Consider the following 64,380-nt stretch of genomic DNA (forward strand, 5'->3'; position numbering starts at 1 on the left):
TTCACCTCCCCCCCCTCGGAGGCTGGCACACCCCCCACAGTGCTCCCACTCATAATCCTCTCTCCCTCTACACACACACACACTCGCCGCTCTGTGCTTGTGGAGTGTGCAAACAGAAAGACAAGGTAGGTACACGGAGCCTGAGGCCCTCTGGTAGGTGTTAGGATTCAAGAGATGCACCACTTGGCTGCTGGTATTAGTCTTTCATGGCTTTACAGATATTATCTGTGACCGATGAGATAGAGTTCATTAAGTGCGATCAAATCTGGAATGATTAAACATATTCTTTTAGGCTTAGATTTTTAGATACAGCTTTCACAGATTCAAAAAGAAAAAAAAATCCCCAAAAGATAAAATGTTTTGAAAAACGCTTCAGTCTTGCTTATGATTCAGTGAATCACCAAGCCTTTATACCCTTACAGAATCATCCTACCATGAAATGAGAACAATCATCTGAAATGATTAAATACATGTTATTTTATGCTTAGATTTTCATATACAGCTTTCACAGATTATAAAGGAAATATCGAAAAGATGAAATGTTTTGAATTTGCTAATGAAGTGGTGAATCACCAATCCTCTATGCCCTCACAGAATCATCCCACCATGAAATTAGAACAATTCTTAATAAAAGCAGAATTTCACGGCAGTGCTTCCAGTGGTTCATTCCTAAAATGATGAGGATTCACACGCCAAGAAGATGATTTCAACTTTACTAAATGCTTAATTATGTAAGGACAGCAACACATGATGCATTATTTGAAAGAAACCAAAACTAGAATGTTAGGGAGGACTGATTGCTGGTTTCTATTGTGCTGTTACGTTGGTTATCATCAGAATTGGTTACTCCAGATACAAAAGCAATAAGCTTAGTGAAACAATTGTGCAATGCATCAAATTATAGGGATTTAAAAATACTTTTTTTTTTTTTACCAAATTAAAATCTTCTTTAAAATACAAATATATTTTTGCAATAAACACAAAAAAGTGTTGCTCATTTCGCAGACACCCCAGGCTGTGCAGCACATGGATCATTCATAAAAACCAAACCCGAAGTGAGCCCTCTCAACTCTATAGGCCTCCACTGTCACATCAAATAAGAAATGGTTGTGAAAGACAAAAGCAGAGAGGCTGAGCACTGCTAAGATCAAGTTAAGGAATTTAAATATCCTTTGTCTAATGTCAAAGCATGGCAGTGGATTTATGATTTGGGCTTATACTGGAGCTATATTCAGGCACCTTTTAGTCATAGAGTTGGCAGTAAACCCCTCTCTATATCAAAGTTGGGACAAAACATTACCTGCAACAGGACATATTAAAGGAGAATTCCGGTTTTTAACACTTTTAGCCCATTTTCTGTAGTGTCCAGGATGAAATCGAATGATCGACACCAAAATTTTGACAATTGGTCCTGTCTCTGCTTTTTGGCTCATTTAGAATCCACCCCTGGCTGCTTCAGAATGGCTTTCATAGTGCATGTCCGATAATGTCCTTAAAACAACCTTAAACGTTCTTTTTTTTAAATATGCTACTCACCGGGTCGTCAGCACTGTTCAATGACGTTCCAAAAAAAGTTTCGTGAAGAAAAAACGTTCCTGTAGTGTTTTATTTAGCATTTTGTAAATCCCATTGAGTTCTGTTGGAATAGTCAATATTCCGCTGCCACCGGAAACGGAAATGGGGCCTGTTTACACAGTTGTAGTCTTTTCGCTTCACTCTGTGTACTCCGACGTCGAGGTGCTAACGTCTCTGTTAAACACTTTAAAAAACTCTGAAAATGGAATACGAAAGGTGGATTCTTGATTCTCGACGTCGGAGTACACAGAGTGAAGCGAAAAGACTACAACTGTGTAAACAGGCCCCATTTCCGTTTCCGGTGGCAGGGGAATATTGACTATTCCAACAGAACTCAATGGGATTTACAAAATGCTAAATAAAACACTACAGGAACGTTTTTTCTTTACGAAACTTTTTTTGGAACGTCATTGAACAGCGCTGACGACCCGGTGAGTAGCATATTTAAAAAAAAGAACGTTTAAGGTTGTTTTAAGGACATTATCGGACATGCACTATGAAAGCCATTCTGAAGCAGCCAGGGGTGGATTCTAAATGAGCCAAAAAGCAGAGACAGGACCAATTGTCAAAATTTTGGTGTCGATCATTCGATTTCATCCTGGACACTACAGAAAATGGGCTAAAAGTGTTAAAAACCGGAATTCTCCTTTAACTTACCATATTTTCCTCACTATTGGGTACACCGGATTATAAGTCATCTTCTTGCTTTCTCCACTTCCGTACCAGTGATTTATTAAGTCCTTGCAGCTGCTGTACTGACTGATAGCTTGAGTTTGGAGTCTATCTCTTGAGAGGTGCCATTTTGGGGTCCGTAAACACATACTTTCATATTATTGTGAAGCAAAGTATATATTATCCCACCACCTTCCTGACTAAGGGTGTGCAAAATAATCGTCATGACGATGCATCGCGATTCTAATTCTTGTGATCTACTGCATCGATTCTTGAAGGGAAGAATCGATTATAAAAAAAAAAATGAACAAATAAAATACATTAATGGTTGGCGCACATCAGCCAAATCAAGTGGAATACAACTTCCAGTCCAGCAGATGTCGCTGCGGATGTGTTAACGCCCGATGCTTTGTGTCACAAGCATTTCCGGCCGTGGGATACTGAGACGAGTCATATGAAATAAAACATGGAGGACACTATGAAAAAAATGAAATTGATATGACACACGTCATTTGCAAAAGGGGAAATGTCATACATTTGAATGTTTTTATTTCATTGGTTTAAAGGACCACTGAGGCCATGTTAACGGCTCTGATTATCCTTATTTTGTTTTTTTAAGTTTGATGAATCCTAAGATCTTTTTGTCAGTGCGTCCACGCCAGTAATAGTAATATTTCTGTCCAGTATTTGTTTTCAAGGCAACACCTCAAAAAGTCGTTTCAATAAATACAGCTATGTATGAATTCAGTTGCTTATAGTTATGTATCAATTGAAGACACTATCCAGATCATACACAGCCAGTCAGCCACTGGTAATGGCTGTATCTTTTTCTTACAGTGTTCAGTGAAAATATCGCAATGCATCGCAATATTTCAAGTATCGTGATGCATCGTGATAGAATCGCATCGTGGCATGTGAATCTTGATTCGAATCGAATCATGACTTCTTTGCCAATACCCACCCCTACTCCTGACTATGGTATCCGTAATGCTGCAAGCGCCATGGCTTTGTATCCAAATATAATGAAAAAACAGGGCAATACTTTATTATATCAAGAGAGCCAAAAGCCACCCATGGCTCAGGACACACTGATCTAGCAGTTACTTCAGTACAGAGGCCATAACAGGGGCCAGGACCAGTTCTAGAGGTACATTGGCTCCTGTTGGCCCCTGTCTAGATCCGCCCATGTTTAAGGAGATTCCTGGTCTGGACCTAAAATCCAGAAACAGATCAATTTAAAAGGTGAAAAGATGCTTAAAAATGGACTGATGGACTGATCCCACTGAGGGAAACATACAGCTTTTTGCCACAGCAGCAGCGTCTGTAGCAATAGTGAATATTCATTGAAGCAATGCCTGATCCACTGTATTTTGCTTTGCAACGCTGCTGCCAAGAGGATGTGTTTCAGGCATGTAGGTAGCCTCCTTTACCGACACCAATTCAAAATTAGAAACAGAATTAAATGCTCTAACCAATTAAAGATTGTCTCGTTTGGATCAGTACTCTATCCCGCTCTAGTCACATCTGTCGAATTGGAGCAAATAAAATCACATCTTTGATTACAAGTTATGGTTCACTTCAAAAAGTACAATGTGGAGGAAAACTTACTAGACAAAATAAAGTCCTTTTAGGGTTTTAAACAAAGAATCTTCCTGTACGAATGCACCGTTAAGATGAGAGAAATTTGCGCTAAAACTGTTCTTAAATATATTTGCTTTGATATAATTCTCACTCTGCAGGTAGGTGGTTGTGTAACAAAAACACTACAGAATATTATTTAAGCATTTATTTTTATTTCTCACCAGATACCACTTTACAGTATTATGTGAAACCTAAAACTCTAGAATTGTTTTGGGGTGCACTGACACATCATCCCCTCACCACCTAAGACCCCTTCTTAAGAGTGATCCACCTTAAGCCTACTTACATGCACTTGTGGGAGCGTGTGAAATGTTCCAGTCCAAGCGTCTGCAGCGGCTCAGGCTATCTGCAGCATCCTCTAGGGCCTATCTGACGGGCTGGCAGTCGCCTGATGAGAGGGAGACGGTGACAGGCAGAGAGAAGGGAGGGCGGCTGTCACCTTCGCTTTAACTGGAAGCTTGATTCTCATCCTGCAGAAAGAGGAACAGCTCCTGATGGCTGTAAAAGCATGACCTAAGATGGAGTGTTACTGTTGAGAAGATATTTTTATGCTTAAATGGCAATTTGGGGCTGTATTTTTTAATAGGCATTTTTCTTATAACCTTTGCTGCAACCCAGTGTCCCTTCTTAATGACTAATGCTTTTCTATGTATGTAGGTCCAAAAGTTTGACTAGGGTTTTTCTCTTGTTATATAAATTGGACTTGTTTTTGAATTTTCTGCTCTTGATCCTTCAATGAAAGATAAACATGCACCTGGACAGATGACTGAAGAGTCTGTTATATCTGCATGCAGCAGAAGTATTCTCTAGGTAGTTGCATGATCTTTAGTTTCATGTGAAAAATGAGGCTGTGAGTAAGCGATACAGAAGATGAATGCATATGCTCTAAAAGTACAAAGCTTTGTGTGATAACAATCGTTTCCTCATAGAATTGGCGTCTCCAGTCACCTTTACCCTTTCTCCCTAATTTGTTTTATGTTTACACATTACCTTATTGCCAAAAAAATAAAAAGTATGAGGCTGTTAGATCACCTAACTACTGGTATAAGAGGATAAACACTTTCCTTTCATGGTGGGGTGCAGCATTTATCTTAAACTAGAGCTGAAACAACCAAAGCATGTTTGCAGTTGTGAACTATTTCTGTGCCTGGTTTTCTTTATGTGTGCTCGCCTTTTCAAGCAATTCTAAAGAGCGCAGTTCTTTCAAAAGGGATTAGTTTGTTTTCAAATATCCTGCCTGACCCTCACTATTCATGCTAACAGCCATTTACTAAAATCTAGGAAGCTGAGGGAAATTCCAGACTAGTAAATACTTGTTTTAGACTTTAATACAGCACATCACTGGCATTTTTAGAGTGTTATTACTAAGAGAAATGAATAATGACTGATTGTCATCTGAAGAAAACAATGGTTCTGCATTCTAAATGCCTTGTACTTTGGTAAAATAAAAGTACAAATTCTTATATTCTTCATGCTAGTTAGATAGAGACATTTTTGAGCAAAACAACACTGAAGAACGTTCTTGTAAGAAATGTTTGTCAGATTTTAAGACAATACTTTCCACATAATTACTATCATATGCCCTAAAAACAGATCTGTTGGGTGAAACAACCAATCTAGTTTGGTTGTGTTTTAACCAATCTATATTGGTTAAAGGGCAAGATAATGCAAATTGGTCACTTTGACAAAAACATTGGTTAATTACTGAAATTACATTGAAAGCCAGAATCGGGGTTTGAACCAACAACTCTTTGGCTGCGGGGGGACATCTGATGCCTCCCACAGCACAGGAATCCAGCTTTGTTTTTGTGCAGTCCCATGCACAACAACTGCCAGGCGTTCTATCAGAACCAGCAGTAGCTTCTTCAGCAGTCTGAGCCGCAGTGGCTCATTAAAGCCTCACCACATGTAGCAGCCTTTGCTGCCCACATGCATCAGTCATCTTGGCCATGTTGCTGGTTTAACACTGCTTCATTGTTAGATTGCCTCTGATCGATATTGACATTGTGATCGACAAGAGCTGCCGCTTTAGAGATGGAAAAACCAGGCCTAGAAAAACTCAAAATCAAATACTTTTGTTCGATAAAGGAAAAACTTTTATGTCACTAATAGGACTCAAACTCTCTAACATGCTGTTATAATGAATATACACAGTTAGCTAGCTAGATAGATAGATAGATAGATAGATAGATAGATAGATAGATAGATAGATAGATAGATTCTCAAATGTTGGTTGAGCTTGATAATGATTTTCGATGACAGGCTTTGTCTTAGTCAGCACTCTCTTAGTCCATGGTGGAGTAAATATGCTTATCTGTAAACATTGACACTTGTGTTTCTGCAGGTTCCAGTTCATAGCAGGGTTGAACTTTGGTTGTTTTTCTGGGTTTGTTTCTAAACATCCCAAAAGCACTTCAACTAAGAGAGAAAGTTTGGGTGATAAACTTCAAACTTGTACAAAATTTTGTGTCTTTTAACATGGCAATAACCTTGCATTTATTAATCTGGAATGACCTGATCTGAATCTTGTGAATAATTTGTATGAATATTGGGACAACAGCAACTTTAAATCGGCTCTGCTATTTTGAAAAGCAAAGTGGGCAACAGTTAAGACAGAACTACGCCAGAGGCGTGTTGATGACTGGAAAACTTGTCTTACATGGTAAGGATTTTCCTGTACGTAAACAACACGTAACTGTCTGAAAACAATAATATGGTCCCAGCTCTGACTAAAAGGTTTTTTAACTTTTTTGTTGTTCTTTTTGTAAGAGCATATACCAGTGTAATATTTTTTTTTATGTAGAGAAGTCCTAAAAACTTTAGGATGATGTAGGTCAAACAATTAGCCAAAGAAAGGTGTAAGAAACTTTAACATATTTGTAACAATTTAAAATCTGTGTTTAGTTTCCAGATTAAAAGTGGTAGAATATCATAATAAAAGATAGGTAAAAAAAAAAAAACAACAACAAAAAATAAGCTATGAAAAAGATGGATTTAGAAAAGGGAAATTGGGTTACAGGTCACAAATTTTTCTAGATAGTTTGTGCTTTTTTTTAATTTAGTTTATTTCATCCAAGATTGGAATACAATATATTTACCTGTATGTTTGTTTTCTGTCTGCATTTGCAAACTTTGTGCAGTTATACCCAACATAAATCACAGTTTGTTTGGTTTTGTTTGTTTCTTTTTCTTTTGTTTTTATTTTTTGACATTAAATTGAGATAGAAACTATATTATAGGGTGGAATGCTTTGATGTTTTTAGGAAAATATAATAAAAATATATATGTATATAAATAAATAAATCAACTAATTTCGCCTATTAGTGGTCATAATGTTATGACTGGTCGAAATATGTCTTAAATATACTTAGCCAGTAGAGGGCGCTCTAAACTACTGGAACTCAATGATTTGGAAGCGCTGTTTTTTACCCTTTAAATCTTAACCTTACAAAATAAAAAAAACGCAATAAATTGTAGATTTTAATAGACTTATATTGCATCATAAATTAAATCAGCGCAATTTTCTGTACAATAATGTTCTACTCTAACAACCAGTGAGATCTAAAGCTGCTTTTTTCATTGCCTGTTAACCTATAAGCAATCTAAATATAAAAAAAATCAAACATAACGTGTGTTGAAATGTTTTAGTTTATAGCGCGGCAGTAGGCGCGCAAAAATGTCATAATTGAGCTTGCAATTAAGGGGCGCACCACATTTGAATTGCGCTCAGCTCATTGTGACACCTCTGCAGCAGCATTTAATTAAAGTCGAGCCTCGCTTTGTTTGCGCCCTGTAATGCGGCTTGTCTAAAGTGAACCTCAATAGGACAGAAATTTCAAGTTTTGTGAGGAGGAGGAGGAGGAGGAGGTGAAGGAGGAGGAGGAGGAGGAGCAGGGGGGGTATTATACTATTGTCCGCCCCTTAATCCGGTTGGCTCAGAGACTGCCTGCAGGCCAATTTGTAAATGGTTTGTGGAGCTGCCAATCAAAGCAGACATCCTCTCCTCAGGCTGTGACTGCGAAACATCTCAGTTGCTGTGTGGAGAGATTTCACGGAGGAACCCTCCCGTGCGTGGAGCCATCAGTGCGCCGCAATCCGTAATGCCTCGGTGAGGATCTGCCACGGCGGAGAGCACAGCAGCGCCTGTGAAATACTGTGGATTTTACATGACAGCAGAGGAGGAAACTGCTCACCGGCTGTTTGTCTGTTTCTTATCTGCCCCCCTCCCTCCCTCACATGTCACTCTAATTAATCGGAGGCATGTGGAACCGCACCAGGATTAGGAATCACCTCCCAATAGTGTGCCTGCTGTTGACGTTATGGACCAAGGTAAGGATACTGTTATTTCTATCCACCCTAAACACGCTCTTATTTATGTATCTAAAGATAAATAAAATATATTAAATGAGAGGAAACTTGGGGGGGAGGTATTAACTGCATTTTCGCATCACATTAATGGATAATTGAATTACGCAGCGCTTTCAGTTGTGCAGCATGTGATCGCGATACCATGACATGACTGGAGTCTGATAGAGGCTGCTCTCCATGTTTGATTCTCAGTCTCATAATCCTTTATTTATGAGAGGGGGGGAGAGAAAAGGCCCGGAGTGAACAAGTTAGAAGTTGCATCGCCTTGTTTTCCTGCAGCAGCTGTTAATGAGCAGAAAGCGACCTGCTTGTGTGAAATCCCTGCATGCAAAGTTGGAAGTTGCTGCTTTGCATCAATTGGCCGCTGCGGTGGATCGTTTCGCTCACCTGCTTCCATCAGGCTGGGATGGAAAAGCCTCATTGCTCCTCATTTGGACCCAATTAGACCAGCTTTACATCTTCACGCCTGTCGCGCCACCGATGGTGAATGCGCGCGCGTGTGACCTGAAACCATCCATATGACACCTTATGCACACTTACTATACCTCCTATCAGTCTAAGTTTTAATACATTTCAAGGATTGTTTATTTTCTCTTTCAATGTTTCATTAAAGGGAGGGAGGGACAAATCACACATAATTAAAGTCACTAATGTGCAATTGCTTTTTTTTAATAAAACGTACACACCTATATTGCACCCCTGAGGATGCTGGGTAAATATAAAGTCTGCAGACTACAGAACCAGAAGGATAAAAGCTGCAAATCTTTGACCCACTTTAGTGATCTGCCTATCTTTACACCACCAAAGTGGACTCACATGAATGTGTAAAAAGTCTGCACACTTAAATTATGATTTTGTCCTCTTTTTCCTTGTATATGACAGAACCAATCATTTGGGGTGCAACTTCCTTCACCCAGATTAGCACCACAAATGCTATTGTGGGTCTATGAGGAGAGAGGGCGGGCTGCATTTAATTTTGGCCCCGTTGTTTCCAGGTGTCCCAGTCAACCGGCTATTTTGAGCTGCAGCTGATCTCTGTGGAGAATGTGAACGGCGAGCTGGCGGACGGGGAGTGCTGCGATGGCCCCAGGAGTCCCCAAGACCTGCACTGCAGCCTGGACGAGTGCGATACTTACCTGAGAGTGTGCCTGAAGGAGTACCAGCAAAAGGTCACCACCACCGGGGCCTGCACGTTTGGAGCCGGATCTACGCAAGTTCTTGGTGGAAATATGTTTTCTTTGGAGACCGCCAAGAATAACGCCAATAAGATCAATGAGGCCGGCAAGGTTGTGATCCCCTTCCAGTTTGCCTGGCTGGTAAGTAAGCGAACACCTGTTATGTCTGATCATTTTTCCACCATGGTAGTCAGGTTTTTTTCTTTTCCTGCAATTTTTGGTCATCTACTTAAAATTCAGAATGCATTTGGAAATTTGGAGGAGCATTAAAACCTGATATAACTAAAGTAACCCAAAAAAAGACATCATTATAGCTGCACATTATCATATTTAAGGGATCTGCAATTGATGATTTCTCCTTTTATTAAAGCCTATAAATGTATGCACTGCCTTTCATACTAATCTTCAGAACACATCCTTAAGTAAGCTGATAATTGCAGTTTTCTTAACGTCATCTGCTTAAAACTCTGTTTACGTCATGGAATCGACATCAGATTTTTCCTCCAAGGTCTAAATGTCAGTTTTATCTGTTAAACCGAGATCTTGGCTATTTTCTCAAATTGCTTTTGCCAAACAAGGATATTTGGATGTTTTAAAGGCAAAAATAGTAAAGTTTTTTTTTATAATTATCTGATCAGAGGAACACAATGTTTTATAGTGACCTTTGGTCATATCTTAAAGTTGCCTCTAAATGGAAATAAAACAGGTTTTGTTGGATTTTATCCGATCGCTCCAGCTGAGGTCATGTCAGCACAGTCAAAGGTGTGTAGATTCTTATCAAGTGGGGAACTACAAGTTCCCGTGTGGATAAACCATCACAGGACCTTTTATCTTTATTATTTATGAGTTTCAGGAAGACTCTACCAGAATTCAAATAACAGCTAAAGCAAAAGACAATTTTCTCCGTATGCAAAGCAGGAACAAACTTCCAAGCTTTTGCAGGTGGGTGGGAATGAGGTGTGTCTGCTTCTAGGCGCTTCTCTGGGGTTGATGCTCCTCTTAATTCCACAAAGAAGAAAAAAAATGATGAATGGTCTGACATTATCCCATAAGCTTGAGTTATGCGTTCAGCTGAAACGAGTGATGCCTTCCGGCGCTGGTTCTGTGCGTGTTACTGGTTGGTTTTAACACCTCTCCTCCCCATTCTCCTCCTCTCCCCCCGCTGAGGGTGCCAGGTGGCCCCTGGTGGCCCCTTCAGGGCAATTAAACTTGTGGGAGTGCAGATGAATGATAGCTGGTGATTTTGGCTCACAGATGAAACATCTACTTTTTATTAGTGTAATGTTTAATATAATGATGCTTATTTTGATATTAAAAGCTTTTATTTCCGTATTTTCATTAGTTGTTTTTTGCAGATGGTTTTTAACTGGAGAAGCTAATCGTGTAAGCTGCAGGGGAAAATGCCAAGAGGTGTAATATTAAACACTAGGGGCTGTATGTTAAAGCAGCAAGGAGGCTTTTACACAGTCTTTTCTTTTTCTTGCCACCTGGGATGATGCTTTCTGCAGATGAACTGCATGCCTCACCTGACGCAGAAAAGCAACCCTGAGAAAGGCTGTCTGACTCCCTGAGAGACACCTCGAGGCAGAGGTGAAGAGGGCTATTCTGGTGTGTTGTCCTTCTGTTAAGTGTCCCAGCTGATAGCGGTGCACTATTCCAGTGCCAGATGTCACAACAAGCTTGTGGGGGTCACCGGCCGCGGCGTCGTTGCTGTACTCACTCAAGAGACAAAGATGCAGTGTGCTGTTGGCTGTGTCATCTGGCCAGCTAACGAGCGAGGCTTGGGAGTCCTCGCCTGTCTATGAACCAGACTTCAGCAGAGGTCTGAAAATATATCGCTACAGGATTTGTTTTTGTTTTGTTTGGAGCTGTTTTAATGATGGGATAATTAAACTTCGCATTTTGGGGAGAAAAAAAAGTACAAGAGGCAGTATTTCTGGCTTTCCTACTAAGTTTTGATAATCGTTGATGCTGAAAGCTTTCCTTATGTAATAATTAGTTGGAAAGGGAAATTGAGGCAAGCAACTTTTAAATTGATCCTATGTTCCTGAGATGCATGAATCCCTTTCAGTCCTCTAAACTGGCTTAATTTATTTATTTCATAGACCAAACCCTAGCTTTGTTTTTTTCCTATCAAATAAAAAAGCATAAAAGTATGTTTAATCATAAAGTAGAAAGTATGTGTGGTTCTTTAATGAAACAAAATGATCGCTCAGGTAAAGATTAAGGTTTTCTTGATTTCCTTTTGTCAGATTAGCACATTTAGGGGCTGGAAATATTATTCCAATCTTTGGGTAGAGTAACCAAAGCTCATTTAGATTAATTCACCAGTTTTTTCTAGTTTTAATTGCAACACAATTCTCTTAAGAATTTGAATTCGGGCTTTGATTTGGCCTTTCTAAGTATGATAATGCATGGATTTTAATTTTCTTAAGTTCCTGATTGTCTTGTGAATGTGACCCCAGGTTATAGGTGTTTGCAGCATTTAAATGTTGTTTTTTAAATTCAGGAGTAAGCTCTATTTAGCTCCATCAATGATCTGATCGATTGAAGTGACGCTGTCTGTTAGATCACTTAATCAGCGTGGAAATTAAGCCAGTGAACAGAAACCTCTGGAAAAGCAGGATAGAAGCACAACTTTACCTGAAACTTTTTCTCTTATCTGCAAACATCAATGCAAAGAGAAAAGGTTTTTGTTTCACATCAAGTCAGTACAGTCGGTTTAAATCAGCAACAGAAAAATCAGATTTAAAGTCCGGGCTTTCCACAGGTGGAAGAACAATAGGGGGTAAAGTCATGTTGGCTGTGAGGAAAGTTGTCAGATTTTTTTGCAGTCAAAAAAGATGGTGAGTAAAACAAGAGAAGGGTGAAAATAAATCAGTTTTTATCTTTTATATAATTTTATTGCAGCCATGGCTTGAAGGCACGTTGCCTTGGACACAGTTTCTTACAAACTTGCATTGATCACTAAGAAGCATAAGCTCTTCCAAGCTAAACAAAAACAATATAATTATAACTAAAGCTGCAACTAAGGTTTATTTTGTAAATCAATCTGTCATGTATTTTTTCGATTAATAATTGGACAGCCAAAGGTTAAGCATATTGACAGATGAAAGTTTTTGTTCATCTTAATTGAAAAAATGTTGATTATATATACATATATTTTTACAATCTTGGTATATTTACTACTCTAAGTGGGTCACTCTGTCAGTTAAAGGCATGTTTTACAGTCTTTATACTCCATTAAATGATTAATCAATGACTAGATTAGTTGACTATTAATTGTTTCAGCCCTAATTATTACAGAAAAACCCCAGAAGAACTGTTTGTCCCTTTCGTACAGGCAAACTAGTTGCTCCTGTTGATAGCTGTGTTATTGAGTTGCTCATGTTTTCCCCAGCAGCCCTTTTCCATCCGACTCCTTTTCAGTTTTTAAAATGAAAATGTTTTCTTCCCTCTTAATAACAGGGATTAAGCATGTCTGAATTCTCTTTCTCTTTTACAACATTTGGACTTTTTTAGATTTTTTTTTTGTTTGTTTTAAAAAAAGTTTTTATTGAAATTGATTGTTTTTAATTTTCTTTTTTTGGAATTTAAATAAAGCTCCTATGCTATGCCTCTCTAATGCAAAATCCTGTTAATTTTTTGGAGTGCGCTCCTGCAGAGGAGTTCTGTTTTATTTTGAGACTAAAAGCTGATTGGTCAGTTCTAATGAGCTGGATTGATTTTAGAGGTGAGTATTGGCATGAGTGTTGCGATTCGATACATGCCGCAATACTTTGGCACGATACGATATTATCACGATATTGCAGTATCACTATATATTGCCATATTTTCCCCAGCTATTAAAATCAAATGATGAGATAAAACAGCAAGTGCTGTATATTTTCATCAGAAAATATTGATTAGGTATTATTATCCATGTTTTTTGGGTTTTTTTCCCACTGTGACTGCCTCAAATACAGATTACGTGCTGCATGTACAGTTAAAGGGCTCCACAGCGCTTTCTGCCAGAGCGGTGGTGCAGAGGTAGCCCATTTTCCCATCAATGTTTTATGTAACCATTTTTTTTTTTATCGATACTAAGAAGTGAAAGATCGATATTATATTGGGCAGCTGAATATCACGATATATATCCCCAAAACGATTATTTCCCACACCCCTAATTGATAGACAGGTGGTGTCACTTCAATTGAAAAGCTTCATCTGAGGAAACAATCTGCATGGCATGTGGCTGCCACAAGGCTTTTCCCCTCACACCCAAAACTTGATTTATAATGAAGTGCACAAAAAGAAGCCTTGGAGTCCCTCCCCGATTTAGAAAATACACAAAATACATTTCAGTTGAAGGCAATCGGTTGCACTGGACTAGGGCTGCAACTAATGATTTTTTTGCAAATCAAGTAATCTGTCTATTTTCAAATAATTGAAAATATTGATTTAATTTTTTTTTTTTTTTATCTTAAATGCAATTTTGGTATAATTACTGCTCTAAATGGGAGTGGCTCTGTCAGCTAAAGGCATGTTTTATAGTGTCTATTATCCAGTTAACCCTTCATCGGTTACTAAATTAGTTGACGATTATTTCCAGAACCGATTGTTTCGCTAGGCTGTGTGCTGATAAGGCATATCCAGCAGTGTGTGGCCTGATGAAGAGGACTACTGCATTGATGGCGATACCCATAGATTGAATAACAGACAAGTTGGTTGCTGAATTTTTATGTTGAACATGGCTGTTGCTGCACAAACGGCAATTTTTGACACCTTTGTAGTAGATGGAGCAACAAGAGGCCATAAAAAGTCATTTACAAACCTTGTTTGCCATCTTTACTAAAATCCAGTTGATCAGATAAGATGGACTTGGCGTACTCTATGGAACTAATGTTAAACATTAGTCAGCAGCGGCTAACTATGTCAGGGTCTCATTTGTCCGGCCTGATTGAGTTTCCATTTTGTCAGCTGGCGCTGGTTGTGCACTCCAGGAGTGTAGCTGGAAGGAAAGGACACGATCTACATCCATCTGATCACTAATGAAATTGCTGTTTGGAACTTCTCTGCATGTCTCTTTGTCCGCACCCGGTGGCCAAATCACTGCACCGGAAGTCCTTTTGATGCCAGCCTACCTGTAACCGTTATCTTCTATGGACCCAGATCACATGTCGGAACTGCATCCTCAAAGCTGAACCTGCTCATAGTCAGCAGGGACTGTAGTGGCTGTCAAAGGAACAATAAAACCTGAAGAAGCTGAATTGCTACTTGTATTTTAACAGATGATTAATTTACAGAACAGTAGATGTTTACAGAAGAGCCTAAGCCTCTCATTGGAGAGATTGACATTTACCCTTTCAGTAATTCCACTGCTTTCTAACCTGCACAGACCTGCACAGGGAGCACTTTTTTTCTTTTCCTTTTCTTTTCAGCTCTAACCCAAAGTATTTGATCTTGGCTTTCATCCCTGGGCTTTAACCTGCCACTTGCGTACACTGCTCCTGTCACGCCTCTCCATTTTCTTTTGCCGTAGGGACTGGAATTTGGATGACATCTGTGAATAGGTTTGAATTAAGCTCCCCAATCTTTTGGTTGGTATATACAGGTTTGGTCTACCCAGATGAAGACGCCATTAAAAAGGCATTTTAAAAACCAGAGTTGATAGTTTGAAGCTGCTCCCCATGTTGCCTCTGTCTTGACATCCCTATCTTTATAACCAGCTACAAACTTTGGCACTAGGATGGGGCTGAATTTTAGAATCTATGATTCATAAGTTTTTTTAGTTAAGTTTGAATTTTACTTTTCCACATTTTGCTCATAGGCCAGTGGTCCACGCTCTTCTGCCTTCTTTTACAGCGTTATTAGCTATTCCTTCAGCTTCAGTTGATTGCATCTTTAGACACTGCGGCTACCATATTCTGCTTTGTGTGAATGTAGAAATATTTTTTAAAACTTAAACTGTATGTGAATTTTGAACAGGTACTGCTTTAGCCACCTTGTGATCCTGGTAAGACCAGGAAGGATGTTCTCATTTGCTGGAGATGTTCTGATTAAAGATCTTTGCAGTCACACTGTCTAATCAGTTAATAGAGTAACGCCAGTTTGCTTATGAGAGACAATTTAAGGTATAGATACTTCAGAATACACACGTCTCTCATCTCAGCTGGTCACTGTTGCACACAATCATAGTTTTTTGCGGGGGGGAAAAATATATATATCTCCATGCATTTTACATGGTATAAATGAACAATCTTAAACCTGAATGCATTGAGTTTTTTGTATGAAATTGTTCATGTTAGGCTTAAAAAAAGAGGTAAAAAATTACTTTGGGTTGGATTGTGCCAAAAATATTTCTGAAAGATATCTTTTTATTTTTTTAAGCTAAACTCCCCAACAGGGTAGGACGTCTCTGATACGGTTTATCTGCCTTACTCCAAGAGTGCAAGTAGCTGCGCTTTAGATGCATCAAGCTGGAGGCTAATGTACGCTGTCATGGTTAGCTACACATACGGAGCTTGTCATAGCTGTTGCTAGGAGACAGCTGCATAGGCCTCCAGTAAACAATTATCCTCTCCACTCTGTGGCTCCCTCCCTCCCTCCCCCACCCATCCATCCTCCTTTGGTCCCAGGGCTGCTGCGTGGAAAACCACTCGCACAAGTCTCACCTGTGTTTTAGCTCGACTGGGTATTGATTATGCAATTAGCCAGTCAGCAGGAGCTTCCGAAGTGGTTTGTTTGGAGAGGTCTTCTTTTTTTCCACAAGTCATGCTAAGGATGTTATTTGTGTCTCAGGGCTGCAGTGAGCAGCTTTACTCATCTTTGCTGGAGAGGTGCAGCCCACAATAAGTCATATCTATTTTTTTCAGTATCGTGATCAAGTCTGAGGGGTTAAAGCACTGACTAAACATGAATCTTAAGGGAATTTAGGACTTGATAAAAGCTAAGATAAGTTAACTCAGGATGACTCAAAGTTACAGAAAGAATGACTAGATCTAGAGATTTGCTGGTAATGGGGGGGGGGGGGGGATATTCTTACTAAAACTTGAGCTGTCAAATGATTAAGTTCTCAAATAGAACATTAATCTCCTTGTTTCAAATGTTTTCTGTTTTCATCACACATCCTCCATGATGTATGGATCTTGGCAGTTCTTTATAAACCATCTGACCGTAAAGTTTGTGGATATTCCAATTGATCTGTTATAATATTGGGGAGGAGGCTGCAGGGATTTCCTCTGAGGATGCTTTGTTTTTGTTCGGTCTGTGGTTTTGCACAAGGTACAGGATGTTCGAGAGGAAAACAACAGCTTCTCCATAACTACTGTACACATGTTTTGTTCATGTGATAAAGGGAACCGTGTTCTATGAAGTGTTTGGATCCCCATTTCAGAGAAGGGAATTATTTAGATACCTTATGGTCTCATTTTTTTTTTCTAGTTTTCTGATGGTCTTATGGTTGTGGTACTTATCACAATGTATGCCACTGACTTTCTTTTAACTTTGGACATACTTCATACTAATAGCAGAAAAATGCATCAGAATCCCTCCAGTGCTGTCCTCCTTACCTAGATATCTTCCAGGGCAGCTCATTCAGACTAGCACAGCTATTTAAGAGATTTCCTCAGATTCTGTATAAATGCTTCTACTTTTATTTGGTCTGGGTACAGTTTAGCTGTAATTGTATAGAATTGTATCCAAATGGGATTCATTTGAAGAGTGACAGCCGATTAGGGCGTCTGCATGAAATGTATTATGCTGATGACCCACTGAGTCAGGTTTATTTGCATGCTGCCTGTCAATTCTTGTCAGCAGAAGCAAAATCTTTGAGAGACTTCCTGTAAGCACAAAGCATGAATAAATCCCCGTATTTATCCTCCTCACGTCTGCGCCTTAGTCTAAACAACAGCTTAAACAAACCACCACTCCGTGAATGATAGTGTTCGATTACATGGCTTTATCATTCTTTAACCTGTAAACCAGCATTCAAATGTAGCTGCCATGGAGACTATTTTCTTTTCTTTTTTTTTGTCAGGTCTTTGTGCAGATGTCTGTATGTAAAGATGAAGTGAGATGGGGAGACACATGAAACCCCACCTGGTTTATCCAAGCTGCAGGTTTTTGTTGTCTTGGCAATTGGCATACAATGGCTATGTTCCCAAGCAGGACTGGTTGTAAATTTTTTATGAGCTCATTGTAGATGGCTGTAGTACTATCCACTGCAATAGCAGGGCCATAAAGTACAGCAAGGAAGCCTGTTTGCTTGTTTTTTTACTAATGAGGGAAATTATAATGGGTAATGTCAGTGAGTTTATAAAAAAAAATTTATGATTCAATTAAATAGTGTAGCTGTTTTCGAAAGGTATTGCTCTTTAGAAGTTTATATTGTCAAACAGCACTTGAGAGGCAGCAAACAGATCACCTGCCTTTGTAATCAATGCCACACAGCAGTGTATATCTATTCAGTCCTCATAGTAATCAATTATTGGCAGTCTCCAGAACTTCAAGTAGCACATTGGATTTTAACTAAGATGTGCACCACAGCATCAGGAGTTTATGCATCAGATTTGCAGCTTTTTCGTTGGTAGGGGAGGCAGCTGTCGATTAGTTTTAGTAATCAGTGTTATTTTTACATTGAACTGATTAATCTCAAGATATCTTTTTTTGTAAACTACCATTCCAGGGTTTCTGCGTGTCATTAAAAATCATAAAAAAATATTATTTTTTAAATTAAGGCCTTAATTGGCATTAAAATCCATTAAATATTTATTGTGGCATTTAAAATGCTTTATTAAAAAAATTTGTATTAAAAAGAAAATTCGTCAGAAATATTATATCATGATATATTTGCAAATTTCAACAAAAGTGGCTGGAAAACGAGGAATTCGGGACATGGCTGCAGCCTGTCGACGGGTACCTGTTGGTAGCATTAAAATTATATCTAAGAGCATTAAAAAGCATTAAATTTGAGTTATTCATTTCTGTATAAACCCTGCATTCCTCAATCTGAAATAAAACATTTGCATTATTGTGAAGGGGAAAAAAAAAAACACTTAACGTATATTCCGTACTATAAGACATTTGTTTCCCACGCTTTGAAACATGCGGCTTATGCAAAGGTGCAGCTTTTTTGTGGAATTTTCTTCAGCCGTAATGAAACGGAAGTCGAAGTTGGAGATCAAACAGGATGGTGCAAATTTTCATTTAGCACAAGCTAACATTAGGTACGACGGAACAGATGTCCTGAATTCACACATGTTGACATTTAATTGCAGAATTAAAGCTGTTGTATCAATGAAGAGAATGTGTGTGCAACTACTGCAGAGCTAAAATAAAGCGCTTTTGGTGGGAGACAGTTCAGCTGCTTATAGTCGGGTTTAATTTAGAAATAGAATAAAAAAAATGTGTGCTGCTTATTGTGAGATATGCTCAATAGTCCGGAAAATAAGGTAAATTAAAAAAATATGCGATAAATTCGATGGTAACAAAATTACTATCTAATTAATAAGGCTTTTGAAATTAAGGGATCGATAATCTGATGGCAAAAGATTCGTAATAGGTATTTTACACCTCTTAAGGAGTTCTAGATGGAGCATATATACCGATAATGAGTTTTCATCTTAATTGGAAAATGTGTGCGTTTATAGATATGAGTTTTTGTACAGTTTTGGCTTGATTATTGCTCTCCGTGGGATTTCCTTCAGCAAATTGCACGTTTTAAAGTCTCTATACTACAGACTTATAGGAGTAGTCTCACGAGATTCCTTTGCAATTTAGTTGATTAATATTTCATTAGACTAATTATTTCAGCCTAAGATAGAATTGGTGGCTTCAGCTAGCTATTTATTGTGATAACCACTGTTAAAAACTGCTAAAACATATTGATAATTAATCCTTGTTATTTGTTTTCATTTTATTTTCTGTACAAATAAAAAATGTCCTTACCATTCTCTATAGGCTCTAGTGTCTCATTCAGGGACGTTTGACTCAATTTAGTTGTCTAAATGTATCATAACTGCACAGATATAACATGTATGACATCTGAAAGATTATATGAGACCAAAATACTGTAACAGAGCAGGACTTCGCCAATGCAATATTGTTTAAATGTATCATAATTTCAGGAAAAACGTTTAATATCGGTACATTTACTGAGCCTGTGGCTAACCATCACTGTTAGTAAATGTAGCGATGTACTCGTTTTCCCACAGGTTTATTATCCCGACACTGCGGCCCACCTACTGTCTTGAAACACATAGCTGCCCTATCAGGTGATGGCCATGCATCTCAACCTCCTTAGCAACATATCAGCCATCTTCCATACAGCGAACAAATCTGTCCATGAAGGCTGTCTCTGCAGCTGTAGCAATACATACAATTGTTGCAACAGTCTAGGGTTTTATTGCACAGCTTATGTTTTCTTTTTCACCTGCAGGTTTTCTTTTTGTTAAAACTTAACATGATGATGTTGCCCATTAACTTATATTCATCTTACTTATGTTTTTTGTTGTTGGTTTAATGGATGGAATTCTGTTACCTTGAGCACCAGCAGGCCATGCAGCAGAAATTTAATGTGGCTATCAACAAATGTTCCACAAATGTCTCGCCTCTGCATGTGTGCATTTCATTTGCTGCTCGCCCCTGCCTCTTGTTAAATGTATGGTGTGCAGGTGCTAGAGGTTCCTAGTGGAGCTAATTAAAGCATGTCATTACACGAGCAGTTAAATTGTCACCGTACTGTTGAACCTGTTTGAAATGATAATGGTGCTCGGCTGGAGGCGGTGCTGTGCTGCACTCCAGTCGGGCGGCGCGTTGCCTTGGATCAGGAATTAGCCTGTTAATGTTTCTAAAGCATGCTTATTGCTGTGGTAGCTCTCAGGCTTGAGGCAATCTAATGCTAGAGAAGGTAATTGACATATTCATACGCACATGATAAACAGGCCTGACCTTTCCGAAAGGTGTTGGTTTATTGCTTTCATTGGTCACTAGCATGACCTTTTGCTGTGTTTTACAAATGCTGTGTTATCCCTTTGGTTAATTCACCATTTTAAGACTGGGGAGTTGAATGTGAATTTTTTCACCCTACCTTTTCATTTCTGACCAAATAGTTAATTTGCCCTGAACCGGTGGATATTTGCATTGAGGTGTCTGTGGTTTACTTGCAAACTCATTTACGCTGCTCTCACCAAACCGACATTTGCGTGCTGGTGTTTGTTTTCACGTGTTGCATAGTCTTGGATCATGCTGGTTAATTAGCACTAGGAGGAGGAGGGGTTTGTTGTATTGGAAGTGCATGGGTAATGACCCTGTTGGCATAGTAGCAGCATGCTCAATGGGCCGTGTATGTGTGCGCACAGCCGGTATACAGCAACCAGCCAAATGCTTGGCCTTCAGCGACTCAGGATTCTGGCAAGCGCCTGATGGGCAAAACTCATATCCCCCCCCATCATTCTATAGGGAGAGAGCTCTTCCTCCTCAACCTATTGTGTGTGCTAGCTTTACCTTAAGTCTTTTTTCATGTGTTTATATGTTGTTTTTTTGTTTAATTATTATTAATATATAAAATCATATAAACAGTTTTTATCCCAATAGATGAAATTCAAAAAATTTGTTTACATTGATTTAAAGTTGATGCAGACAGTTTAAAATATTAAGAATAGCTTCTTATTCTGAATTTGTATGAAATCACTCAGTCATCAGATTAGTATGTTTTACATCAAGCTGGCTTGAACTGGGGCTTTAGGTTTAGGTTTCTTCTCTGCATATTGATTGGGGGGGGGGGGATCATGTTTATGTTTCTGCATTTTGCAGACGCTTTTATCCAAAGCGACTTACAAAGTAGACACAATTTTAAGGTTATCAATATGACAGTAAGTTCTCTAGATAAAAAAAATCCCCAGTCAGAATCAGTGGTGCCCGCAAAGAGAGAGGGAAGTACAGAAAGGGTAGTAGAGGGGTACAGAGGTATGGGTAAGTGTTGGGATAGGAGATGCTCTTTGGAGAGGTTTGTCTTTAAAAGTTTCCTAAAGATGGACAGGGATGCTGCTGTTCTTCTAGCGCTTGGTAGGTCATTCCATCCTCTTGGAACAACAAATGAAAACAGTCTGGATTGTCTTAAGCGTGCTGTAGGCACTGCTAGACGACAATCCATTTATGACCTGAGTGACATAATCATGTACAGCATTAAAAGTGCATATTTTATTAATTATATAAATTTTCCAAAGCAAATACTTAAAGAAGGAAAGGCACTGCATTGTGTTTATTCACCTTTTTTCAGTAAAGGTTATATTGGAATGATGCAGGTTATTTCTTCTTTGATGGGTTTTATATATTTTTTTGCCAAAGAGTTATGTCAAAAATATATTTGTAGTCTCCACCTCCAGACTAAGCAATCCCGCTTTAGCTTAGGTTTTTTGGAAAGAATGAAGTGAAGAGAATTTCCCATCGATCTACCAATATCATCCCCTTATATGCACACATTTCACCCCTGGAGGTCACTGATCTTTGCCCCTGAGCAGATTGAGGAGGAGAACATTAAAGAGGACACTTCTTCAAAAAGAAAGGACAGTTAGGTTATCATTTTTTTTCTCTCTCTTTTTTTTGTGCCCTCAAAGGTTCTCTTTTTAAATATTGGACGTCTTAAACTGTCTTCTTGAGAAGTGTCTGTAACTTTGGCTTACTTTATCTAAAGAGAACAAGAGGATGCATTACAAAAAAGTATGATTTCTAATCATGTTGATGGGACATGATTGGTTGTTAAAGTCTTAGTGATATTTGAAGCTTTCAGCTGCCTGTCAAAGCTGCAGTTTATTTACTATGCAGCCACTAAAACCAAAAGATGGGAGTGAGATCACAGATTATTGAAGATTACATAGCGAGCCATTGTAGGCCACAGGATGAATCATGTTTGACCTTGTGTCCCATTATAAGGCAATAAATCAGGGTGTGTCATTAGAACCCCCGCTCCAGAGGACGAGCTAGAAATATATAGAGTTAGTTGATCTGATCACCTTTCTGTGACATGAGAAACTGAGATATACCAAGGTCTCAGAGGGGGTTCTCTTCAGAGTCTCCATCTGAGTCTACGACACAGACTCAGATGGTGCCGAGTTGTTGGCAGACTGGGATCAGGCATGGGATTACAAACCAGACCCGGATCTCACATTCTTGGTATTCTTCGAATGCAAACATGCACATCACCCCACATGCAGAGGGCTGACCCCTCTTTTCAGAAGGAAGCGTGCAGATCCCATGCTTAGTGACCCCAACCTGCCCCAGCTTCCACTTCCCACTGCCACCTCTCCCTCTGTCTCCCTGTCCCTTTTATATTTCAACGACTACCTTCCACTCATCTGTCCACCCCTTCATCTGGCGTGGGAACCTACACCTGTGGCTCTCCCCAGGCAGCACCATCACAACTTTATCCCTAGTCACAATTGTACTGTATTGTTAAGGTTTAAAATGGATACCTGGGTTCTTTGAAAAGGCTTTTTCTTATTTATTTTTTTACCTGGGTTTGGGCTTGTTGCTTTAAGTGAAGATACTCCATGTTTTTCTTCCATGTCCCAATTCTTTATTTGAAATGAAGGATTCCTCTGTCTAAATCCTCTAATCCATGAGGGGAAGGAGTAGGATTTTAGCTTTATGTTCTTTCTAATGTCAGACCGAAATGACTCCTTAATTATTTCCACCTTGAGCAAAAAGCTAAAAAGAGGGGTAGATTGAGATGACAATTGTTTTGTTTTTTTTCGGTAGTGTAACCCATTTAGTTATACTACGAGGACTCTGAAGGACCGCTGCGGGCTGTCCTGACACTGTCCTGCTCAGGCTGGGCAGCACACATGCTGACACTAATTGTCCTCGTGCTGACTGTGTCTCTTCATGGACAATGGTTTTGATTGGAATGGGGGTGAGTTACGGTGTTGGGACAAGGGTCTTTGTTTGGTAGCCTTTACCCATTCCCTCCCCCAATCCACTCCTTTATCCCACTGCCCATCCATTTATCTTGTTCGAACCATTTGGGCAGCTGTCACTTAATCCAGCCAATCACAGACTGGGATCGTCTGTGGGAAACCAGTCTAGTCCATGGCTTTGCTCTTCCCTGACTTGAAGGACTCTTTAATAAAGTGTTTACACCATGTAAGCATGTAAGGAAGTTTAGAATATTCAGTCAGGCCTCTGGCTATTTCTTAGACTGTTTCCTTTCCCCGTTAGCCATGTATTTATCGATTTGCCTTTAATGACGTATGTGTTGCCAATCAGTTCTTTTTCATGCATTGGCATACCCACCCACCCACATGCTCAGGAGCAACCAGCCTTTCCTATTTTGGTGGGGGGATGGGTGGAAAGGTCAGAAGCCGAGCTACGTGTCGTGGGATGATGCACGTTCATGTCACATAATCCATTGCTGAGGCTGCATCTGCTGCATGTCTGCAGTTGGATGGATGGATGTAGTTTCCTGCAGCATCACCCTGAACATTAAGTTGTACATACCAACCGATCTCTTTTTGCTCTCTTTTGGTTTTCACCTTGACGATCTCTTCACCTGTTTGATTTTGAGTATCTTACCTGTTGATGTGGTGTTGTGCACCTGTGCTCTTAAACACTGATGGATCTCTTTAGCTCTCCCGCTAACCCATCATCAGTCCTTCTATTCTCGTCAACCGTGGTCGTCCACAAAAAAACACTCCCCTCCCCTACCTCCCACCACCACCCACAGCCAGACAAGCCTGCTTAATCCCACAGCCCAGCAGCAACCAGCCTACCAGCTTGCTGGTCCCTCAGATCAACAACACACACTTAGAAACACACATTCTGCAGTCTTTTTCCCCTTTGGTTTCTTTCTCCCAGCTTGATTCATGCTTTCAGAAATCCATTTTTTCCTCCCCTTAACGAGCCCCAATCATGCTCCACCATCCCATCAGTGACATTACACTAGAGGTCACAGCAGTCACACTATGGCTACTACAACTGTCACTGGTAGTGATGTAATGACTGCTATTTAGGTCAGCTGGTTGCCTAGCAGTGATGCTGGTTTGCTTAGGTAGCACCCATCTGTGTGTGAACGACTATTTAGAGTAAATCAAAGCAGTTGTGATACTGTGATTACTGCAGAGTCAATACAATTTTCAATGGATTACATCTAAAAAGAATGCTGTCGAATGAATGAAAAGGCTTCAAATGATCATTATAATAATTGAAATTATTCATTTGTGGTTCTATATTTCTGTCATTTCCAAAATTGTTTTTTTTTTAAGTTTGAAGAAACATATTTTGTCTCAACATGCTTGAATTATCCAAATTAATAAATTAAACGTTAAATTAATGTTTCATCTAAAATGCTTTATAATCCTTATCTTAAGGTTTTGAAACATTAACTAACAGGTTTGATATATATATCCTTAACCCCATAGTGTATGAACTACATTAGAGAGGAAACCAACATTCATCAACACCCTACTAGTGTAAAGCATAACTTGGTGTGAAACGTGATAATCCACTTACTGGTGATTTACCTCCTCGTCTCACAGCACAGGGCAAGGCCCGTTACTCTTGTGCATTTCACAGACAAAGGGATTCATCTGCAATCATATTAGGAAAATCTGTTTTTATTCTTTGTTTTTTTTTCAGGAAAACACTGAAACAAATTTGCATAATAAAAAAGTGAAATATTAGCTTTTGTTGTTCCAAATGGGAGCTTGCTGTTTGGCAGTAATCTACTCTGACCCCGGCTTCAGGTCATTATTCCAGTCTTCATCCAGATTAACCATTTTCAGTGGATTTCAGCTTATTCTAGAAATGTAAGACCCCCACATTTATTTACAGCTAATAGAGATTTGTTAAAACTCCTAAAATACAAATTTTTATTGTAACAATTTGAAAATTTTATAAAATAATTGATACAGGTTAAAATATTTTGAAAATCATCCTCTTTTAAATTTCAGTATATGATTGAATAGACAAAAAATGTAGGTTGTTTTTGTTGTCTGTTTACTAAAGTTACCCACAAATGGTAGTGCTCCCTCCCTTCACAACTTCTGTGATAAAAATGTAGCTATTGATCCTTGAGTTGTTTCTGTTTTAATGTTGATTAGAGTGCTGATAAAATATAAATGATTGTTCAGAACTTCTATTTTCCAAGGTAAAAAACCAAAAAGGCCTTACGAGCTGCTTAAAACTTCTTTAAAAAACTTAAAAGTGGAACAATAAGAGAAAATGCCATTCAAAAAGCTCATAAGAGTATTGATCTGGAGCCATTAATGGGCTAAAAGTGAGATAAACTCCTTAAATTGTCCTATATGCAGCTGAAGCACTAATAAAAAGGCTTACAATTAAGAACCTGTTAAAAGGTGCATGTATATTCAAAAATGTACATGCACCTTTTGTAAATATAACAAAAAAATATATAAAAAATGTATTTTGCTTGAACATAATTGCAATGGAATCATCAACGGTGTGAAACTAAAGAAAATTCCTTGTTTGTTTTTTGCACAGATCTGTTAGTTGATGCTGAATCTGATCCTGGGGGGGAGGGGCTCAAGTTTTTTTTTTATATTTAAAATCTCACCACTAAACATATTTTTCTGTGACAAATTTAGCAGGAAAACTGAAAGATTCACTTGTTAAAGAGTTTTTACAGAACTTTGAGTGTGCCAACAATTATGGAGGCGGTGCATTTTGGAAGCAGCTGCTCTTGACTTTTTTTATGCCATTTAAAGAAGGATAAGGGCACTTTTCTTCAAACTAGCCGTAAATTGCTTTGGCCTACTTTTTGTGTGATTCTCAGCTTGTTGTTGATTAGTGGCACAATATCAGTACAACATTTCTATATGTTAAAGTTTTTGTTTCTCCTAATAGCTTGGTTTCCTTTCAACCTATTTGAAACTCCTCCAATAATGACTCTCTGGATATCTCCTCTTGGAGCACAGGAGTGCTGTTTCTCATTTATAAAGCTGCTTGAAGCCATGCTACGCGGCCAGTTTAAAAAAAAAAGCGCTCATTTTGAGAATTGAAATGAAAACCTTTACATCTTGAACTTTCCCTTTTTAAGCTAAAAAGTGCATGCAGGTTGTGCTTTATGTGGGGAGCTACAGGACAGTTAAAGGCATCACACAAGTTGATGTGTTGATCTTAACTCATCTCCAGTTGCTACTTTTGGCGGCCCACAGTTGGACCTACTGTAGCTTGCTCTCTTATTTCTGAATCATTGGGTTTCATTGGAACTGTAACTCAAGCACTACTCTGTGTAGTGGAGCCAAGTTGAATACCAGACTCTGTAATAGCAATAAAATTGATTTTTGCATCATCTGTTCAAATGTGTGTGTGATGCTTGTTCAAGAAATGGATGACTGGAATTATGCTCTCCTATCTCAGCAAGATGACCTTTGCTGATATTTACTCCCTAGTAAAAGCTAACGTGTTTTTTTTGTGTTTTTTTTTTAGCATGCATGGAACTTGTGTTACATAAATATAATAGTAAAAAACTTTAATGGAACAAGAAATTTTATTTGCCTAATTGTTTTATTTGCACTCAAGTGCAATCTAGAATACATCAAGATTTAAGAAGCATATAAAAATTAAGGTAATATGGAAGATCATAAGAGAAGTAATTCGTTGGTTTGAATTGGTGTTGCACCGATACCAGTATCTGTCAGGGCTCCGATACGGCACTAAAATGGTTGTATCTGTATTGGCGAGTACCGACAAATAGGGCACTGATACCATTTTGAGAGCCAAAAGTTTCTTCAACTATTGTCACCCATTCCAAGGCAGGGCAAGGCAAATGTATTTGTATAGCACAATTCAGTACAAAGACAATGCAAAGTGCTTTACATGTTTAAAATATAGGAAAATAAATCAGAATCAAAGCAAATATGAAAAAAAAATCCAGGTAGGCAATAAAAAGTTCTACTGGATTCACTTTCTATTAGTCTTTTTCCTGCTTCACAAAGGTAGGCAGCAGCTTGACAAAGCCATGATTGCAATTGTTTTACATCCAAGTAGTATGCAGTTATTCATATATATATATATATATATATATATATATATATATATATATATATATATATATATATACACACACACACATCATTTTGAAACAGATGGTACTGGTATCGGCCGATACTGCACAGCCAGCTTTCGGGTATCGGGGGGCCAAATAAATGGCATCGGCGCAACACTAGTTTGAATTATTGTCTAAAGTTTCACTGATTAGTTTATAAAATACACTCTGTCTTTGTTTGCACTAAAAGTAGAGAAAGTGAGTATTTTTTTGTAAATTTCATGTCTGTTTTTTCTTTTCTGCAGCGGACTTTTACGTTGATTGTGGAGGCCTGGGACTGGGACAACGACACACGCAGTAAGTTAAGGTTTCATTGCTGCAGTTTACTTTAAAAGATGTTACCATTTTGTTCATTTCATAATTTTTTCATAGTCCTTTAGCATTTTCATTGACATAAGTTGCAAAAGATAAATTGGAGGTTTGTCACTGCTCTCCTTTTCATAGTCCTCATGAAACCGGTTCTCAAGCAATTGCCGTTTAATGATACCCGGAAAACCTGTATTTTTGACAATATTGGATACCTTTAGAAATATTTTTTAGCATTGAAATGTTTGGTTCATGCATTCCCAAAGTGGAAAGCTGTGTAAAAAAAACTCATTGAAAGAAGGGGGTTCCTGTAACTGCATTAATATCAAAAGCTACAAAGGAGATTTTCTTTTTTTCCCCCCATGTTAATATCATTACTAGACTGTATATGATGCAGAATGAGTCACATTTTTTAGCAAATCTATTATTCAATTTAAGCTGATTAAAATTTTATGAATTCATCCCCATACCTGTGCTTAGTTGATGCTGAAATATGCTCCATGGTGTCATCCCCATAAATCTCCTACCAGTACAAGCCTTTATTCTGAGTAATGTTGGCTCTGATGGTCTTTTTTGACCAGCTGTATCCTGCTTTATTATATTTTTTTTTGACTCCTCTCATAAAGCTCCCACCCCATCCCCCCCAAGGAAGACCTCTCAATGGCTGTAATATCCGCAGGTCTGACTGCATCTTTGATCTGTGAAGGCACCAATGATTCTTAATGAGAGTCTTGCGCTTGTTGTTCATCAACTCAGGACCTACAGTTTCTGACATCTCTTTTTGCCCAATCTTCTGCCTGTTTATTTGAGGTATTTGCATCCTGTTTTGGCGCCCTCATCAAACAGACTTCCGCCCGTGAATGAAGACAATGGAGAATAAATAGATATTGACATCATCACTCTTTGATTAGCTGTGTGCAGTTTCTTGTTGTTAGTTTAGTAGATTTGCGACTGATGGATCTGAGGCCTAATTGTTGTTCGAAACATTCAAGTTGGTTTCCTTCCAGCTTGTAACATTCAGCTCTGAGCCAAGTCGCTGTAAAGGACCTAAATGGATGGTTCAGATCCAAGTATTCATGGGTCTTGACCCTATTTTTTTCTCTAATTTTTAGTAGACAACTGTGCTTCCCATGCAAGATTAAAGAAGTTCTTGATTTTTACATTTTCATTGATTGCTTATCAATGCAAAGCAATTTTATTCTTTTTTGTTCACATTCTTGGGGTAAATTGAATGTATTTGCTGCACTGATTAGCTTCATAACAACCATAATCAATACACTGATGTATAAAAAATGCATTATTTGGAGGTGGAAGAAAAGGGATAAAGATGGACTAATATATCAGATATATTTTGGGTTATATATATATATTTTTTTCTTATATCGCCATCAGCCAATGCACCAATGCCACTAATCATTATTAGCGAATTGATTAATCTCTAGAGGATTTTTTCCCATTGAATCTTATACTTAAAGGTGCCTTGAAGATTTTGTACAGAGTTTAAACCAAGTGAAGCTAAAACCATGTCACCTAAGGAGTTCTGGATAGAGTTTACCGTATTTTCCGGACTATAGAGCGCACCTCACTATAAGCCATCAGTTTTGTTTTGACAGCCATCTTAGATTTAGTCTTAGTCTTCAGGACAAAAACTATTAGTCTTAGTTGTATTTCAGTCAATTCTATATGTGATAATTTTAGTAAAACTCAAAGGTTTTAGTCGGCTAACCTTTACAATTTCCAATAACATTCTTTACCAAAAAGACGGCTCTTTCCTAGATACTGTACTGCAATAGCTGGGTATAGAATGCTACTATGAAGTTCATCATTGCTTTTGGTCAGAAAATTTAATTTAATAGAATTCAAATACTTTTTTATACATTAATGCCCTACTTTAGGGCATTAGGCAAAGCTGTGAAAATAGCATATCTAGTTCAACACATCATACTGGTTAATATAGGTGACAGACAAGCTAACAAAATGTGGGACAAAGGGATTTTTTTTGCTTGGCAGAGAATGATCAGCCACAAATAGTTTATGAAGTAGCAAGAGCAGGAAGAGCCATACCACTGAAAGTAAACTACACTGTGGAGTGTGAAGCGCAGACTCTGAGCTACGCGTGAGCAAAGACGCATTTCGGCACAAGTACAGCTGGAAAAGCAGAGTTTGTCAGAGTTCAGTGCGCAGTATATCTGGTGTATATATCTCTATCAAAGAAATTTCAGTTACTAAATTAGTCAACAATTATTATAATCAATTAAATGAGATTAAACCTTCGTGAGATAATTTGAAGTACATACATAGCTGCTCCTCTTAACAGCTATTCATTGATGTTTTATTTGATTTGTTAATAAGTTCTAAATATTTTGTTTAAATTAAGACTTGTGTAACATTTATCATTGTGTCAGTTTATTAAGTAAATGGAGGGTGAGGAAAGAGAAATATGAGCTTATTGACATTTTAGAAAAACACCTCTCTTTACAAAGAGATAACATATACTCTTTTTACAGTTCCTGGTTTTTAGAGCAACTCTCTACCATAACTGCAAAATTACAAGCTAAATGTTTGGCAGTTCTTAAAAAATACCTCAAAGTAATTCAGATTGGAAGGAGAGTATCTGATTATTTGTCAAGTTGACACAGGTTTTCCATTGGATTTGATGTAAAGTTTACCCCGACCATTCTTTCGCATAATGTTTTGACTGGAGCCCCTCCAGTAAAGATCTTTATTCACCACAGATGAAAGTCAGAAAGTTAGAGTGCTAATCTTCAAAATGTAACTGGGTATGGCTTCTTTACTATAAGATACAGAGCAACAGTAATTGGCATGATGGTGGTATAATTTCTAGTTTTTTTTGTGCTTTGTAGGTCCTCTGTGGGTCTTGAACCTAAGCTGGATATTTTAAGGGAATAAAGTGACTCTATTTTTTGTAAATTTTATTTAAATAATACAGTTATTTAAAGGTTTCATTAGTTTTTCGTAGGGTCTATAGTTAATACTCTATGGAGTGTAAGCATCCCTGTTTTTAATTTTATGAAAAAGGAAGATTATTGCAGAAAAGAAGATTGGTATTATATCAGTGTCATCTTTTAAATACGCTTTTGCAAAAAATAATAATGGAAAATCTAGATAAAGTTACTCTATATCTATAGTTTGCCTGATTTAGAAGTAAATGTGTTGAGGCGTGCTTTCTGCACATGTACCAGCAGATCAGCACATTTTTCTGAGCGCTTCTTGGTTTTTGTTGGGAGACCACACCTTTGTCGTTTTAATGGAGCATGTTCATTTTTTCACTATCATTTGGATACATGTTTGTTTAAAAAGGTCAGGTTTAGGTCAAACTGTGAGACTGCAGAATAAATTCAGAAAACTGTGAGGCTGCAGTTTAAATGGTGTTTATCGTCTTCGTAATGCTGCAGTAAAATGTTTTTAACAAATCTGTAGTCATCAAATTACTTTGTTCTGAAAAGTATCTTGAAAGTATCTCAATTTCTACCATTAGCTTCTAATTTCTTGGAGGTTGAATTTTAGATATTGGGTACTTGCACTTCTTTACTGCTTCCACATATTCAACAATCTATTGGTAAACTATGTATTATGAGGATTATTCCTCTCCCTACTGTATTATTTGCCTCAGAACTGATATGTAGAAATGATCTATCTGGTGGCAAAGCCCTCCAATTTGCGAAACTGGCTTAAATTGTTTCTGAATACAAAATACATTTTGATCCTAAAATAAATATGAAGCCTTTTAAAAATAAACTCCAATGTTTTTTTTTCCCTATGTGAAATAGTCAATTGTTTTACCTTCTTAAAAAGTAAATTGTTAGAGGTGAGAGATCTAATAGATTCAAACCTCAACTTTTCAACATTTCCCTTTACAGCTATAACCTTAAACTACATTTATACGTCAAGGTGCTTTAAATCATTAGATTTTTGGCATTTAATGGAGATGATGAAACCAGACTGCAGTGTTTGACCTGTTGGTCACTGATCACATAGGGTTGAGAGAAACTGACTGGCCGACCAATTGGGAGCATGCTAGAATAGTGATTTGCCGTAAGGACTAAGGGTGTGTCTCCTTGGAGACTTTTATTGAATTTTAATGTTATCCTTCCTCAATTTTCCTCTTGCTCATTTGCCGACTCATTTGTCACCCAGACAGCCTGTGTTCTACCTGAATATTAAAGACATGACTTTACAAGTCCAATAGACATGCAGCTCAACATGTCTACCCTGACTCAGCAGGCTAGTCTAGTTCTACACAAGAACCAGTGTGTCTTTCCGTCAGTGGATTCCTCTCCTCCACCGTCACATCCTCCCGTCTGCCCCCCTGTGTCCTCAGGAAGGCAGCTGGCTGTTTTCCTTGTGTTTATCGAACAGGAAGTAGAGTGGACTGGGTGAACTGGCTCACTGTTTAGACACTTGGTAGCAGAGAGTGGCTTGGGCCCAGACCCCATTGTTCTCTATCTGGCAACTGGCTAGTGTTATTTCTGTTGTTGTTGTTGCTTAATTCTGTCTGACATTGTGTAAGTCCCCAGCAGAGGAAGGTGCAGGCATGTGTGTGTTCCTGTTTCCAATGAGTCCAAAAGCGTTGAAAAAGAAATCACAGGGCCCACACCATGGCGATTGTTTGTCTGCATTGAGCTCACTTTGATAAATCAATTAGTTTTCCTACTGTGACGTTTCTGAGAATGTTTGGAGCCACAGGCCGATAACAAGCACCAACATGAGGCAGCGCTAGAGCTCCCTAATGATGGATGGACTACATGGTTTTCATGGTTACCTGACATTCAGCTGGTATCGTTCACATGCAATTCCTCCATAGGATATCAAAGCTGTTCTTCTTGAATGAAAGCATGTTGGATCTATTTGGTGTAATTTATTTCCTTAAGAAGTCTCACATTAGTCTATTTGAAATTAGGGTTTCTTTCTGCATCTTTGGATTTTAAGGTATTTGGGGAAGAATCCGCAGGAGTTGTGTGTAGTTGACTCTTAACCAACAAATTCTTTACTATATAAAGATATGTGTGTAGAGTTGTAATTTGCATCTTGTTTACTTCCATTTAAGATTACGACTGAAAGGCCAAGAACGAAGGTACAAGTAGCTGAATTAGCTTCTATTGTAGATTTGCTGGAATTAGCCTTAGAAATGGGATGCAGATGTACACCATCCAGGCGAGGCTTGCTGTAAATTTTGGTGAGGTGGTCTGGCATCTAATTAGAGCTGGGAGAAGAACTGGAAGTGACTGAAAGCCCCATGTATGCCTCATGACCAGGCAATGCATGGGAATACCTTAAAATGGGTTGGAAGGTGGCACTGGGGTAAGACGTTGACTAGTCGTTCAAATTGGATCCATTAAACTTGGCTCAGCTAAGTCCAAAACAATGGAAATGGGTGATTACCAGATTAGTATTGTAATGTTTTTTAGGTTTCTGTCTCTGTAGCTACACTGTTAAGCCTTCCAGTAATCTGTTAACAGCTCTGTCCTTGTTTAAAAGTAGCTGTCTGATTAAAACGGCAACAATATCATGTTTGTTGGTGCATCCTATTCGATCTTAGGTATGTCGTTTTGTAATTCATAGCACATATATCACAGTTTTTTGTGCAAGTTAAAGACTATAATTAAATTAAAGTGTTTAATCTCGTCTTTCTCTCAGAGTAACACAGACGACGGCAAGACGCAGTCTCACTGTGATCGTTGGGGAGATGAAATAACAATTTATGTTTGTCTGGTTGTCCAGTTGATATTAAAAGTTCCTGGAAATCTTAAAATTCTTGCAGAATTTCTCCTCTGATGCTGGTGTTCAGTTAAGAGTGAAAAAAAATCAGAATTTGAGCAACTTTTGTTTCCCTTTAAACTTGATGGCCGCTGAGGCTTCATGCATTTTCTCAATCAAAACAACCTATTTTGTGTTTCAGATGATGAGAATCAGATGATTGAACGTGGGGTTCACACCCGCATGATCAACCCCGGCGATCCCTGGGAGACGATCTTTTATGACGGGCCAGTGGCACGCCTGGTCTACCGCATCAGGGTGCGCTGCGATGAGAACTACTACGGGAACAAGTGCAACAAACTGTGTGTTCCTCGGGACGATTACTTCGGACACTATCGCTGCGACCCTTCAGGGACTCGGATTTGCTTGGAGGGCTGGATGGGCACAGACTGTCGGACAGGTTAGACCATTGTTTACCATCTGATAATAGCTTTTGAAAGAGAATCTGATTTACCTGCACCCATTAAATATCTGCTTTGTTTAATTGCTCCTCTCTTGAAAGACCTTTTCTGTCCCTGAAACAAAACTGTTTTGATATGGAATGTTTGTGGCATCTCTATGGTGGAATTGTAAAATCCACAGTGGGTGTAGCCATCTTTGAAGGTGGCATCAGGGAGGACGGTGGGGGGGGGTCTCCTCTAAATCATTCAGATTTAAAACATTGGTGTTGAAAAGGTGGAGATGTTTTTAAAAGCTGGATAGAATTTTACATGCTGGTCGTAAATTGGTCCCTCTTTGCAGTGTCACTCATCCTGTCGTCTTACGACTTGTTTAAAATTATCCATTTCCAACTCTGCTTTGCAGGTCTCTTTTTGATAACTTGCTTTTTTTTCTTTTTTCAGCAATATGCAGACAAGGCTGCAACCTGTTACATGCCAACTGCTCTGCACCAGGCGAATGCACGTAAGAAATTATTTATTTTTCATAAAACAAAACTCATTTTTAATTTCAGATCTAACTTTGATTGGTCATTTGATTGGTCACTTTGAAAATGGTCATTTGCTTATTATCTGTTTTTCTATATTTGATTTACTGTCACCTTTTACTTTTCAAATGAGACCCTTTTATGTTGAAGGGAGGGTTCTGCAGTTGTTAAAACCATAGCAATTTTGTAGATGAGCCTGAAAAAGGGAAGGTTTTGCATTCCAAGCTGAGGCAACATCAACTTGGTGAGGCTTGTCGTTTTCCGTGTCGGCCTCTCCTTCCCTTGTGGGCATCTCCCAGTTCCCTTCAGGAGGCAAGGGCAAAGCCGCGCCTGCCTTCTTGTATTTTTAGCAGCCCCAAATCCTCCTCAGAATACCAAGCGCCTCATCAGCTTTCTGCACCTTGGAGCAAAGAAAACGCTCTTCTGCCTGTGTGAAGTGCAACGCTGTAAACAGTGCCGGGAATTGTCGGATCCCAGTTTCCCCTGTCCACATTTCAGTCCTCCTTGAAGGGCAAGGGGCAACGGAGGAAATGAATACCCCGCTGTGTTATTTACATTCCCCCAAAGTGGAAATGACAGTTAAATAAAGTGACGCGGGACGTCCCTGCTGGTCACTTGTTTCCAGGACGTTGTCATCTGTGGAAGCCCCTCTCTCCCCACCTGCCGGATGTGAGGACACGCTTATCTCCCTTTTTATTAAGGAAAAAAAAAACTGTTAGGCGGAAAGCAAAGGAATGAAGGGGGGTAATGAACCGCTGTTGGGAAGCTGCCTCACATTTTTACGTGTCTTCTCATTCCGGTTCACAAACTACAACTTATTCATATAAAACGTCAACAGGAAGAGCGACATGAATAGGGGAGCGGCAGTAAAGGATCGTCCTGCAGGAGCACAAATTTAATGATCCCTTAGGGCACAAAAAGCTGGCACTAAATCATTTACCCACTTTTTTTTTTTTTTTTTTTATTCCCTCTAGTACGTCACACCTAAAACCTGGAACATAAAAGCCGATGCGTGCCTGTTTTTACAGTGCTCCATTCAGACTTTTGACTCTACAGCATTGGGCCTGTTCCGACACATTTAGGAGGCTTGTCCTAAGAATCACCTTGGATTTGCAGAGCAGTGAACCATTTTGAAAAGGTTTTGCAGACTTTAAATCAAACTTGAATCTTAGAATTCACCTTGTGGACTTTTTGACACAAAGATCTAATTTAGCAGCATATTTTGTATCAAAATTAATTGTTAAGGGACTTTTTTTTAGCCCATAAGGCCATAAATCTTTAGGGGTTTTGGGGAATTTCTTTTCTACCGTTTTTCTCTTGCTTTCATGTCCAGGAGCAGTTCATGATTTTCTCAGTCCTATTGCTTTAGAGTAACAGATTTCCAAGGGCTTCATCTCTCAGAAAGGCAGCGGTGCCGTCTGCAGGGGTCTCAAAATAGCCGTCAATTGACAAGACAGCTGGCACGACGACACCACGGCTTTGGAATAGCAGCGTACGACACTGTGGCTGCACCGCATAGACTCTGTGTATATACACAGTTGTCTCCAGCCACTCACTCCCTGAACAAGTTCACAGCCCTCATAGCCGCCACTCTTCTTCCCCAGCAGACTCCTGCTTGTGCACAGGAGCCCATGGAAGTATACTTAACCTCTCCTGCCCTGGAATGTCAACATACACATGGTTTGCTTGGCAGCAGGCCATGGGACTGATATGAGTCCATGTGCAGTTAAATTATATTGGAGCTTTGTTTACCAATGAATTGATTGCAAATAAACTGCCCATTTTTAAAGCTAAATTATGTATTGGTTCGGTACTATAAGCAAATTTATAACGTTGTTTTTAAAGGATTTAATGAGCACAATGGATGACTTTGTTTTTTAAAGTAAGAGCGTGTCAAATATGGGATTTTTCTGGCTTTTATCTTTATAGCTACATCTTATTAGAAATTGGGAAAACATTATTTAAGGATGAGATGCTAAACAAATCATTTAATTCGATGAAACCCATGTCCTATATTTATGGAACCATTATTTATCCTGCACTTGCTGCTATTGTACTTCTGGTTAGACCTAAACTGCATTTCGTTGCCTTGTACCTTTACCTGTGTAATGACAATAAAGTTGAATCTAATCTAATCTAATTCTGGCATTAAGAAAGTATAACTGAATTTAGATCATCTAACTTATCCCACAGCAGGGAAGATTTGGTTTGATTTTATGTTGGAAAGTGAGGGATAAAGGTAGAAAACAATTACTGTAATCGTTTTTACATAATTGGACATGTTGGACAAGACTCTTTATCATGTTCTCATGGTGATATTCTTCATTAGAAGTACCATGATTCATTCTAGTATAGTATTTACACACAAAAAATCAAAACGATGCTTAATAATCCAGATGCATTTACTAAAAATGGAAAAGCACTGCTCGATCCTGCAAAAACTTTAATCAACCTAAAATATTAAGCTTTTGTAAACTAAAATAACACATTTTTTTCAGATAATGACTTTTCATTCTCTTTATAGGGTGATAGCTAATGTTTTTCTTTAAGTTGTTTTTTTTCTCAACCCCTGACCAAAAAGTTTTATTATAAGTTTCTTTTCTCTTTAAGTACAGTAAAAAAGAAAAAAAAGAAAAAGAAAAAACATACATGTTTATGCACCTATTATTGCAAAATGTTACTGAAAAGGAAGCTGCATTAAATGCGTCTTTTCACCTACAGGTGTAAATATGGCTGGAAAGGCATCTTTTGCGATGAATGCGAGCTCCACCCAGGATGCAAACACGGCACCTGCAACCAGCCCTGGCAGTGTAACTGTGAGAAGAACTGGGGTGGCCTGATGTGTGAAAGAGGTATGTTCATCTGTTTTCTTTTCATTATAAACTATGGAATATAACCTTATTCATGGTAAACAAAAATATAAACAGTAGTGTGATACAGTTGATGGCTTATATCCCAATCAATAACAACATGTACTCTAAATTAGTTTGATAATTGATTGAAATCCAAACCAGCTGTCTCCCCTAATTTCTAAGCAGAAGCTTAGAAATTGGGGGAGACAGATTTTACAGTTAATGGATTAAAAAAATTATTGATCACAAGTATAGATTTAATTTTGAGCTATCAAAAGATTCCAGGAAAATAGGTCCTTGGTTAGATCGCTTTCAACAAACCCAATGATGATTTTATGCAGAGGGAGCTGTCCATAGAGGAATCGCTGCTAAAGCCCCCCACCAGTCAGGTCTTTATGTTGGAGTTGCCAGATAAACATGGCGGTCCATTGAATCTTTTAGAAACTAAACCATTCTTTCGGTTTAAGTTCCTCAAGAAACTTTGTCTTTATAACCAGTTTTAAAATATTTATTAATGTTTTTGTCTTGGAAAAGACTACAGTTAACTTCAACTCAAAGTGAGCTGTAAGTTTATATCTGCAGGTTCTGAATGAATATGTTTATTGCCGATGCAACGTCAAACAGTTATTAAGGTGAGCGGCATCGTAGCAGAGCGCCAGGGAACCAAATTAGGAACTGCAGTTTCCTTCCATCTGTATTCCCTTTACTAACCTCTGACATTGCTCTCAAAAGAGGTTCCTACTAGCATCCTGATTTCTTTTGTTATCAGCTTTTCAGTAGAGGGGAGACGACTGGCAGTTTCCGTGTTTCATTTGGAACGAGATACATTGAGTTTAAAGCTGACTGGAATGCAGACGAAGAGATTGCAGATTTTTTTTTTATATTCATATCTGTATTATTACACGAGGGGAAGTTTAAATGTATATCTTTGTGATAATGAGCTAAAATGAGCACTTAATTGATGCAGTTTCAGCTGCTAATCCGTAGCTGTAATTTATCATTTTCAAATAAAGTTTCCGTCTTATTTTCTGGCTTCTCTCCCTGTCTGGAAACCAGAAGATGGATAGTTTTACTGTTCCTGTGATCTGAGCAGCAGCAGGGACATCCGATCCCCCCACCTGCCATCGTCACAGAGGGCTCTTTGGGGGATGAGACGCGTCCTAAGATCCCCAGTGGAGACAGATTCCTGCTCATTTATTTACCAGGCTTTTAGAAACTTGTTTTTCTGCCCAAGCCTTGTGTGAAAGGATCATTTAAGATTTAGTACAGGAAAAAAAAAAAAAGCACAAGCAGTGCATTTTATTTCACATGTGCAAATAACAGGTTGGTTTGCGCTTCTAATTCTCAACCACCTGTCTATAAGCCTGCATATACAGAAAATTAGTCACAAGGCAATACAGCAGGGGGGCTGAAAAAACGCATCCTGCCAACGCAGGCAGCTGGTGCTCGATTCTGAGCGTAGGCTGCAACGAGATTTCTGGGAAATCCCAGGAAAAATGGCACATGGAGGTGGCTGCAGAGAGCTTTTGAAAAATAAAATCCTGACTGCAGATTTCAACTTTTCTAACATTGAATTGATTTTTTAAGGAAATGATGGGATGCAGTTCCAGTAGTGTTGTAACATGGTTTTAGGAAGAGTTTGCTCGAATAAGAGTTGCAGAGTAACACTTAATGGGGGATCCAAGTATAAATCCAGGTTGCCACAACAGGAAAATCTGATTTCGTTTTTTTTTTCATCTATAGATTTTGTCTTAGATTCCTCCTAAAGTGCCGTAATAGAAAAAAAAAAAAAAGAGTATAGGATGGCATTATAATTGTTTTGCGGCCATATGTAATGTTTATTTGGAGAAAACAGCAGCTTTGTTTAAAACGGTTGCTCTCTCACTTTTGGCTCCCTGAACGGACCACAGACATGTCTGTACCTGCCATTGAGAATCATTTCAAGTTAAATAGCTTTTTGCATTTCTGCTCTGTGTTTGACTTCTTTAAACCCCCAATATTAGAAATCACTTACATTTAATGTTTGGTTTGTTTTTCTCAGTTTCAGCATCTACACAGCAGAGATCTGCTCATTATTGATTGAATACTTTAATTCCTACTTAAATCTTGCTGCTGTTTTTTTCTGATCAGATCTGAATTACTGCGGGCGCCACCAGCCGTGCGTCAACGGAGGAACCTGCTTGAACACCGAACCAGACCTTTACTTCTGTGCATGTCCGCAGGGCTTCTCCGGAAAGAACTGCGAGATTGGTAAGAGTTTTTAAAATACCTTTTTAGGTTTTAATGTCTTAATTGTTCTCATTAGTTATTTGATGCTAATTAGAATATCTGTTGTCCATCCCTGGACTATTGAAACAACTATTCACACAACAAGAATCAAATGATAAATTTTTGGTTTTTTAAAACCTTTTTTTTTCTTCTAATAATCTTATGATTTCGTCATCAGCTGAGCACTCCTGTGCTTCCAACCCCTGTTCAAATGGCGGGACGTGCCATGACGCTGCTACAGGCTATCAGTGTCTGTGCCCACCAAGCTGGGACGGCCCTACCTGTGAAAAAAGTGAGTTTTCACATTTTTTTTGTCTTCTGTTTAGTATCTTTTAACTTTAGCTGTTTTTGTCCGGTTAAAACATATTTATACTCCCTAAATTCATTGTTTTATATAAAATGTCTGTTGGTCAGAAATGAACAGTTTTTTGGATTCTGCAGGTGTGGATGAATGTGCGTCGAGTCCATGTGCTCATGGTGGGACCTGTATCAACCTGGAGGATGGCTTTGAATGTGTGTGCCCCCCACAATGGGAAGGGAAGACCTGCCAGATAGGTGAGTTGACTTTGAATACCATACCAAATTTATTATAAAGCACCCAAAAGACCAACTTGCTCTGCACAATCATAAGGTACAAATGCTCAAACATTAAACAATAAACAAAGTGATGTATAAAAGTAGTAATGTAATAAAATAATAAAAGAAGCTCAATAAGATAAAGTCAACATTTCAGATTTAAAATAAGGTAAAGAGGCTGTTCTAATGCAGAAGGGAAGGTTGTTCCACAGCGCACGGTCCGCTCTGAGCTTGCGTTTCGTCTTTGGCTCCATCAGTAACAACTGGTCAGCTGATCTAAGGGGGCGAGAGGGTGTGTAGGGGTGTAGCAGCTAGGGTTAGGGCAAGGCCATTTAGATATTTAAAAGCGGATAACAGGATTTTAAAATGAATAATAAAATATACTGGCAGCCAAGGATAAGAGGCTTAAATAGGGGAAATATGATCATATTTACTTGTAACTGTTAAGAGACATGCAGCAGCATATTTACCCTCTGAAGATGGAAAATGTGCATTACAGTATTTCAACCAAGTGGCTTCAAAGCCATGGATTAACTTTTTCTAGCTGCCTCAAAAAAAAAAAGGATTTTACAACAGCTCTAATGTGAGTTTTCAAAAATTGAGACTGGGATCTATTTTAACCCCTAAGTTGAAATAATAGGACTGACATACTAGGCCTAAGGACCAATATCATTTAGGGAGTCTTCACTGGAATGACCAAAAATGTCCACCTCTGTCTTTTCTTCATTTAGGACATCCAGGCTTTAAAATCTTCCATAAAAAGCTGAGACAGATGAGAGGTTGAGTTGGTTTTCTTTAGTGGGACAAAGATCTGTGTGTTATATGCATAATCATGGGGGAAAAAATCCCATACTTCCTAAAAATACAGCTAACAGGAGGGAAGTGCAACATGAGGAGGTTAACATAATGTTTACCTCCAAAAGGCAGTTGGTATGTAGTTAAGCTACAAGCTTTTTACAGTTTGGAAAGTATTAAATGTCCTTTACTATATTCTACGTCAAAATATATTACAATAAGAATAGAAAATTAATGGTTATTCATTTTTTTTTGCTAACAGTGTCCTGTCTGGCAATGTGGCAATAAGGATAATTATCTTGATGCCAAAAAAAAAAGCCCAACAGATTTTACTTTCACAAGAGGAGCAGTGCGGCTATTGCCATAGTGCTCTGCTTATTTCATGCATATAAATTGCTTTATTATAATTATGCAGGGAGTTTTACAGATTATATGGACACTGCAATGTAAGTAGAATAGAAGGGGAAAAACAGGAAAAAAAAGAGATAAAAGGGAGCTAATGATAAAACATTTTCAGTCTGCTTCATCACCTGCAAAGAGATGTAAAAAGTACAGCACAGCCAACAGACATAGTACGAGACATGCAATAAAGTAACACTTAGATACTATCGCTGAAGCAGTATTATTTAATCTGACATGTACTCTGTGTTAATATGAAATGGTTATTCTAAAAAAAAAAAAATGAATTAAGGCGTGAAAAGGGAATCTTAACTCCACTGTAGCCTTTTGGTTCCTTGATAAAAGCTGCAAAGTCATCAGCTTTATTACAAAATGGAGTGGACGTTATATTATTAGGATTCCACTTTAACTTTTAATAAATTGCCTTGATTTTTAATTCTTTCATATCTGTGTACATTTTTCTATGGTATTATATTTTTTGTCTCTTTGTATAAATGGTCAGTATAGCACAGTAGGGATATATTTACCCAAATAGAAGCTGTGCAAAGAACCCATAGAAAGTATTTGATCAAACTGTCTTATAATCAGAATTGGAGTTTTTTTTTAATTACATTTCCAGTGTTATGGTACAGACCATGTTTCATTCAATCTTATAGTATGGGATTTCTATTAATTAGTTCTATTCTATATTAAGGTTGAATTCGAACGGATTTGAATCTGCTTAGTTTTTTTTTCTTTTGCAATACATTGAGATGTCACTTGTTGATAATTGGCACCATAAGAAATTAATTAAATATAATCCTAGACTGATCTTGGAAGGAGACGGAACTGAAATCAAATCAAAGAGCTCATAGTTAAATGATACTTGGATATAGCCATATGCAGATAATTGTGACAATAAAATCTATTTGCAATCTTATTGAGTTAAATTGATCAATAAATTGTTCTCAACCAGCCTGTAGATGAGTTCATGAAAGCACAGTGGTTTTGAGTCAATCCTCAAAGAGGTCTCTCATGGCTGTAGAGCAGGTGATTAAAAAGAGCTTTTAGCTTTTAATACTGTAATCATTCCATAGACTTAAAGATATTTGAATATTTGTTTAGACACGTCCAGAGATTGAAAACAGGTCTGTTGATCCACAGGATACAAGTAATTCATATCCTAGACTAAGATGTTGTTGAACTTCAAGCTTTATAAGCTAGTTTTTAACCCTTTATAGGGCAAGTTAGCGTTTTTGATCACTTGCATACCCCTTACAAATGGAGACCCCCTTGTACCTCAGTGACGTCTAAAAACACAAGATCTATATCCAGCCATTCAGTAAAGATCCTGCTACATGGATGTACATCTTATTTTGGCATTTGACCAATTAGATGAGCCCTTGAATGATATATTACCTACTGTAAATTAAGTTGTAAAAAAAAAGTTAAGCTAATTTAAAAAAGCTAATTGAAAAGTTAAAATTAAAAAGTTTAATATTTAAGTTTATAAACTAAAAAATATCAGTGCCAGTATCAACTTTAATGCCTCTAAGGTTATCTTGGACCAAAAAAAAGTGTTTCTTTCACTCTGACTGTTTTTCATGAATTTCTTATGGAAGCACTTTTGTTATTTTTATTATATTTGAGCAAGTTGGCATTTCTTATTGCATTGACATACATTTTTGCCATCAAAATATCCATATTTTTTGAGGGTCTTGTCCAGGATTCCAATAACACTATTATGATTATACATGATTTTCAAATGATTTCACTGACTGCCCTATAAAGGGTTAACTTTGGTCCCTGCATCAATCCTAATCCTAAAATCGGACGTGACTGGCTCCAACTCAGGAAATGTATTACGACCAGTAAACACTTGTATGTGTGTCTGGGGGTGCAGGCAGGAAAGAGATCCCAAGTGTCCCCTTACATGCTTAAGTCTCGCTTTACAGGCAGGTATAGGCCTCCTGTCTTACCTAGAGCTTGTTGTGTGAGTGAGAGGTTTGGGTTTCAGAGAGGATAGCCATGAAGGTGTGCTGTAGGGCATCCTTCTGCTGATTGCCTCCCCCATAGTCTCTACTCCTTGATGTTTTGTGCAGCAATTTTTTTCCACCCATTTAGGTTGCAGTGGCAACTTGATGAAATATTCTGAACATATTCTGCATGCAGAATATTATTTTGGTTACTTCTAATTAACAAGATTAAGACTTTGTATAGATCCTTGCCAAGACGTCACATCTTTTTTGTTAGAAGTAATTCCAAATGTAAAAGATGAATGAGAAAATAAGGTAGACACTGTGCATCGGGTTTTAAAACAATGCTTTCAATTCTGATTGTTAAGCATTTAATACAGTATAATCCTTGCAGCAACTTTTACATTTACAGTTATATTTCCCAACCTAAGAAATGCACTTGGAACCTTCTTTTTATATTTATAGAAAATCTGAAAAACCTTTAAATCATTTCATGATAAAATAAAGAAGACAGATCGCAGTCTTCACCCAAAAATAAATCGTTTAGGCCAGTAGTATTATTCTGGTGTTGCATAAACTGTTTTATGCAGCTTTTCGGGAAATAAAGAGATTCCCTTCCCTCTATTTTATACTTCTAGATAGGAGTTCAAAGAAATCGATCAATAAAACTTATGTTTTTTTTTATTTAAAGATGGATACGCATTTATAATTCCTAATGCCATTTCCAGATGGAAGTTATCCATTTAGAGGTAAATGGATTACAGTCTTAGTCGTACCATAACATCGACCACCTCCATAATCCAAGAACTGTGATTTGAAGTTAAACTGCTGGGCTGGATTGGAGTCGTTGGAATCATCCCAGATGACAGCAGTGCTGCACAAGTAACTAAATGAATTTGTTTGGGAGAAAAACAGCCTTATTTCACTGTCAAGTGCTGGATTGATGGCTTACATTATATCCACCCTATGATGCACAAGACAAGCTCATTAGTGCTGAAGGTATTGGCAGAGTCGGCTCAATAATGCAAAGAGGGAAGTTATTCTCTTCCATTAAATTATGACAGCCATGTAACTCCACAGCTTAAAATGTAAAATAAATTAAAAAATCCAGATTGCTCTTTAATTGACTAAGCCTTTATTGATTATACACACCAAGCATTCTAGTCACACAATTAATGGTCTAATTAAGATCATTTCCAAATGAAGCCAATAAATACTGGATCTTCCTTTTTCTCTTAATCCTTGGACACTCTTATCCAGCTCTTCTGTCGTTGTTTCTGCTTTTTCTTGGACTCATGGACTCATCTACCTCCTGCCTTCACAGATGCAAATGAATGTGCAGGACAGCCCTGTGTGAACGCTTACTCTTGCAAAAATCTCATTGGTGGATATCATTGCAAGTGTTTCCGGGGATGGTCGGGCCAAAACTGTGACATCAGTCAGTATTTCTTTACCTCAACTCAGTGTCACTTCTATAGTGACTTTGATTTTCTTCCAATAATGACACCTACTGTACCTCGGCTCTTTTTTTCCCTCCTAAAGAGACAACCTGGGTGTAGTTTAGCTTCACTTTCACACATGTGGTAACCTGTTCCTGCTTTGGCAAACTTATTTCTCTGCTCTGTTATGCATGCTGCCTAACTATATCCAGTTTTATACAGCACTGCCTTGACTTTATATGTTCCTATTCCCAAATCTTCAACTTAATCTGCACACTGCACTTAAAATTTCACCAAATACAGCAGAGATTAATCATTTTGTTTTGAAACTGCTCTAAACTTATTTATCTGCCTTCGTTTTAGACGTGCACCTCTGCCAAGGTCGGTGCCAGAATGGAGGAACCTGTAAGGTATGGATATATATATATATATTTTTTTAAATCAGAAATTAAAAAACTTTGCAGAGATATTTTATACCTTTGAACTTCTTGGGTTTTTTAGAAGGGTCCAAGGGGTTACCTCTGCCAGTGTCCTCCTGGTTTTGTTGGCAATCACTGTGAACTCCAGAGAAATAAATGTGACAGTAGACCATGCCAGAACGGCGGCCAGTGCCACGTGGTGTTGGACGGCTTTGTTTGCGAATGCCCACCGGAGTTTGGTGGCCAACTGTGTGAGGTGAGACCCATGCAACAAGCTTTCATTCGTTTCTATGCAAATAGTATCTTACCGCTGTGTTGCAAGACTCTCTGACATTGAGTTTCTGGTTGTTCCCTTTTTCTGTGGCTAATGGCGGCTTTTTCGAGAACAGGTCTGCACCATTTAAAGCATTTTCCTTCCCTCTCTGCAGGTCTGATTTTAACAAGGCATTATGATAAGTCCAGGCATAATTACAACAAAATGGGGTAAAAAATGCAAAAAACGGGATAAGATTTAAACTGTTTACTAGAACCACTTTGAAACCCTTGAAGAAAGTTTTATTCATCTAAAGTATAATTTTAAGTTTCACAAACCATATTAAAAATTTACAAATAATTATTCTTAATCTGGGAACAAACATTTGGTTTATTTTGTGAGATCAACTGAGATGAAACTTTATTCTACCATCAAAAATCCTGAATATCAAATTGCATACATTGATTGGACTCTTATTTTGAAATAATAATGGAAGATGTTTCTGAGCTGAGTTGTTGATTAAGCTTAAGACTCTCAATGTCTTTTGGACTAGCTAGCAGTTTTTGTAGCAGCATATCGGATACTTCATGGTAAATGATGACTGATGATTCGTTGGCAGTGGAAGAAAACCTTATTAGGCCGCCGACATTGTCATCTGTCTTAGTTTCTGTTGCAGTTCAACTTCACTGTAGGACAGGTAAAAATTAACCTGTATAATTATAGAATATTATATATACCATATAGGTGTTAAACATGTTTTAACATTTATAAAACTTTATTCCAGTTTTAGAGAAAGAAATGGGAGCATATTCAATGTTTTGTATTTTTGTTCTGGGTTCAATTGCTGCCCCAGGGTCTTTCTGCATAGAGTTTGCATGTTATCCCTGTACATGAAGGGGTTCTCTCCGGGTACTCCAGCTTCCTTTCACAGTCCAAAAACATGAGTGTTGGTTTAATTGGCTTCTCTATATTGTCCTTAGTTGTGAGTGTGTTTGTGTGCATGGTTGGGCCTCTGTTGCCACGTGACAGACTAGTTTTATTAGATTTTCCTTATTCTGATCTTAATCTTTTGAATTATAAAAAGATAGTGGGTTCCTTAAATAGTGCTCAGCAGAGTGTATATTCATTTTATGCATGGTTTTTTCTTTTGTTCAGGAACAAAAGATAAAAGCCAACAAAACCAGGAGGTCATTGATTTAAAATCTGCACAGTAAACCAGTTTTAATAGTCTGAAGTAGAAAGTGAAAGTTAATGCCACATGGAAGACTTTTTATTTTTTTATTTTTTTTATTTTAGCATTGTTCATTTATGGAACTGCAGCTGATTTCACGTCGTCTTTTAAGAGTTTGTCATACAGTGGAGAAAAAACTACAAACTGTTTCAGCATTAAACAGTCATCTGACCCAACATGCCAAATGGCTGCTGTGATTTTTACTGGTTGTGTAGTGTAATCCATCCCCAACATTGCAAGCCAAGCCTGCTTTTTTCCTACTTGACTCTTTTCATACAACCTCGGCTGGTCCCTTATGACTCCTTTTTATACACAAACTGTGTCTAAATGTAGGTTATCACCAAGAAAGCTGACACTTTGGTACATCTCTGGGACCCTGAATGGAGGACATTGCTGGTGTTTAGCCAATCTGGATTTAGCATCTCTACTATAAATGTGAGCCTCCCTCAATGAGGAGATGCTGGAGTTCTGCCCGCGCCTCCAGAACTGCAATGCTTGCTATGGCATGATGTACATTCCTGTCCTGTCTTGCCAAAACTACGATGCCCCGCAGCATCATATTTCTCTGATTAGTATCTCATGTCAGGTCATTAGAAATTTGATTGTGTAACAGTTTTTGCCCAAGCCATGCGTTGATCCAGGTAGAAGAAGCAAAGACATTCTTAAGCCCTGAATAATCTTACTGTGTTTTAGTTTCATTTTATTAATGTGTGTTTGAATAACATTTAGAAATGTCTCCAAATCGGAAAAAAAAACTCTCCTTGAAACTAACTGGAAAAACCTACTGGACTGATTGAAGTCATGAAACGGCAGAGGCCCGCAGATTTATTTGATCTAATGACTTAGTTCAGTGTAATATCAAGCCATTTTTTTTAAATTAAATCTAACATATAAGTACCACCTTAAACAAAATATTTTTTTTCTTAAACAGTCTAGTGGTCCAGTTATGATTTATCCGCACACTCGGACATGATCTGACAACACACTACAAACTTGGCAGGCAGGACATAATTACATTTGACAGTCTCTGTAAAATAAACCATATGACCACAAATCCGACCACCCTGTGGCCCTACTAACCTCTCTTTTACCACCTTAAATGGCAGTAAGGTCCGACCCAAAGTTTATGCACAGTAGGCTTCTGTTTATATAAGCGAAGAGATTTTTCTCTCTAAACTCCCCATTTTAAATAATAAGTCAGTTGGCCTCTAGCTGCTATGATTTATCTCTATTATTATTCACCGTCGCTCTGTGGATGGACCACAGTTTTTTTCCAGCTTTCTCTGGAAATAATCGTTCTCTTTGCCTACTCTTTTCTCCCTGTCTCTCTCTGAGAGAAGATTCTTCTCTCTAAGAAAGATTTTTTTTTTTTACCTAAAACAGTCTTGTAAGGTTAGAGAACCACATGCATGGATTCTCTTGATGAGCTTTTTGAATGTTTCCTAAGGCCTAATTTTTTGCTTACCTTTACTTTGTGCAGCACAACAGTGCTGGATTGAGACCACAATGTTTGCTTCATTTATTTTGAAATGTTTTTAAAATCATCTTCTTGTTTTAACATAAAATAATGTCTGGGATTCATGCATCTGACTCAAACTGTGACCCTTGGAAGAAAGGCGATATGTTGGGTTTGAACAGCAGAGATGGCAAAAGTACTCACTTTCCGTAGAGTAAAAGTACAGATACTTGTGTTAAAAATACTCTGGTAAAAGTGGAAGTACTGATTAAACTTCTTTACTCAAGTAAAAGTAAAGTACAGGCTTGTAAATTTACTTAAAGTATAAAAGTAAAAGTAGAAACCACTTTTTTCTTGCCATTGCCTACATTTTAAATGGATGTCTGCCAATAGGACTAGATCTCTGTTGTGTTCATTTTCACTCATCTCGTCGTCCATACTAGTATGCTAACGCCACCGCCACCAAGCTGCAATGATTTGCCGCGAATGAATACCGCCGAATCTGTCGATTCATCTTGTAGTGGTGCGTCAAATGCAACGTAGATTCCCATCCAATTAGATTGAATTTGGTATTGATGACGTGAAAAATAATAACGGTAACTCCATTGAAATGATTCAAAACTAAAGTAACGAGCCATTTTTTTAAAATGTAAGGAGTAGAAAGTACAGATATTTGTGTAAAAATGTAAGGAGTAGAAGTAAAAAGTCGCCATAAAAATAAGAAGTAAAAATATCTGAAAAATCTACCGGTACTTGAGTACAGTAATGAAGTATTTGTACTTCGTTACTTCCCATCTCTGTTGAACAGGGCTGAAAGATCTAGCTAAAAATCAAAAATTTTTAACCACATTTGCTGTTTTTATTTAGATTTTCCAACCACAAGCAGGTAGATTTTTCCAGGATTTCATTGTTTTAATCTTGAAAGTTTGCTTGTCCAGACTCCATCCAGTTGTGTGGAAAAGCTCTTAACGCTAGCTGCAAATCTCCCTTCTGTGTGAAGGCAAACCCTCTTTGGGAGTATTAAAGTAACCTAAAGGGCTGAAATTATAAAGCCAGTGTCCTATAGCTGTTAAAAGAAATAGGAATAGGCCTATATGAGGCTCGTATACCTAAGAACATTGTACCATCTGTCAAGCACGGTGTTGGCAGCATCATGGTTGGGGTCTGTTTAGTAGACAGTGGTACTACTTTCTAGATTTTCAAACTTTGGGGTTTAACGCCAGAGTTTGGGGTTTCACCAGTAGAAATGCTTTAAAACTGGTTTTGGTATATATAAAGTCAGTAACCGTATAGCTTATAAAGGCTTCCTAAAGCCACACCCTTAACTCCTTCAATGAACTTATCCAGATGCAAGTGAGAATATGAATACCTCTTTTTTTTTTTTTTATGAAGGTTTGATTTTTGACCCAGGGTTTGTTAGAATACGTCCAATGAGTTTAATCTTATGCAACAGATTGTTTTAATTATGCAGAATGGTAAATGGCCTGTACTTATGTAGTGCTTTTTCAAGTCAGAGGACTTGACACACTGAAGCTATTTCTTTACAGTCTACTCAGCATAAAGTTTCTTTTGTATCGTCAATTTTGCATCGATTTTTGTCACAAACTTTGCCGACTGTCATGAATCAATTTTCCTGTCCTCTATCTTCTGTCTTGAGCACTTTGAGGTGATGAGACATTCAATTTTACTGCTTTAGTTTTGTGTGAACAACATTTTAAAATGAAAGTCAACCTGTAATTTTATTTTAATAAATTTTGCCTTTACTCTCACCTTTTTCTCTCCTAGGATTTTGGATGAGTCGAACTATGTTTGTAAGAATTGCTGGAAATTATTTTTTTCTAGCATTCAAGTTTAGTTTAGGAAAAACCGATGGTGTTTTTTAAGATTTAAACACAGAAATACTTTTTTGTGGTTTCTATTTATTGAGTCCTGTCAAATATTAATCTGTATTATTTGTACACAGTCAGTAAAAGCTTGGTCTAAATATTTCTGGATGTCATTTGTCATGTTACTGTAACCTTTTTAAGATTTAGGGATGTTTTTTGGGGGGAGGGGTTATCTCTATGATGTAACAGAACATATGGTTCTTTTCTATAGATCTCTCACCGGCCCCTCTCTGATGCCTGTGATTCAAAGCCCTGTGAGAATGGGGCCACATGCCACAGCATGGACCAGGACTTCTACTGCGCCTGTCCTGAAGGCTACCAGGGAAAAACATGCGAACATCTGAAGGAGACATGCCAAACTGCAACATGTCAAGGTGACCTGAGAACCACGCCACCATGAAATAATCCTGAAAAACTTACCAAGTTAAATAAAAAAAATCTAATCAGTGTTTTGCTTTCTCCTTTACAGTAATAGACAGCTGCATTGTAGCAGTACCCTCCAACGACTCAGAAGGAGTACAGCATGTTTCTTCTAACGTCTGCGGCCCGCGTGGACGCTGCATTAGCCAGCCCACCGGCAACTTCACCTGCATCTGTGATCCGGGTTTTAGTGGCGACTACTGTCATGAAAGTATGCACAGCCTGGTTATGCTTTCGAAATGTCTTGGTTAACTGAATTAGAATCAAACAAAACTATAAACTTTTAAAGAATATTTTCTCCCATCATTACCAAACTGATACGAATAAATCTTTTTATTTCAGATATCAACGACTGCATCAGCAACCCTTGTAATAATGGTGGCACCTGCATAGATGGATTAAACTCCTTTCAGTGCTTCTGCCCGGACGGCTGGGAGGGTCAGCTCTGTGACCTTAGTGAGTTTGTTTTCTGTTTGGAAAATCTCAGCAGTTTTCATACAAGAGAAAATCGCACCTTGGGTGGAGCACCTAGCTGCTCTGCACCTAATCTCTTTGTATGGGTTAGAATTAGGGTGTTATTGAATGGAAGAATGAGTCATCTTTCTCCTTCCTCAGATGTTGACGAGTGCAGACACAACCCTTGTAAAAATGGCGGACGCTGCATTGACTTGGTCAATGACTTCTACTGCGAATGCAGCGGCGATTGGAAGGGCAAGACCTGTCATTCCCGTAAGATATTCCCTCTTGTTGAAATAGGGGTTTATGTCAATCCGCTTATATTTGTAATGGACAAAGAATTCAGCTGTTTTCTATAAGGAATTTAAGAATGCACACTGGTTTAAATCTGATGTGTTAAAAAAATGTATTGATGCAATATGGTGGTTACCAGGATATTGAACTATAGGTTAAATACTACCAAAATAAATACCAGATTTACTCTGTTGGAGCAAGGAATTGGTCTGGGCTCTGTGGAAGGTCCCGTCACGAGCAGAAACCTTTAGCCACATTTTAACGGGATGCCACAGGGTCGGCCCAGGCTCTTCGGTCTCAATTCATTATCTAACAGGAAGCTTTTAGGGCTTGGACCTGAATTCAAGCCTATGAGCTGATTGTTCAACTCAGGAGTCCCACAATAAGTTAGGTGTCTACAAATTCTGTTAAAAAAATATACAAAAAAAGGAAAGGAAATGTTTTCATTTATTTCTATTTAATATCCTTTTTGTCCTGCAAAAAAAAAATTTGCAATATACGTAACACCCATCCATCTGTCTGTCCCTTTATCAGTCTCTGTAAAACAATCACTTCTTTTCACCACGCATTCATCCAACCGTCAGTTCATTCTTCCCTCTATCTAATGTCCATTTGTCCATTATTTACTGATACTTCCAGATGTCTCTTTATCAGTCTGTAAATTTGTCGAAACATACAACGTGTCTGTCCACCAACAATTGGATCATAGATCAGTAGCTCTATATCAGTCTATTCATTCATCCATTCTTTCATCTGTCCATTAAACGGCCATTTGTCTGTCTGTTCAAACATCACTGATTCATTCATTTGGCCACCAAATGTTTCCTTCCTTACATCTTTCAGTATTTGCATCTACCAAATTTACATAGTAGTAGTAAAGAAATGTGTTCCATTGATTGTTAACCTTTTGCTTTATTTGAAGTCTTTAAGGCCTAAAAAGTTTGGCATCTTGCCGTTAATCGATATGCTGTAGCCCAGCTGATAATGTAACCTACAGTGGAACGGGAAGGTGTTCACGTTGTGATTTGTGGAAGGTTAATGGATAGTTTTTGGGTTTTCTAATCAGGTGAGAGTCAGTGTGATGAAACCACCTGCAGTAATGGAGGCACCTGCTACGACCACGGAGACGCCTTCCGCTGTTCCTGCCCGCCTGGCTGGGAGGGAAACACATGCAACACAGGTGAGGCATTTCCCCAGCGGTCGATGCTCGTGGTGCTGTATACATTTTTTCTTTCTCTGCAGCTACTTTAAAGAATGCAAAATTTATGTGTTTTAGGGAGACAAAAGCTGCTGAAATTTATGTCAAAGTTAATGGCAGGGAAATTCCGATTATGATTCAAACGCATTACTCATTCCACTATTTTCCTGATTTTCAGTGGTTGCCTGTAATTATCGGAGTATGTTCTGTACTTTTTCTTGCCAGCTCTTAAAGATTGTTACCTCTGATTTCCAGTGAAATCTTATGTGTTGATGCTTGTGTGCACCTCTGTAATTTTTTTTCCCCCTCCTCCCACTTTCTGCAGCCAAAAACAGCACTTGTGCCTCCAGTCCTTGTTCTAACGGTGGAACGTGCGTGGGAGGAGGAGACACGTTCTCCTGTATCTGCAAAGAGGGCTGGGAGGGCCCCACCTGTGGACAAAGTTAGTATCTTTGCTTAGATTTTAATGCAATGAGAAGAAGACGCACTGTAGTTTTTTCATTTTTAAGTATTATTTTTCTGTTTTATAAGACACTTTGTTGGTCTAAAACCTTTTCTCGACTAAAAATGTCGAAGGGCCCAAAACGCAAGGATCTCAGTTATTTCTGCAAGACCTTTCTGAAAAATGAACCTTTATCAAAGTTGATATTTAAGAAAAATCTTTTTAAAGAGTTTGACTATTTAACTGTCTAGCGATTTCAACTTCTTGGAAGCTTAAAGAACTTTGTTTTTGCATTTGATCAATAATTATTTAAGAAAAAAACAAGAGGTGACATAATGTGAGTTTAAGAAGCTGAGCAGTCTTTGTGACGCAGCTCTCACACAAACAGAATTGGATATATCCAAAACAAACTTAAAAAGATTAGATTAATACGGATGATTAGACCCTTTGCTTATCCCGTCAGATTAGCTAAATGTAATAATCTAGAATGCTCTAGGTGGACAACTTCACTGGAACACTTTAAGCTTTCTATTTAGTTTCCAAATTGTCTCTGACACCTTATGTTCTGTTCTTACAGCCTTTGTTCATTTAGACGCCTCAGGGACACTGAAAATGGCAAACTTTCAGTCATTACTCAGTAAATACTTCCGCACTGAAGAGAGTCGCTCTTAAAGCCACCTGCTAGTACTGGGAATGTTTCATCCAATGTGAAAAGACTTTGTGTTTATGACTCACAGCTTGCTAATCACACAAACTAATTTCTCTTGTAAGACGTACATCTGTTCAAGACTTTAAAGGTCATAGATTTACTTGTGGCCAAAACAGGATTAACTATTCATGTCTTCAAGTTTGGACCAGAATTTCGCACAGTTTGCAACTCATTGAAATCGGATGCTTCAAAAAGATTTGTTGTACTTAATCCTGTGTGCGGAAATATGCATTGTCAGTTTTAATTAGCCCAATTCCACCCTGGGTGGGTTTATTAGAAATCCTTTAAATTGAATGCAGGAAATGACTTGTTTTTTTGTTTTTTTTCTCTCTTCAACAGACATAGACGACTGTAATCCTCATCCATGGTATGTAATAACGATTGTTGTACGCTTACACTCCTCTATTCACTTCTTCCTGCCTCCCTTCATCGTTTGAACACTTCACAGGCGAGGTTGGCTGCAGGGGTGGTGGGCCTTTAATGACCAACAGAACCTGCCTTTAAATTGAGCCTCAAAGAGGAGAGGGGAGGTGTGCTCTGATATAATGAATAGGACAGTGAGAGGTGGGAGTTTTTTTTTTTTTTTTTTTTTTTAAGGATTGGATAAGAGTCCCACCAACCCTGTGGTGAATGCAGGTGGGGGGTGTCGGGGTTAAGGTTGGGGGTTGAGTGGCAAAGATGAGTTGTAGGGGTCTATTCTTCCTGTGCGACCTGGGGGGAGCTCAGCTTTGAGGTGGTTGCAAGGAAGGCACGATGAGGGGAGGGACTGGACACGCCTATTAGCATCTGAAAGGTGGAGGCTTGTATTGATGAGCTGAATTGAGTTTTTTTGACCCGCACAACCTACACACACACACATACACATACACACTCCCTGTACTCTGCCACAGCTGGAAAGGATGTCCAGCTTAATCTAATCATGCGTTTCTTTCCTCTCACAGTTACAACGGCGGGATCTGTGTAGATGGAATAAACTGGTTTCGCTGTGAGTGCGCCCCTGGGTTTGCTGGGCCAGACTGCAGAATAAGTGAGTAAAATATGAGACCTTGGATTCATTTAAGAAAAGTACCACTGAGTATTAAGATGGATTAAAGGAGGCGGATTGTGGAAAGGTAAAGGCCAAATTTAAACTGACACATTGACAGCTAAAAGCAAGCTCTCTAGCCTCTTTCTGCGTTCTTTGACACCTTAGGGGTCAGAGGTCATCCCTCCTCCATACTCACACGGTCAAACTTTCACACACAGAGGACAAATCACCCAGTGACCCTGAAACTCTCTTTCTCTTCCTTTGTTCGGAACGGATAGTCTTCACCTTTGTTGTCTAAGCTTGAATATGAGATCTCTCATCCATATTGAGATCATGATAATATGGATAACAGACACTAAAGGATCCAACAGATTTCAAGGCACCCAGAAGTTAGAATCTTTCTAATATTTTACGCATTAATCTACCAAACAGTGATTGACACAATCTGATTGGATTCAGCAGCTTATCCCACATCGGGTCACAAGGACAACAGGTCCAGGAGGAAAACATCCCAGTCCAAAGCAACTCCTAAGGCATCTATCAGTCGCATCACAGATTGACAAACTGATTAGATTCTGGATCTTGTCGACGGCTATAATCCATATTTCATCAGCGTAGGTAAAAGCTAGAGTTCAGATGGTTCTATAAATCAAGAGCCTTGCAGTTCTAAAAAAATGCTTCTTACCTAAATACAGTGCAAAAAAGATCCAGAAATAAGTAATAATGTCTTAAATTTAGTGTATTTACCCTTAATTTGAGTAGGTAAATAACAATATTTGCCAATGGAATGAGTATTTTTATTCTGAAAATAAGAAAACTAGATAACATGTACTTGAAATAAGACAATGTCATGTTTTTTTCTTATTTTAAATGTAAATTGTCTCGTTCTATTGGCAAACTCTGTTACCACCTTAGTTCAAGAAAAAAATTACTTATTTTTGGACAAAATTACTTATTTAGATTTACATTTTTTGCAGTGTATCACTTTAAAATGTTTTTTTCTGCTACTCTTTCTTCACATAGACATAGACGAGTGCCAGTCTTCTCCCTGTGCCTATGGAGCAACCTGTGTGGATGAGATCAATGGCTTCCGATGCATTTGTCCTCGTGGAAGATCAGGAGCCAGATGCCAAGAATGTAATCATCTTTATTCTTGATATTAGTGTTGATTAATAATGAAAAAAAACAACAAAACAATAAAACCGATTACTAAATGACAATTGACCAATTCGGTTTATTTGTAGTCATAGGCATTGGAAAGACTTGCCACTATGCTGGGCTGCAGTTTCCTCATGGCAGCCACTGGGAAGAGGAGTGCAACGACTGTCACTGCATTAATGGCAAAGTGCACTGCACAAAGGTAAGCAGGCCGTCACACACTCTGCTGATAGCTTTTTCCAGATGGGTTTTCTTCAGGCCAACTTATGCATAGTCAAGAAAGCAAGCAGCTCAACAAGAACAGTTCTTAATTTTGACCCTATGACCCCAGGTGCTGTGTGGTCGCCGGCCCTGCCACCTCGCGCCATCAGACCAGGAAAAGGGGCAGAGGTCCTGCCCAGCTGGACAGGAGTGTCTGCAGCACAGCTTCTACACCTGCTTCTCCCACCCTTGCGATCAGTGGGGGGTTTGTTCAATGGCTGGACCCCCGCCTCCCCAAGCAACCACCAAGTGCCAGCCAAACAGCGGCCATTTGGACAACAGCTGTGGCCGCATAACTCTTGTGTTCAACAGAGACAAAGTACCACCGGTGAGTCATCGCTCACGTATCACTTTTCTTGTAGCGGCCTGTGATTCCCAGTTCTCCTGAAATTTGTTGGGTTACCGGGAAGTCAATGCATGTGTTTGCTTGTGTATATGCAGGGGATCACAGTGGAGAACATTTGCTTTGAACTGAGGTATCTTCCCGATACCAGAAGCCTAGCTAAAGACCACTCCCTCCTCCTTTTGTGCGATCTTTCCCATTCAAATCCGGATGCTGTCGAGGTGGCTATTGTAAGTGAATTACTCAACCAGAACAAATATTAAATATTCTGCATAAAAGTTTTATCCAAGGATGTTGTAGGTTTGTCATTTTTGTTTCAAAGAAATGTCAATTTTATGTACATTTTTAAAGAAAATGTAATGTTACTTATTGAATTAAATCTGTTGAACAGTTGGACTCCATTTTGGGTCAATCTTTGGATTGGTGAGACTTTATAGAATAGCTGCTAAATTTACTAAGACAAGCTTTTTGAATTGCCAAAACCAGCATGTATGGTTAAAAAAAAAATCTGGATTGTTCTGGGAAAATAAAAGTCCTCATTATAATCCCACAAAATACTTACATTTATTGGAATTTCCCACTGCTGTCTTGTTTAATCAGTGTGGCCATTAGATGATTTGTATGTAGGTCCAGCATCAGTATGATCCTCTGCCTGCATAGAGAGAGAAACCATTTAGGAGCTCTTTAGTATCGCCACGATATCCAAGGAAAATTGCATTTATCTGAAAACAGAACCATTTATCAGTTCTTCAAGAACTTATTTCATTATTTGAAAGGTACATTTTTTCTCTCTCCTCTGAGCAATAATTGGGAGAGTGGAGGCCTTGTGGTTAGGGCATAGGGCTTTGAATCCTGAGGTTGTGAGTTCGATCCCCCACTTCCACAGACTGCCACTCTGGGTCCCTGAGCAAGACCCTTAACCCCTGCACTGCTCCCCGGGCGCCTCACAATGGCAGCTCACTGCTCACCAAGGGGATGGGTTAAATGCAGAGAAGCAATTTCCCTCTGGGATTATAAGAGTATCTAAAAGAAAAAGAAAAAGAAAGAAAAAATAACGTTGGGATTTTTAAGATTTCATGTTAAAATTGTTCTGTTGCAACAGAGATTAAATTAGCTGAGACGAGTTGCACACTGCAAAAAAAATCAAAATCTAGACTAGTCAGTTTTTTCTTAAAATAAGTGCATTTGTTCTTGAATTGAGGAGGTAAAAGAGACATTCTGCCAATGAAACAAGACAATTTACGCTTAAAATAAGAAAACACAATTGCATTGTCTTATTTCGAGTGCATATTATCTAATTATCTTATTTTAAGAGTAAAATTACTCATTCCATTGGCAAAATATCTCATTTACCTTCTCAAATTAAGGGTGAATACACTTAATTTAGGAAATTTTTACTTATTTCTAGATCGTTTTTGCAGTGCAGTAATTGTTGGTTTCCACCTCTTTATGAAAACATTAACCTCTTTAATTAAAACTTAAAACTACAGTTCATTTAAAGCTATTTTTGTCTCAGACATTTAGCAGTTATTATTTTTTTTATTAAGATCAAATAGCTTACTGGGGATGACTCTGCCTTCAACACTTAGAATATTTGGCCTGTGTTTATTGTAGGATGAATGTAGGAGTTTGTTTTTGCGTCATGATGCCCTGCACATGAATCCTCCTTGTTCCTGACTTTGTTCATTCTGTTTTGTTGCAGTCTTTTCAGCCTGAGAATCTACCAGACCACAGTCTGGTCCAGGAAGCTGCCAGTGCCATTGTGGGCACCTTATCCAAGAGGCATAACAGCACTGTAATGCTGGCAGTCATAGAGGTCAAAGTGGAAACACAGATTCAACCCCCTTCAGTGGGTGAGTACCGATGAATGGTGTCCCAAGTGTTTATCAGAGGTTCTTTTTAGTTTTTTTAATTCTTGTTTTTCCTCCCATCCACCACAGATTACCTGGTGCCTCTTTTGTGTTGCCTCTTCTGTTTACTCTGCCTCTTTTGCATCATCGTATGTGCGTGGTGGACACGGAAACGGAGAAAAGAGCGCGAGAGGACCTCGCAGTCAGCTCCCGACGGTAACGTGAACAACCAGTGGGAACCGCTGCGTCTCGTCGTGGGACGTCAGCAGCAGCAGCAGCTGAAGGAGAACAACAGGGAGGCCGAGCAGGAGCGCAAAAAGCTCATGGGCTCGTCCTGTCGGACGTGTGACGAGGAGGAGACTGAGACGGAGGGAGAGCTTGAGCTCGAAGAGGAGTGCGGTGGAGCAGAGGCAGGAAAGGAGCTTGTTTATAAGTACTCTAAAACTGCAGTGCAGTCCAGTGGGGGGGTGATCTGTACCTTGCATAGCTCCAGTTCGCCTCTTAAAGCGCCACACCGGACCCAAGGCTACAGCCCTAAAGACAACCGCTGGAAAAATGTCAGCGCCGCCTTGACTGGTCAGAAAGAGCTCAAAGACCATTGTGTGTAAGAAAATGAAAAGAAAGGACAATGCAGAAGCAAGAGAGGCTGCAAGGCAGCTACTATTCTATTATGTTTGGGACTTCTTTTGAAAAGAAAAGAAAGGCTTTGAGTTTAGGAAGCCACTCTTTACTTTGGTTTATATGTTTTTGTCACTGTCGCCGGAGATGATTTCTACTTTAATTTGTTTTCCCTCATTCAGGAGGTTTGAGCACAGTGAACATCTTAGTTTTGCTTTTTATGTGTTGCTTTTCGTTGCATACAGAAGAAGGCGCTGAAAATGTAATATATTTTTTTTTTTCAGGAGGCAAAAGAAGCTCCCCTTTTTTCAGTTATGAGTTCTGCTATTTAAGTAACATTTGAAATAGAGTTGGAAAAAAAAATCTGTAAAAAAATTTGTTTACAGGCTATTATGATTTTGTCAAAATGTCAGTGCACTCTAAGGATTTGGATGAAAATGGGCTGTTTTCGCCGTCACCTTCCAGCTTTGCCCAGCAATCCACCTGTGGCTGTCATGCCTTACCAAAACATTGGCCTGGAGGGGGGAGAGGGGACAGAAACCCCAGTGCCTACTACGTGGCCTTCCATATTTTACTTTATTTTTTCATTTCTTTTCTCCTGTGTCTCGGTTGTCTCAGCTGAAAAGCTGTATATTTAAAGTTTTGCAGTATTTGAGTTGGTAGCAAGTGCCTTTTCTAAGAGCTGTAGTGGCTCCGAGTCATGCTGCCCAGTTTGACCTCCTTGTTCTCTGACCTGGAAGGGATTCTTATACATTAGAGTTCAATTTCACAGCAATGCCATTCAAGGTATTTGATCAAAGCAGAAATGACTACGCTGTACATACATGTAAATACTTAAAGGAGTCGCTGTGTATATTTGTCACACATTTTTATTATTATTATTATTGTTATTAATATTATTTTTATTTTTTTTACAATGTCATTTCTTTTATTTATTTCAGTTGATATAAGCAGGTTTTATAACATTTCATATCCAAAGTCCCTCAGTTGAGAACCTTTAAAAAGAGGTACCACCTATGAAGGATTTCTGACGGGTTTATAAATGGTTTGTCACCGAGATCTCATTCTTTTTTCGCCACTGCGCCTGTAGTTTTCAGGATTTCAATAAAAAAAAAAAGACAAAGGAAATGCTTTAGATTAAAAAACTGTTTTCACACAACACAGTTGATCCCATTCTTGTTTTTGTTTTAACTTTTTAATAACAGAAGCATTCAGAACATGCCAACGTTGTAGCCTTAAAGTTTTCAAACCATTTCTAAATCCATCAAAAATCCCTTTATTTCAGGTGCCTTAATGTAATAATTTATTACATTTCTTATTTTTGTTCATCTTTTTTTTGTTTTTTTTGTTTTTTGTTGGTTTGCTATCACTTGTTAAGGAACATAACTATGTCGATCATTGTGTGATGTAACGTGGCAGTTTTATTCGCCAGAGTAAAGCTCTCCATTTGTCTCACTTGCTTGTTTATCATGGTGATTCCTAAAATCAAACTGTTTGGAAAATGTTAAAAAAAAAAAAAATCCAGCAATCCACGCTAGCAGCTCTGAATGTGGATCTCATGCATTTGCATTATGTTTTGGTTCAAAGGCTTTAATCAAGGGAACAATGTTTGCAGAAGCGGAAATTTTTCCTGCTGTCGTGCAAATGTGTTTTATTCGGTTACCTACTCAAGTTTCAAAAGGGCAAAAGTTTTATCCCCTTTTTTCAAACCATGCCATTGTACTTCTGTAAATGGGACACAGCAAAAATAAAGAATTAATGATTCATCACTGTTCAATATGCATACTGTATACACTTGTTCAAGGGACATCAGTTAATTTTGTATAAAGTAAAACGTTTTCATTCTCAGTGCAGTTTCCTTTGTTTTGAATTTAAAGCAGCTGCATGTCAAAATTAGAAAAAATATGTTAAGACCTACAAAAACATAATTAAAATGTATTTTTAATCTAAGGTGAACACTGCATGGCAACCAGTAGGTTGCAGATTGGATGGCCTCATGAGCTTAATTTAGTGTCCAGAGTTAAAAAGGAAGCAGCCTTTGAAATGATGATTTCAATTTTTCTTGGGAGTAGACATTTACTTCAAAGTCATAAACTTCCAGAACTCCCAAAAAATCTGAATTAAGAGTCAGGAAGTTGGTACAGCTGGATAGCATCTGAAATCACATTTATTTGTATGATACAGCTGCAAATGGGCATTTGAACACCTATCAGCTAAGATTCTGACCCTCAAAAACCTGTTGGTCTGCCTTCAAAATGTCCACCTCCATTTATTATCCTAAATTAAATGCACCCATTTGAGGTTGTTGGCTGCACGAAAAAACCTGTCCACCCCATACTATCAGTAGGAAACCAACTGCCTACATGGCAAAGACCAAAGAGCTGTCCAAAGAAAACTAGACTAAATTGTACACCTCCACAATGCTGGAAAGGGTTATGGGAAATTGCCAAGCAGCTTGGTGAAAAATAGGTCCCCTATTGGAGCATTAGAAAATGGATGAAGGTAAACATGACCGTCAATCTCTTTTAGGCTTGGGGCCCATGCAAGATTTCACCTTGTGGGGTCTCAAAGATCCTAAGAAAGGTGAGAAATGAGCCCAGAACTACATGGGAGGAGCTGGTGCATGACCTGAAAAGAGCTGGGACCATCGTTTCCATGGTTACTGTTGGTAATCCCCAAGACGTTGTGGTTTGAAATCATGCATGACATGGAAGGTTTCCCTAAAGAACATGCCAAGGCCTGTCTTAAGTTTGCCAATGACCATTTGGATGATCCAGAGGACTCATGGGAGAAAGTCATGTGGTCAGGTGAGACCAAAATGGAACTTTTTGGTCGTAATTCCACTAACTGTTTAGAGGAAGAAGAATAATGAGTACCAACCCTACTGTGAAGCATGGGGGTGGTAGCATAATGCTTTGGGGGTGTTTTTCTGCACATCGGACAGGATCACTTCACTGTATTAAGGACCGGTGCCATATATTGTGAGATTTTGGGGAACAACCTTGTTCCCTCAGTTAAAGCATTGAAGATGGGTTGATGCTGGGTCTTCCAACATGACAATGACCTCGAGCATACAGCCAGGATAACCAAGGAGCGGCGCTGGAAGAAGCATATACAGGTGCTGGTCATAAAATTAGAATATCATGAAAAAGTAGATTGATTTCAGTAATTCCATTTAAAAAGTGAAACTTGTATATTATATTCATACATTACATACAAACTCATATATTTCAGATGTTTATTTTGTTTAATTTTGATGATTACAAATGACAACAAATGAAAATCTCAAATTCATCATATCAGAAAATTAGAATATTGTGAAAAGGTTCAAAATTGATGGCCCCTGGTGCCACACTCTAATCAGCTACTCAAACCACCTGCAAAAGCCTTTAAATGGTCTTTCAGTCTAGTTCTATAGGCTACACAATCATGGGGAAGACTGCTGACTTGACAGTTGTCCAAAAGACGACCATCGACACCTTGCACAAGGAGGGCAAGACACAAAAGGTCATCGCTAAAGAGGCTGGCTGTTCACAGAGCTCAGTGTCCAAGCACATTAATAGAGAGGCGAAGGGAAGGAAAAGATGTGGTCGAAAAAAGTGTACAAGCAAGAGAGATAACCGCACCCTGGAGAGGATTGTGAAACAAAACCCATTCAAAAATGTGGGGGAGATTCACAAAGAGTGGACTGCAGCTGGAGTGAGTGCTTCAAGAACCACCACACACAGACGTATGAAAGACATGGGTTTCTGCTGTCGCATTCCTTGTGTCAAGCCACTCTTGAACCACAGACAGCGTCAGAACCGTCTTGCCTGGGCTAAAGAGAAACAGGACTGGACTGCTGGTGAGTGGTCCAAAGTCATGTTCTCTGATGAAAGTAAATTTTGCATTTCCTTTAGAAATCAAGGTCCCAGAGTCTGGAGGAAAAGAAGAGAGGCACTTCATCCACGTTGCTTGAAGTCCAGTGTAAAGTTTCCACAGTCAGTGATGGTTTGGGGTGCCATGTCATCTGCTGGTGTTGGTCCATTGTGTTTTCTGAGGTCCAGGGTCAACGCAGCCACATACCAGGAAGTTTTAGAGCACTTCATGCTTCCTGCAGCTGACCAACTTTTTGGAGATGCAGATTTCATTTTCCAACAGGACTTGGCACCTGCACACAGTGCCAAAGCTACCAGTACCTGGTTGAAGGACCATGGTATCCCTGTTCTTAATTGGCCAGCAAACTCTCCTGACCTTAACCCCATAGAAAATCTATGGGGTATTGTGAAGAAGAAGATGCAATACACCAGACCCAACAATTCAGAAGAGCTAAAAGCCACTATTAGAGCAACCTGGGCTATCATAACACCTGAGCAGTGCCACAGACTGATCGACTCCATGCCACGCCGCATTGCTGCAGTAATACAGGCCAAAGGAGGCCCAACTAAATACTGAGTGCTGTACATGCTCATACTTTTCATGTTCATACTTTTCAGTTGGCCAACATTTCTATAAATCCTTTGTTTTTATTGGTCTTCAGTAATATTCAAATTTTCTGATATGATGAATTTGAGATTTTCATTTGTTGTCATTTGTAATCATCAAAATTAAACAAAATAAACATCTGAAATATATGAGTTTGTATGTAATGTATGAATATAATATACAAGTTTCACTTTTTAAATGGAATTACTGAAATCAATCTACTTTTTCATGATATTCTAATTTTATGACCAGCACCTGTAAATGTTTTGGCATGGCCTAGCCAGTCTCTAGACCTAAATCGAATAGAAAACCTTTGGCAGGAGCTCAAATTCTGTGTTTCTCAGCGACAGCCCAGAAACCTGACTGATCTAGAGTAGATCTGTGTGAAGGAGTGGGCCAAAATCCCTGCTGCAGTGTGCAAACCTGGTTAACATCTACAGGAAACATTTGACCTCTGTAAATACCAACGGAGGCTACTGTACCAAATATTAACTTTGATTTTCTCAGGTGTTCAAATACTTATTTGCAAGTTTATCATACAAATAAATACTTTAAAAAATCATATATTGTGATTTCTGAATCTTTTTTTTTTTTTTGATTATGTCTCTCTCAGTGGAGATGCACCTGTGATGACAATCTCAGACCCCTCCATGATTTTTAAGTGGGAGAACTTGCAAACTAGAAGGGTGCTAAATACTTATTTCCTCACCGTATATATATATATATATATATATATATATATATATATATATATATATATATATATATATATATATATATATATATATATATATACACATATATATTCACAGAACTGTTGATGATGAGCAACAAAAGCCAGGCAAAGAAACAAAAAGAGTTACAGTTTGAACATGTTGGGGAGGTTAAAACAGGATTCTCTTTGAACCTTAACCATTTTTTCCCCATTTCCACAGTGACAGATCCTTTCAGGTGGCCCCACATAACCTGCTCTTTCTCTTGTGTGTATGGGCTGATGAGGACGTCGATCGATCAGTCCATTAACTGCACAACTCTGCCCACATCCTGCCATAGCTCTCACTCCCAGTACACCAATAGAACCTCCTCTCCTGCTCTGGGCCGATCCATTCTCCACCAATGGGAGGCTGG

General features: G+C 38.5%; 1 protein-coding gene across 2 annotated transcripts; it reads left to right on the plus strand.

The window, feature by feature from the left end:
- The first annotated feature begins 7,859 nt into the window (after positions 1-7,859).
- On the plus strand, positions 7,860-60,340 carry jag2b (jagged canonical Notch ligand 2b). 2 transcript variants are annotated; one of them, XM_038277529.1, is made up of 26 exons: positions 7,860-8,217; positions 9,252-9,572; positions 27,720-27,774; positions 33,701-33,958; positions 34,401-34,461; positions 37,205-37,335; positions 39,466-39,585; positions 39,782-39,895; positions 40,045-40,158; positions 44,653-44,766; positions 45,131-45,177; positions 45,269-45,442; positions 50,224-50,386; positions 50,482-50,643; positions 50,775-50,888; positions 51,048-51,161; positions 52,249-52,362; positions 52,706-52,822; positions 53,871-53,898; positions 54,473-54,558; positions 55,582-55,695; positions 55,803-55,918; positions 56,048-56,305; positions 56,419-56,550; positions 58,023-58,173; positions 58,261-60,340. In XM_038277529.1, the coding sequence occupies exons 1-26, from the start codon at positions 8,149-8,151 to the stop codon at positions 58,776-58,778; spliced, it is 3,765 nt and encodes a 1,254-aa protein (XP_038133457.1). In that variant the 5' UTR covers positions 7,860-8,148; the 3' UTR covers positions 58,779-60,340. The 2 variants fall into 2 exon arrangements, with proteins under 2 accessions (XP_038133457.1, XP_038133458.1); XM_038277530.1 differs by lacking the exon at positions 44,653-44,766 and having other exon boundaries at positions 7,861-8,217.
- Positions 60,341-64,380: the final 4,040 nt, after the last annotated feature.

The sequence above is a fragment of the Cyprinodon tularosa genome, unplaced genomic scaffold (assembly GCF_016077235.1).
Source record: "Cyprinodon tularosa strain WSP-4 unplaced genomic scaffold, ASM1607723v1 ctg132, whole genome shotgun sequence".
NCBI classification, from domain to species: Eukaryota; Metazoa; Chordata; class Actinopteri; order Cyprinodontiformes; family Cyprinodontidae; genus Cyprinodon; species Cyprinodon tularosa.

Excerpts from the sequence above, each read along its gene's own strand:
- jag2b (XM_038277529.1), top strand. The coding sequence starts at position 8,149 with ATGTGGAACCGCACCAGGATTAGGAATCACCTCCCAATAGTGTGCCTG. Across the intron at positions 37,336-39,465 it reads TGGCCTGATGTGTGAAAGAG|ATCTGAATTACTGCGGGCGC; the intron begins GTATGTTCATCT and ends TTTTCTGATCAG. Across the intron at positions 55,919-56,047 it reads GCAAAGTGCACTGCACAAAG|GTGCTGTGTGGTCGCCGGCC; the intron begins GTAAGCAGGCCG and ends CTATGACCCCAG.